At 43.1% G+C, this 72,089-nt stretch overlaps 4 protein-coding genes across 4 annotated transcripts; 3 read left to right on the forward strand and 1 right to left on the reverse strand.

Annotated features, from left to right (window-relative positions):
• Positions 1 to 10,264: 10,264 nt before the first annotated feature.
• Positions 10,265 to 10,675, forward strand: LOC147963322 (uncharacterized). The gene is made up of 2 exons (XM_087526808.1): positions 10,265 to 10,325; positions 10,446 to 10,675. Exons 1-2 carry the CDS (start codon positions 10,265 to 10,267, stop codon positions 10,673 to 10,675), a joined length of 291 nt encoding a protein of 96 aa, XP_087382934.1.
• A 20,019-nt stretch (positions 10,676 to 30,694) lies between these two features.
• Positions 30,695 to 34,933, forward strand: LOC125514275 (uncharacterized). Its single transcript, XM_048679585.2, has 10 exons — positions 30,695 to 31,006; positions 31,830 to 31,908; positions 32,013 to 32,107; positions 32,670 to 32,774; positions 32,866 to 32,945; positions 33,184 to 33,274; positions 33,365 to 33,472; positions 33,912 to 33,998; positions 34,268 to 34,336; positions 34,498 to 34,933. The coding sequence occupies exons 1-10, from the start codon at positions 30,794 to 30,796 to the stop codon at positions 34,657 to 34,659; spliced, it is 1,089 nt and encodes a 362-aa protein (XP_048535542.2). The 5' UTR covers positions 30,695 to 30,793; the 3' UTR covers positions 34,660 to 34,933.
• A 915-nt stretch (positions 34,934 to 35,848) lies between these two features.
• On the reverse strand, positions 35,849 to 37,996 carry LOC125516727 (salt tolerance receptor-like cytoplasmic kinase 1). Its single transcript, XM_048682059.2, has 2 exons — positions 37,393 to 37,996; positions 35,849 to 36,767 (listed from the first exon to the last, which is right to left on the reverse strand). The coding sequence occupies exons 1-2, from the start codon at positions 37,895 to 37,897 to the stop codon at positions 36,064 to 36,066; spliced, it is 1,209 nt and encodes a 402-aa protein (XP_048538016.2). The 5' UTR covers positions 37,898 to 37,996; the 3' UTR covers positions 35,849 to 36,063.
• Positions 37,997 to 63,533: 25,537 nt separating this feature from the next.
• LOC147963323 (uncharacterized) lies at positions 63,534 to 64,793 on the forward strand. Its single transcript, XM_087529545.1, has one exon. The coding sequence runs from the start codon at positions 63,534 to 63,536 to the stop codon at positions 64,791 to 64,793; it is 1,260 nt and encodes a 419-aa protein (XP_087385671.1).
• The last annotated feature ends 7,296 nt before the right edge of the window (positions 64,794 to 72,089 follow it).

Genomic DNA, 72,089 nt, shown 5'->3' on the forward strand with positions numbered 1-72,089 from the left:
AAACGGCTAAGAATATGATCACGCGGATCAACTTGTGTGTCTAGGGGTGCCCCCTGCCCCCGTATATAAAGGAGCAAGGGGAGGAGGCCGGCCGGCCCCTATAGGCGCGCCAGGAGGAGTCCTCCTCCTAGTAGGAGTAGGACTCCTACTAGGAGGGGGAAAGAAGTGGGGAGGGAGAGGGAAAGGGGGGGCGCCACCCCCCTCTCCTAGTCCAATTCAGACCAGGGGGAGGAGGCGCGCAGCCCACCTCTGGCTGCCCGTCTCTCTCTCCACTAAGGCCCATATGGCCCATTACTTCTCCCGGGGGGGTTCCAGTAACCCTCCGGCTCTCCGGTTTTCTCCGAAATCACCCGGAACACTTCCGGTGTCCGAATATAGCCGTCCAATATATCAATCTTTATGTCTCGACCATTTGGAGACTCCTCGTCATGTCCGTGATCACATCCGGGAGTCCGAACTAACTTCTGTACATCAAAACTCATAAACTCATAATATAACTATCATCGAAACCTTAAGCGTGCGGACCCTACGGGTTCGAGAACAATGTAGACATGACCGAGACACGTCTCCGGTCAATAACCAATAGCGGAACCTGGATGCTCATATTGGCTCCTACATATTCTACGAAGATCTTTATTGGTCAGACCGCAAAACAACATACGTTGTTCCCTTTGTCATCGGTATGTTACTTACCCGAGATTCGATCGTCGGTATCTCAATACCTAGTTCAATCTCGTTACCGGCAAGTCTCTTTACTCATTTCGTAATACATCATCTCGCAACTAACTCATTAGTTGCAATGCTTGGAAGGCTTATGTGATGTGCATTACCGAGAGGGCCCAGAGATACCTCTCCGACAATCGGAGTGACAAATCCTAATCTCGAAATACGCCAACCCAACATGTACCTTTGGAGACACCTGTAGAGCACCTTTATAATCACCCATTTACGTTGTGACGTTTGGTAGCACACAAAGTGTTCCTCCGGCAAACGGGAGTTGCATAATCTCATAGTCATAGGAACATGTATAAGTCATGAAGAAAGCAATAGCAACATACTAAACGATCGGGTGCTAAGCTAATGGAATGGGTCATGTCAATCAGATCATTCACCTAATGATGTGATCTCGTTAATCAAATAACAACTCCTTGTTCATGGTTAGGAAACATAACCATCTTTGATTAACGAGCTAGTCAAGTAGAGGCATACTAGTGACACTCTGTTTGTCTATGTATTCACACATGTATTATGTTTCTGGTTAATACAATTCTAGCATGAATAATAAACATTTATCATGATATAAGGAAATAAATAATAACTTTATTATTGCCTCTAGGGCATATTTCCTTCAGTCTCCCACTTGCACTAGAGTCAATAATCTAGATTACACTGTAATGAAACTAACACCCATGGAGCCTTGGTGCTGATCATGTTTTGCTCGTGGAAGAGGCTTAGTCAACGGGTCTGCAACATTCAGATCCGTATGTATCTTGCAAATCTCTATGTCTCCCACCTGGACTAGATCCCGGATGGAATTGAAGCGTCTCTTAATGTGCTTGGTTCTCTTGTGAAATCTGGATTCCTTTGCCAAGGCAATTGCACCAGTATTGTCACAAAAGATTTTCATTGGACCCGATGCACTAGGTATGACACCTAGATCGGATATGAACTCCTTCATCCAGACTCCTTCATTTGCTGCTTCCGAAGCAGCTATGTACTCCGCTTCACATGTAGATCCCGCTACAACGCTTTGTTTAGAATTGCACCAACTGACAGCTCCACCGTTTGATGTAAACACGTATCCGGTTTGCGATTTAGAATCGTCCAGATCAGTGTCAAAGCTTGCATCAACGTAACCTTTTACGATGAGCTCTTTGTCACCTCCATATATGAGAAACATATCCTTAGTCCTTTTCAGGTATTTCAGGATGTTCTTGACCGCTGTCCAGTGATCCACTCCTGGATTACTTTGGTACCTCCCTGCTAGACTTATAGCAAGGCACACATCAGGTCTGGTACACAGCATTGCATACATGATAGAGCCTATGGCTGAAGCATAGGGAACATCTTTCATTTTCTCTCTATCTTCTGCAGTGGTCGGGTATTGAGTCTTACTCAACTTCACACCTTGTAACACCGGCAAGAACCCTTTCTTTGCTTGATCCATTTTGAATTTCTTCAAAATTTTGTCAAGGTATGTGGTTTGTGAAAGTCCAATTAAGCATCTTGATCTATCTCTATAGATCTTAATGCCTAATATGTAAGCAGCTTCACCGAGGTCTTTCATTGAAAAACTCTTATTCAAGTATCCCTTTATGCTATCCAGAAATTCTATATCATTTCCAATTAGTAATATATCATCCACATATAATATCAGAAATGCTACAGAGCTCCCACTCACTTTCTTGTAAATACAGGCTTCTCCAAAAGTCTGTATAAAACCAAATGCTTTGATCACACTATCAAAGCGTTTATTCCAACTCCGAGAGGCTTGCACCAGTCCATAAATGGATCACTGGAGCTTGCACACTTTGTTAGCTCAATTTGGATCGACAAAACCTTATGGTTGCATCATATACAACTCTTCTTCCAGAAATCCAGTCAGGAATGCAGTTTTGACATCCATCTGCCAAATTTCATAATCATAAAATGCGGCAATTGCTAACATGATTCGGACAGACTTAAGCATCGCTACGGGTGAGAAGGTCTCATCGTAGTCAATCCCTTGAACTTGCCGAAAACCTTTTGCGACAAGTCGAGCTTTGTAGACAGTAATATTACCGTCAGCGTCAGTCTTCTTCTTGAAGATCCATTTATTCTCAATTGCTTGCCGATCATCGGGCAAGTCAACCAAAGTCCATACTTTGTTCTCATACATGGATCCCATCTCAGATTTCATGGCTTCAAGTCATTTTGCGGAATCTGGGCTCACCATCGCTTCTTCATAGTTCGTAGGTTCATCATGATCTAGTAGCATGACTTCCAGAACAGGATTACCGTACCACTCTGGCGCGGATCTCACTCTGGTTGATCTACGTGGTTCAGTAGTATCTTGTTCTGAAGTTTCATGATCATCATCATTACCTTCCTCACTAACTGGTGTAGGTGTCACTGAAACAGTTTTCTGTGATGCACTACTTTCCAATAAGGGAGCAGGTACAGTTACCTCGTCAAGTTCTACTTTCCTCCCACTCACTTCTTTCGAGAGAAACTCCTTCTTCAGAAAGTTTCCGAACTTAGCAACAAAAGTCTTGCCTTCGGATCTGTGATAGAAGGTGTATCCAATAGTCTCCTTTGGATATCCTATGAAGACACATTTCTCCGATTTGGGTTCGAGCTTATCAGGTTGAAACTTTTTCACATAAGCATCGCAACCCCAAACTTTCAGAAATGACAACTTTGGTTTCTTGCCAAACCATAGTTCATAAGGCGTCGTCTCAACGGATTTTGATGGTGCCCTATTTAACGTGAATGCGGCCGTCTCTAGAGCGTGTCCCCAAAACGATAGCGGTAAATCAGTAAGAGACATCATAGATCGCACCATATCTAGTAAAGTACGATTACGACGTTCGGACACACCATTACGCTGTGGTGTTCCGGGTGGCGTGAGTTGCGAAACTATTCCACAATTTTTCAAATATACACCAAACTCGTAACTCAAATATTCTCCTCCATGATCAGATCATAGAAACTTTATTTTCTTGTTACGATGATTTTCAACTTCACTCTGAAATTCTTTGAACTTTTCAAATGTTTCAGACTTATGTTTCATTAAGTAGATATACCCATATCTGCTTAAGTCATCTATGAAGGTGAGAAAATAACGATATCCGCCATGAGCCTCAATATTCATTGGACCACATACATTTGTATGTATGATTTGCAATAAATCTGTTGCTCTCTCCATAGTACCGGAGAACGGTGTTTTAGTCATCTTGCCCATGAGGCACGGTTCGCAAGTACCAAGTGATTCATAATCAAGTGGTTCCAAAAGTCCATCAGTATGGAGTTTCTTCATGCGCTTTACACCGATATGACCTAAACGGCAGTGCCACAAATAAGTTGCACTATCATTATCAACTCTGCATCTTTTGGCTTCAACACTATGAATATGTGTGTCACTACTATCGAGATTCAATAAAAATAGACCACTCTTTAAGGGTGCATGACCATAAAAGATATTACTCATATAAATAGAACAACCATTATTCTCAGATTTAAATGAATAACCGTCTCGCATCAAACAAGATCCAGATATAATGTTCATGCTTAACACTGGCACCAAATAACAATTATTTAGGTCTAATATTAATCCCGAAGGTAGACGTAGAGGTAGCGTGCCGACTGCGATCACATCGACTTTGGAACTGTTTCCCACGCGCATCGTCATCTCGTCCTTAGCCAATCTTCGCTTAATCCGTAGTCCCTGTTTCGAGTTGCAAATATTAGCAACAGAACCAGTATCAAATACCCAGGTGCTACTGCGAGCATTAGTAAGGTACACATCAATAACATGTATATCACATATACCTTTGTTCACCTTGCCATCCTTCTTATCTGCCAAATACTTGGGGCAGTTCCGCTTCCAGTGACCAGTCTGCTTGCAGTAGAAGCACTCAGTTTCAGGCTTAGGTCCAGTTTTGGGTTTCTTCTCTTGAGTAGCAACTTGCTTGCCGTTCTTTTTGAAGTTCCCCTTCTTCTTCCCTTTGCCCTTTTTCTTGAAACTAGTGGTCTTGTTGACCATCAACACTTGATGCTCCTTCTTGATTTCTACCTCCGCAGCTTTTAGCATTGCGAAGAGCTCGGGAATAGTCTTATTCATCCCTTGCATATTATAGTTCATCACGAAGCTCTTGTAGCTTGGTGGCAGTGATTGGAGAATTCTGTCAATGACGTAATCATCTGGAAGATTAACTCCCAATTGAATCAAGTGATTATTATACCCAGACATTTTGAGTATATGCTCACTGACAGAACTGTTCTCCTCCATCTTGCAGCTATAGAACTTATTGGAGACTTCATATCTCTCAATCCGGGCATTTGCTTGAAATATTAACTTCAACTCCTGAAACATCTCATATGCTCCATGACGTTCAAAACGTCGTTGAAGTCCCGATTCTAAGCCGTAAAGCATGGCACACTAAACTATCGAGTAGTCATCAGCTTTGCTCTGCCAGACGTTCATAACATCTGGTGTTGCTCCAGCAGCAGGCCTGGCACCCAGCGGTGCTTCCAGGACGTAATTCTTCTGTGCAGCAATGAGGATAATCCTCAAGTTACGGACCCAGTCCGTGTAATTGCTACCATCATCTTTCAACTTTGCTTTCTCAAGGAACGCATTAAAATTCAACGGAACAACAGCACGAGCCATCTATCTACAATCAAGCATAAACAAGCAAGATATTATCAGGTACTAAGTTTCATGATAAATTTAGGTTCAATTAATTTACTTAAATAACTCCCACTTAGATAGACATCCCTCTAATCCTCTAAGTGATTACGTGATCCAAATCAACTAAACCATGTCCGATCATCACGTGAGATGGAGTAGTTTCATTGGTGAACATCATTATGTTGATCATATCTACTATATGATTCACGCTCGACCTTTCGGTCTCCGTGTTCCGAGGCCATATCTGTATATGCTTGGCTCGTCAAGTATAACCTGAGTATTCCGCGTGTGCAACTGTTTTGCACCCGTTGTATTTGAACGTAGAGTCTATCACACCCGATCATCATGTGGTGTCTCAGCACGAAGAACTTTCGCAACGGTGCATACTCAGGGAGAACACTTCTTGATAATTAGTGAGAGATCATCTTATAATGCTACCGTCAATCAAAGCAAGATAAGATGCATAAAAGATAAACATCACATGCAATCAGTATAAGTGATATGATATGGCCATCATCATCTTGTGCTTGTGATCTCCATCTCCGAAGCACCGTCGTGATCACCACCGTCACCGGCGCGACACCTTGATCTCCATCGTAGCATCGTTGTCGTCTCGCCAATCTTATGCTTCCACGACTATCGCTACCGCTTAGTGATAAAGTAAAGCATTACAGCGCGATTGCATTGCATACAATAAAGCGACAACCATATGGCTCCTGCCAGTTGCCGATAACTCGGTTACAAAACATGATCATCTCATACAATAAAATTTAGCATCATGTCTTGACCATATCACATCACAACATGCCCTGCAAAAACAAGTTAGACGTCCTCTACTTTGTTGTTGCAAGTTTTACGTGGCTGCTACGGGCTTAAGCAAGAACCAATCTTACCTACACATCAAAACCACAACGATAGTTTGTCAAGTTGGTGCTGTTTTAACCTTCGCAAGGACCAGGCGTAGCCACACTCGGTTCAACTAAAGTTGGAGAAACTGTCACCCGCAAGCCACCTATGTGCAAAGCACGTCGGGAGAACCGGTCTCGCGTAAGCGTACGCGTAATGTTGGTCCGGGCCGCTTCGTCCAACAATACCGCTGAACCAAAGTATGACATGCTGGTAAGCAGTATGACTTATATCGCCCACAACTCACTTGTGTTCTACTCGTGCATATAACATCAACTTATAAAACCTAGGCTCGGATGCCACCGTTGGGGAACGTAGTAATTTCAAAAAAATTCCTATGCACACGCAAGATTGTGGTGATGCATAGCAACGAGAGGGGAGAGTGTAATCTACGTACCCTTGTAGATCGACAACGGAAGCGTTTGGTTGATGTAGTCGTACGTCTCCACGGCCCGACCGATGAAGCACCGAAACTACGGCACCTCCGAGTTCTAGCACACGTTCAGCTCGATGACGATCCCCGGACTCCCATCCAGCAAAGTGTCGGGGAAGAGTTCCGTCAGCACGACGGCGTGGTGACGATCTTGATGCACTACCGTCGCAGGGCTTCGCCTAAGCACCGCTATAATATTATCGAGGACTATGGTGGAGGGGGGCACCGCAAACGGCTAAGAATATGATCACGCGGATCAACTTGTGTGTCTAGGGGTGCCCCCCTGCCCCCGTATATAAAGGAGCAAGGGGAGGAGGCCGGCCGGCCCCTATAGGCGCGCCAGGAGGAGTCCTCCTCCTAGTAGGAGGGGGAAAGAAGTGGGGGGGGAGAGGGAAAGGGGGGGGGCGCCGCCCCCCTCTCCTAGTCCAATTCGGACCAGGGGGGAGGAGGCGCGCAGCCCACCTCTGGCTGCCCCTCTCTCTCTCCACTAAGGCCCATATGGCCCATTACTTCTCCCGGGGGGGTTCCGGTAACCCTCCGGCTCTCCGGTTTTCTCCGAAATCACCCGGAACACTTCCGGTGTCCGAATATAACCGTCCAATATATCAATCTTTATGTCTCGACCATTTCGAGACTCCTCGTCATGTCCGTGATCACATCCGGGACTCCGAACTAACTTCGGTACATCAAAACTCATAAACTCATAATATAACTGTCATCGAAACCTTAAGCGTGCGGACCCTACGGGTTCGAGAACAATGTAGACATGACCGAGACACGTCTCCGGTCAATAACCAATAGCGGAACCTGGATGCTCATATTGGCTCCTACATATTCTATGAAGATCTTTATCGGTCAGACCGCAAAACAACATACGTTGTTCCCTTTGTCATCGGTATGTTACTTACCCGAGATTCGATCGTCGGTATCTCAATACCTAGTTCAATCTCGTTACCGGCAAGTCTCTTTACTCGTTTCGTAATACATCATCTCGCAACTAACTCATTAGTTGCAATGCTTGCAAGGCTTATGTGATGTGCATTACCGAGAGGGCCCAGAGATACCTCTTCGACAATCGGAGTGACAAATCCTAATCTCGAAATACGCCAACCCAACATGTACCTTTGAAGACACCTGTAGAGCACCTTTATAATCACCCATTTACGTTGTGACGTTTGGTAGCACACAAAGTGTTCCTCCGGCAAACGGGAGTTGCATAATCCCATAGTCATAGGAACATGTATAAGTCATGAAGAAAGCAATAGCAACATACTAAACGATCGGGTGCTAAGCTAATGGAATGGGTCATGTCAATCAGATCATTCACCTAATGATGTGATCTCGTTAATCAAATAACAACTCCTTGTTCATGGTTAGGAAACATAACCATCTTTGATTAACGAGCTAGTCAAGTAGAGGCATACTAGTGACACTCTGTTTGTCTATGTATTCACACATGTATTATGTTTCCGGTTAATACAATTCTAGCATGAATAATAAACATTTATCATGATATAAGGAAATAAATAATAACTTTATTATTGCCTCTAGGGCATATTTCCTTCACCACCTCCCGTGTTAGACGACTTTGCGTGGGTGGCCGAGGGTTTTTAGGCGACTTGGTTCAACCAGTGAGGCGACGCTAGCCACCTAGGTAGGCGATGTGCGGCCCCACCTCCCGTGTTAGGCGAATTTGTGTGGGTGGTCGAGGGATTTTAGGCGACTTGGTTTGACCGGTGAGGTGACGCTAGGCCACCGAGGTAGGCGATGTGCGCCCCACCTCTCGTGTTAGGCGACTTTATGTGGGTGGTCGAGGGTGTTTAGGCGACTTGGTTCGACCGGTGAGGCGACGCAAGTCCTCCTAGGTAGGCGATGTGCGACCCACCTCCCGTGTTAGGTGACTTTGTGTGGGTGGTCGAGGGTTTTTAGGCGACTTGGTTCGACCGGTGAGGCGACGCTAGGCCGCCGAGGTAGGCGATGTGCGCCCCACCTCTCGTGTTAGTCGACTTTCTGTGGTCGGTTGAGGGGGTTTAGGCGGCTTGGTTCGACCGGTGAGGCGACGCTAGTCCTCCTAGGTAGGCAATGTGCACCCCACCTCTCGTGTTAGGCGACTTTGTGTGGGTGGTCGAGGGTGTTTAGGCTGCTTTGTTCGACCGGTGAGGCGACGCTAGTCCTCCTAGGTAGGCGATGTGCGGCCCCACCTCACCACGGTGGTGCCGGCGATGAGATCGGCGCGGGTGATCGACGGCGGTGAGGACGGGGACGTGACAGGATGGACCGCCAAACCTAGACAATCTTGAGGAAAATGAAGTTTGGACAAGGAGCTTCGAGAGGAGAAAGCTTAACTGTGGCTCGGGCATTTCATCGAACACCTCATGTGCATAGGAGATGAGCTAGAGGACCACAAAGCTCTCCCACGGCCGGCCAAAAAACAGAGCGGTGCACTGCTCTGCTCGTAGACTGGGGTATATATAGGCCTCTCTTTAGTCCCGGTTTGTGGCTAGAACCGGGACTAAAGGACCCTATTTGGTCCCGGCTAGAACCGGGACTAAAGGACCCTATCTAGTCCCGGTTCTAGCCATCAAATGGGACTAAAGATGGTGGGCCAGGAGCAAGGCATATTGGTTCCGGTTCGTGTCTGAAATTGGGACCAAAGGGGTCAGACGAACCGGGACCAATGGTCCCCGAGGGCCGGCCGGCGCCCTGGCCTCACGAACCGGGACTGATTCACCCATTAGTCCCGATTCATAGGTGAATCGGAATTAATGCCCTTTTCAGACCTGGACCAAAATTCTGTTTTCTACTAGTGATATCTCTCCCACTCCGTGTTCGTCCACCCCTACGTTCTACCCTCAGTTTTGATTTTGCCCCAACCACATCTGGTTTTTTCACTACTGGTTTTTTGATTTTTCTTCAAAAAACCATCTCAACCACCACACACTTTATTTTTTTTACAAAACCACACGTTTTATTGGCAAATCATATTTTTGTTGGTAACTCAATAGGTGCTGATTTAGTTGGCGACTAAAATCGTTTTCTGGCAACATAAAAGGGAAGGTAATCACGATTATTGCGGACAAAACATTTGCACCCTGTAGTGCCGATTCGGAGCAACTAAGTTTCCATCGATTATCTTGGAATGATAGCGTTGATACAGTGTAAAAGCGCGCCTGATTTCCATCGATCATAACACTTAATTTCCATCCTTATATTGAAGAAGATCATGCCTCCGTGGAGCCAAAACAGTCTGGATTATTGCAGTTGCGACGAACCGCGCTGTCCATGGCAGGTAAATCAGCATTATCGCAGACAAAATATTTGCGGCCCTTATACAACCCCAAAAAATCTGGCAAGCGATCATACATAGCAATCAATTAATACCCGAATGTATGCCGGAGGCTTCATTTCCATCGTTATATACGCGCACAAGATCATGCCCCCGATGCATCAAAAACATCTCACAACAAGCGTCCGCCTAGCTGCTGCCTACTGCTGTGTCGATCACCTCACCGACATCATTCATCGAGCGCACCATGGACAAGCACACGGCCACGCTTCTCCTCATCATATGCCTCCTCGCTGCCGAGGCGCGAGGTAACACGACCTGCTGATTCCTCCCTATATTTGCCATTGCCGTCATTCTTGTTTCGTTTGTTCATCATGGCACTGAATTTCGGCTACTCAATTGCTATCCGTTGCCCATTGCATACGCAGGCCGGATCATCGACGGCGGCGACGAGAAGATTAGTTTGCCCAACGGGCTGTGCGTCCACGAACGAGGCTCCACTGCCTGCAGTGGCGACAGGCCGCACTGCTACTGCTGCCTCCTTGGTTATTATTGCTACGTGTCGATGGACGAGTGCAAGGAAGAGTGCCTTAAGAAACTGTCCCGGTTGCCGCCGCCGGCCTGGAGCGGCCATGGCAACGCCTCCCCTATAGCTTAGCTACCTTTGTTCCAAGAAATGTATAAGCCACGAACGATGCCATATTTTGAAATAAGAAACAAGTACTATAAATCACCGGTTTTTCTTACGGGCAGCGTCATAATTTTTTTTTGCACAATCTTTGATTGCTTCGAGATCAGAACCTACCGCGTGCTTCGTCGCCCGTGTTCTCGTGTTGCTCGGTCACCAAACAAACTTTTTCTTGAAATAGGAGCAAACGATCAGACGAAGGAGCGCAGTAGCGGTCGCATCATCGGCTTCGTCGCCGTCGGGGGAGGTGACTCCACGGTCACGATTGTCATTCATTAGCTGCCTCGAGTCGGAGATGCGGCGCTGGTCCGCCGGCGGAAGTGCCTTCCCTGTCGTAGATCTTCCACTTGACGCCCCACCGGTCGTGGTGGTGCCGCCCTCGATTTCCAGCGCCAACGTATTTTCGGTGAAGGTCTTGATAAAGATCTTCCTCTGATCGCCGTTCAAAGGTAGATCAACGACTGCACGCCAGCCAGCTATCCACCAATACAGCACTAAAGATGGATTGGTGGTAGGTGGCAGCAACGGCCTCATACCCGGCAGGTGTCTTGGTTAAGGAGTGTGCCGGACTGATGGGTACCCCCGTACACGGCAGGCGTCTTGGTTGGGACCTCATGTCTTAGATGTTAGGTTTGGCTGCGAGGTCTGATTGGCATTAGGCCCAGATTTTCAGCGCCTCTTCAATTGGATAGGAGTAACGATAGATGTTGCCTAGACGGTGACTTTAATCTTATTGTTGTATGACTTTTGTAAGGTCTTGTGTGAATAATTGACTGCATGACCGTCCAGATGCAGAGGCCGGAGGTCATCCTCTTTTTCTAAAAAAAGTAGCGTAAAATATTTTAAGGTCATTGGAGAAAGATGCAGAAACAAAGACAATGAAAAGAACATAACTTCCGACTTGGCAAAGTTTGACAAACTTATAGTATGCCAATCAAAGAAACCCTATGTCCCCTCCAGTCAGCACTTACTCCAAAACGATGCCCCTAGGAGGGAGAACGACATCGAAAACTTCGCCATCACCATCGTCCGATCCGGTAGACCCAGATCTAGGGTTTCCTCCGGAACCTTCCGATCAGGTTGACGTGACCTGCAACGATGATGCTTCGAGAAGGGAACGACGTCCAAGATGCCGCCATCGTCCGCCATGACCGTAGTCAGGCGCGATTTTCACCGAAAGCCACGTCGTCCCGATCTCACGGCTGGCTGGAACCGAGCGAAGCCTCGCCACGAAGACGAACGTTGTCGTCGGTAATCCGACGAAGATCCGACATCTCCTCACCGGTCCCTCCACGCATCGCCGGTCGGCAGAAGGCCACCTCGTGGCGGATCCGATCGGGGTTGGATCCGCGGTCGCCGCCGCCACCATCTCCGCGCAGATCAGGACCCCCGTTGGATGGGGCGCTGCCACCGCCGCCGTCCATCTCAGGGACTTCGCTCCGCCGTCTTCTGGCGCGTCGGCCACCGCCGCACGGCAAGGGATCGCCGCCCCAGCCGCCGCCTTCGGATCCCACGAGTAGGGCCACCCTTGCCGCCTCCGATGAGATCTCGTCGCGTCTACCCGCCCAGGTGCCTTCGGCGCCGGGCCCGCCGCCACCGCGGCCCTCGCCGGTGGCAGAGGGAGGCACGAGAAGAGGCCTACGGCGCTAGGGTTCGGGGGGCCCTGGCTTCACCTAGGGGGAGGCAACGCGAGGGGAGGGGCCGTTTACGCTACTTCTTAACTATATTTTTCTGTTTCATTCAGTAGTCAGAACACTAAATTAACCAACTTTGGATTGGCTACAGACGATGTGCTAAATTAGCATTACTAGGAGAATGCAGTTCTTTTATGAGAGAATTTCTTATTTGGCCTTTTTTTAAAATTTGCTTTCCCATTTGGCCCAAAATATAAAAAAAATCTTATTTGACACCTAAAGTAAATTTTGTTCCCTATATGACACTTCTGTCCATTTTAGGCACTAACGGTGTTAAGTGTGAGGTGAAAAGACCATCTTGCCCCTAGTGCATTTTGTAACTATTTTGGATGTAGTAAAAAAGCAATCAGTTCACCCATGTTTTTGGGGTGTCCAATGGATGATGCACATGTATATGTATGCTTCAATATTTTCTTCCTTATGTAATCTGATTTATTTTTTTGCGGGGAAATTTGGGCAGCTTTATTCAACATCAACCGCCCCGGCATCATCCGCCAGGAGGCTAGTTACAAGAAAACTCGGAATAACGTCTAACCAGCAATCTGTAACCTCCAAAGTGCTAACTTGCTTGGCACAAAGGTGGGCAGAAAAGTTTGCTGATCTACACACATGTTGAACAAGGAAAGAAGAAAAACTGCAAGCATGCTCCGCAATCTCGAACAAGATAGGCGCCACCACTGCTCGATGAGCCTGATGCGAGTTCCAGAGATCAACGATCTCTATACAGTCTGTCTCAATGACAACTTTGTCGTAGCCCCGAAGCTTTGCAAAGATAACTCCATCACGAACTGCAAGTGCTTCAGCTACGAGAGGGTCTGTAATACCTGAATACGGTTTACACCAGGCAGCTCTCAGGGCCGTGGAAGATCTAGCCACGCCTCCAACTCCACCTCGCCGCGCTTCCATAGCAATGCTTCCGTCAGTGTTGATTTTTATCCACCCATCATCAGGTGGACGCCAGCCATGCCCTGGAAGCGTTCGGGCATGCTCCCTTGGCAATTCCAACACTGCCAAAGTCTCCCGAATGATTTTCATGGACTGAACTGGGTCAAGAGTACCCTTGTCATGAGTAAGATTATTCCTGGAGGTCCAAATGGACCACATAATAGATACCAACCTTGCCTTATCAGCCTCTGAAAATCTAGGATCACACAGTATATCCTTTCTCCAAATATGTGGGTGTAAATCTGGGCGTTTAACACCCAACAAATCCGGTGCTGCAGTCCAGAAACTCCTGGCATGGTTGCAGTTTAACAGGGCATGCATCAGATCCTCCTCCTCACTAAGACAGATTTTACACTTGCTAGTCGTTGAGATATGACGAAACGTCAATGTACTTTCCACTGGGAGGATTCCTCGCATTACTCGCCACCAAAATACACGTACTCTGGGCAAGACTTTCAGCTTCCAGAGCTGAGACCATAACTGTTTTTCTGTCTCTAAAATTTCCGTGATCGTCCCTTCTTCCAGAGCAGACTGCTCGTTCTAAATCATTAGAGACCGATACGCTGACTTTACAGTATAAATCCCGGTCCTTTCTAGAGCCCAAGCCATATAATCATCACCCCCTCCCCTTCTCAAGGGGATATTAAGAATTGCATCTGCATCGGGGGGTATGAAAGTTTCCCTGACCACTTCAGATTTCCAAGTCCAATTATCAGCATCAATGATGTCTGAAACTGTGTTAATCTGGGCGTTTCCAAGCCTTGAAACAGGAGACATCCTGATGGTATTCGGAATCCACTTGTCCGTCCATATATTAACCATTGTGCCATCTCCAATACGTTTGATCAGGCCGGAGTTCAAAGCTTTCCTTCCATGAATTATCGCTCGCCAAGTGACAGAAGCATGTTTCGGAATAGTAGCTTGCAGATGTTGGGGAACATTGCAGAAAACAAAAATTTCCTACGGTTTCACCAAGATCCATCTATGAGTTCATCTAGCAATGAGTAATCGGATTGCATCTACATACCTTTGTAGATCACGCGCGGAAGCATTCAAAGAACGGGGATGAGGAAGTCGTACTCGACGTGATCCAAATCACCGGAGATCCTAGCGCCGAACGGACGGCACCTCCGCGTTCAACACACGTACGGTCAGCGTGACGTCTCCTCCTTCTTGATCCAGTAAGGGGGAAGGAGAGGTTGATGAAGATCCAGCAGCACGACGGCGTGGTGGTGGATGCAGCAGTCACCGCAGCAGGGCTTCGCCGTTCTCTACGGAGGAGGAGGAGGTCTTGGAGGGGAGAGGGAGGCGCCAGGGGCATTGGTGCGGCTGCCCTCCCTCCCCCCCTCTATATATAGGGTCCCCAAGGGGGGGGCGCCGGCCCTGGAGATCCAATCTCCCAAGGGGGCGGCAGCCAAGGGGGGTGGAGTGCCCCCCAAGGCAAGTGGGGCGCCCCCCACCCTAGGGTTCCCAACCCTAGGCATAGGGGGAAGGCCCAAGGGGGGCGCACCAGCCCACTAGGGGCTGGTTCCCCTCCCACTTCAGCCCATGGGGCCCTCCGGGATAGGTGGCCCCACCCGGTGGACCCCCGGGACCCTTCCGGTGGTCCCGGTACATTACCGGTGACCCCGAAACTTGTCCCGATGGCCGAAATAGCACTTCCTATATATAATTCTTTACCTCCGGACCATTCCGGAACTCCTCGTGACGTCCGGGATCTCATCCGGGACTCCGAATAACTTTCGGGTTACTGCATATACATATCTCTACAACCCTAGCGTCACCGAACCTTAAGTGTGTAGACCCTACGGGTTCGGGAGACATGTAGACATGACCGAGATGGCTCTCCGGTCAATAACCAACAGCGGGATCTGGATACCCATGTTGGCTCCCACATGCTCCTCGATGATCTCATCGGATGAACCACGATGTCGAGGATTCACGCAACCCCGTATACAATTCCCTTTGTTAATCGGTACGTTACTTGCCCGAGATTTGATCGTCGGTATCCCAATACCTCGTTCAATCTCGTTACCGGCAAGTCACTTTACTCGTACCGTAATGCATGATCCCGTGACCAGACACTTGGTCACTTTGAGCTCATTATGATGATGCATTACCGAGTGGGCCCAGAGATACCTCTCCGTCATACGGAGTGACAAATCCCAGTCTCGATCCGTGTAAACCCAACAGACACTTTTGGAGATACCCGTAGTATACCTTTATAGTCACCCAGTTACGTTGTGACGTTTGGTACACCCAAAGCACTCCTACGGTATCCGGGAGTTATACGATCTCATGGTCTAAGGAAAAGATACTTGACATTAGAAAAACTCTAGCAAACGAACTATACGATCTTGTGCTATGTTTAGGATTGGGTCTTGTCCATCACATCATTCTCCTAATGATGTGATCCCGTTATCAATGACATCCCCATGTCCATAGCCAGGAAACCATGACTATCTGTTGATCAACGAGCTAGTCAACTAGAGGCTCACTAGGGACACATTGTGGTCTATGTATTCACACATGTATTACGATTTCCGGATAATACAATTAAAGCATGAATAATAGACAATTATATGAACAAGGAAATATAATAATCATTTTATTATTGCCTCTAGGGCATATTTCCAACAGTCTCCCACTTGCACTAGAGTCAATCATCTAGTTACATTGTGATGAATCGAACACCCATGGAATTCTGGTGTTGATCATGTTTTGCTCTAGGGAGAGGTTTAGTCAACGGATCTGCTACATTCAGGTCCGTATGTACTTTACAAATCTCTATGTCTCCATTTTGAACACTTTCACGAATGGAGTTGAAGAGACGCTTGATATGCCTGGTCTTCCTGTGAAACCTGGGCTCCTTGGCAAGGGCAATAGCTCCAGTGTTGTCACAGAAGAGAATCATCGGGCCCGACGCATTGGGTATGACTTCTAGGTCGGTAATGAACTCCTTCACCCAGACTGCTTCGTGTGCTGCCTCCGAGGCTGCCATGTACTCCGCTTCACATGTAGATCCCGCCACAACGCTTTGCTTGCAACTGCACCAGCTTACTGCCCCACCATTCAAAATATACACGTATCCGGTTTGTGACTTAGAGTCATCCAGATCTGTGTCGAAGCTAGCGTCGATGTAACCCTTTACGACGAGTTCTTCGTCACCTCCATAAACGAGAAACATGTCCTTAGTCCTTTTCAGGTACTTCAGGATATTCTTGACCGCTGTCCAGTGTTCCTTGCCGGGATTACTTTGGTATCTTCCTACCAAACTTACGGCAAGGTTTACATCAGGTCTGGTACATAGCATGGCATACATAATAGAACCTATGGCTGAGGCATAGGGGATGACACTCATCTCTTCTATATCTTCTGCCATGGTTGGACATTGAGCTGATCTCAATTTCACACCTTGCAACACAGGCAAAAACCCCTTCTTAGACTGATCCATATTGAACTTCTTCAATATCTTATCAAGGTATGTGATTTGTGAAAGACCTATGAGGCGTCTTGATCTATCTCTATAGATCTTGATGCCTAATATATAAGCAGCTTCTCCAAGGTCCTTCATTGAAAAACTCTTATTCAAGTAGGCCTTAATGCTGTCCAAAAGCTCTATATCATTTCCCATCAAAAGTATGTCATCTACATATAATATGAGAAATGCTACAGAGCTCCCACTCACTTTCTTATAAACGCAGGCTTCTCCATAAGTCTGCATAAACCCAAACGCTTTGATCATCTCATCAAAGCGAATGTTCCAACTCCGAGATGCTTGCACCAGCCCATAAATCGAGCGTTGGAGCTTGCACACCTTGTCAGCATTCTTAGGATCGACAAAACCTTCCGGCTGCATCATATACAGTTCTTCCTTAAGATAACTGTTAAGGAATGCCGTTTTGATGTCCATTTGCCATATCTCATAATCATAGTATGCGGCAATTGCTAACATGATTCGGACGGACTTCAGCTTTGCTACGGGAGAGAATGTCTCATCGTAGTCAACCCCTTGAACTTGTCGATAACCCTTAGCGACAAGCCTAGCTTTATAGATGGTCACATTACCATTCGCATCTGTCTTCTTCTTAAAGATCCATTTATTTTCTATGGCTCGCCGACCATCGGGCAAGTTAGTCAAAGTCCATACTTCGTTTTCATACATGGATCCTATCTCGGATTTCATGGCTTCCAGCCATTTGTCGGAATCCGGGCCCGCCATCGCTTCTTCATAGTTCGAAGGTTCACCGTTGTCTAACAACATGATTTCCAAGACAGGGTTGCCGTACCACTCTGGTGCGGAACGTGTCCTTGTGGACCTTCGAAGTTCAGTAGGAGCTTGATCAGAAGTATCTTGATCATCATCATTAACTTCCTCTCTAATTGGTGCAGGCACCACAGGAACAATTTCCTGAGTTGCGCCACTTTCCGGTTCAAGAGGTAATACTTCATCAAGTTCTACTTTCCTCCCACTTACTTCTTTCAAGAGAAACTCCTTCTCTAGAAAGGATCCATTCTTGGCAACAAAGATCTTGCCTTCGGATCTGAGGTAGAAGGTATACCCAATAGTTTCTTTAGGGTATCCTATGAAGACGCATTTTTCCGACTTGGGTTCGAGCTTTTCAGGTTGAAGTTTCTTGACATAAGCATCGCATCCCCAAACTTTTAGAAACGACAGCTTAGGTTTCTTCCCAAACAATAATTCATACGGTGTCGTCTCAACGGATTTCGATGGAGCCCTATTTAGAGTGAATGCGGCAGTCTCTAAAGCATAGCCCCAAAATGATAGCGGTAAATCGGTAAGAGACATCATAGATCGCACCATATCTAATAGAGTGCGATTACGACGTTCCGACACACCATTACGCTGAGGTGTTCCAGGCGGCGTGAGTTGTGAAACTATTCCACATTTTCTTAAGTGTGTGCCAAATTCGTGACTCAAGTATTCTCCTCCATGATCTGATCGCAGGAACTTGATTTTCCTATCACGTTGATTCTCAACCTCACTCTGAAATTCCTTGAACCTTTCAAAGGTCTCAGACTTGTATTTCATTAAGTAGACATACCCATATCTACTCAAGTCATCAGTGAGGGTGAGAACATAACGATAGCCACCGCGAGCCTCAACACTCATTGGACCGCACACATCAGTATGTATGATTTCCAATAAGTTGGTTGCTCGCTCCATTGTTCCTGAGAACGGAGTCTTGGTCATTTTACCCATGAGGCATGGTTCGCATGTGTCAAATGATTCGTAATCAAGAGACTCTAAAAGTCCATCTGCATGGAGCTTCTTCATGCGTTTGACACCTATGTGACCAAGGCGGCAATGCCACAAGTATGTGGGACTATCGTTATCAACCTTACATCTTTTGGTATTCACACTATGAATATGTGTAGCATTACGCTCGAGATTCATTAAGAATAAACCATTCACCATCGGAGCATGACCATAAAACATATCTCTCATATAAATAGAACAACCATTATTCTCGGATTTAAATGAGTAGCCATCTCGTATTAAACGAGATCCTGATACAATATTCATGCTCAAACTTGGCACTAAATAACAATTATTGAGGTTCAAAACTAATCCCGTAGGTAAATGTAGAGGTAGCGTACCGACGGCGATCACATTGACCTTGGAACCATTCCCGACGCACATCGTCACCTCGTCCTTCGCCAGTCTCCGTTTATTCCGCAGCTCCTGCTTTGAGTTACAAATGTGAGCAACTGCACCGGTATCAAATACCCAGGAGCTACTACGAGTACTGGTAAGGTACACATCAATTACATGTATATCACATATACCTTTCGTTTTGCCGGCCTTCTTGTCCGCTAAGTATTTGGGGCAGTTCCGCTTCCAGTGACCACTTCCCTTGCAATAAAAACACTCAGTCTCATGCTTGGGTCCATTCTTTGGCTTCTTCCCAGTAGCTTGCTTACCGGGCGCGGCAACTCCCTTGCCGTCCTTCTTGAAGTCCTTCTTACCCTTGCCTTTCTTGAACTTAGTGGTTTTATTCACCGTGAACACTTGATGTTCCTTTTTGACTTCTATCTCTGCTGATTTCAGCATTGCAAATACTTCAGGAATGGTCTTTTCCATCCCCTGCATATTGAAGTTCATCACAAAGCTCTTGTAGCTTGGTGGAAGCGGCTGGAGGATTCTGTCAATGACCGCGTCATCCAGGAGATTAACTCCCAGCTGAGTCAAGCGGTTATGTAACCCAGACATTGTGAGTATGTGCTCACTGACAGAACTATTTTCCTCCATCTTACAGCTGAAGAACTTGTCGGAGACTTCATATCTCTCGATCCGGGCATGAGCTTGGAAAAACCATTTTCAGCTCTTCAAACATCTCATATGCTCCGTGTCGCTCAAAACGCTTTTGGAGCCCCGGTTCTAAGCTATAAAGCATGCCGCACTGAACGAGGGAGTAATCATCAGCACGTGTCTGCCAAGCGTTCATAATGTCTTGGTTCTGTGGGACGGGTGCGTCACCTAGCGGTGCTTGTAGGACATAATCTTTCTTGGCAGCTATGAGGATGATCCTCAGGTTCCGGACCCAGTCCGTATAGTTGCTGCCATCGTCTTTCAGCTTGGTTTTCTTTAGGAACGCGTTGAAGTTGAGGACAACGTTGGCCATTTGATCTACAAAACATATTGTAAAGATTTTAGACTAAGTTCATGATAATTAAGTTCATCTAATCAAATTATATAATGAACTCCCACTTAGATAGACATCCCTCCAGTCATCTAAGTATAACATGATCCGAGTTGACTAGGCCGTGTCCGATCATCACGTGAGACGGACTAGTCAACATCGGTGAACATCTTCATGTTGATCGTATCTTCTATACGACTCATGCTCGACCTTTCGTTATTCTGTGTTCCGAGGCCATGTCTGTACATGCTAGGCTCGTCAAGTCAACCTAAGTGTTTGCATGTGTAAATCTGTCTTACACCCGTTGTATGTGAACGTTGGAATCTATCACACCCGATCATCACGTGGTGCTTCGAAACAACAAACTGTCGCAACGGTGCACAGTTAGGGGGAACACTTTCTTAAAATTATTATGAGGGATCATCTTATTTCCTACCGTCGTTCTAAGTAAACAAGATGCAAAAACATGATAAACATCACATGCAATCAAATAATAATAGTGACATGATATGGCCAATATCACATAGCTCCTTTGATCTCCATCTTGGGGCTCCATGATCATCTTGTCACCGGCATGACACCATGATCTCCATCATCGTGTCTCCATGAAGTTGCTCGCCAACTACTACTTCTACTACTATGGCTAACACGTTTAGCAATAAAGTAAAGTAATTTACATGGCGTTTCTCAATGACACGCAGGTCATACAAAAATAAAGACAACTCCTATGGCTCCTGCCGGTTGTCATACTCATCGACATGCAAGTCGTGATTCCTATTACAAGAACATGATCTCATACATCACATATATATCATTCATCATTCATCACAACTTTGGCCATATCACATCACAAAGCACTTGCTGCAAAAATAAGTTAGACGTCCTCTAATTGTTGTTGCAAGTTTTACGTGGCTGCAATAGGGTTCTAGCAAGAACGTTTTCTTACCTACGTAAAAGCCACGACGTGATTTGTCAACTTCTATTTACCCTTCATAAGGACCCTTTTCATCGAATCCGCTCCAACTAATGTGGAAGAGACAGACACCCGCTAACCACCTTATGCAACTAGTGCATGTCAGTCGGTGGAACCAGTCTCACGTAAGCGTACGTGTAAGGTCGGTCCGGGCCGCTTCATCCCACAATACCGCTGAAGCAAAATAAGACTAGTAGCGGCAAGAAAGTTGACAACATCTACGCCCACAATAAATTGTGTTCTACTCATGCAAAGAGAACTACGCATAAACCTGGCTCTGATACCACTGTTGGGGAACGTTGCAGAAGACAAAAATTTCCTACGGTTTCACCAAGATCCATCTATGAGTTCATCTAGCAACAAGTAATCGGATTGCATCTACATACCTTTGTAGATCACACGCGGAAGCGTTCAAAGAACGGGGATGAGGAAGTCGTACTCAACGTGATCCAAATCACCGGAGATCCTAGCGCCGAACGGACGGCACCTCCGCGTTCAACACACGTACGGTCAGCGTGACGTCTCCTCCTTCTTGATCCAGCAAGGGGGAAGGAGAGGTTGATGAAGATTCAGCAGCACGACGGCGTGGTGGTGGATGCAGCAGTCACCGCAGCAGGGCTTCGCCGTTCTCTACGGAGGAGGAGGAGGTCTTGGAGGGGAGAGGGAGGCGCCAGGGGCATTGGTGCGGCTGCCCTCCCTCCCCCCCTCTATATATAGGGTCCCCAAGGGGGGGGCCGGCCCTGGAGATCCAATCTCCCAAGGGGGCGGCAGCCAAGGGGGGTGGAGTGCCCCCCAAGGCAAGTGGGGCGCCCCCCACCCTAGGGTTCCCAACCCTAGGCACAGGGGGAAGGCCCAAGGGGGGCGCACCAGACCACTAGGGGCTGGTTCCCCTCCCACTTCAGCCCATGGGGCCCTCCGGGATAGGTGGCCCCACCCGATGGACCCCCGGGACCCTTCCGGTGGTCCCGGTACAATACCGGTGACCCCAAAACTTGTCCCGATGGCCGAAATAGCACTTCCTATATATAATTCTTTACCTCCGGACCATTCCGGAACTCCTCGTGACGTCCGGGATCTCATCCGGGACTCCGAATAACTTTCGGGTTACTGCATATACATATCTCTACAACCCTAGCGTCACCGAACCTTAAGTGTGTAGACCCTACGGGTTCGGGAGACATGTAGACATGACCGAGATGGCTCTCCGGTCAATAACCAACAGCGGGATCTGGATACCCATGTTGGCTCCCACATGCTCCTCGATGATCTCATCGGATGAACCACGATGTCGAGGATCCACGCAACCCCGTATACAATTCCCTTTGTCAATCGGTACGTTACTTGCCCGAGATTCGATCGTCGGTATCCCAATACCTCGTTCAATCTCGTTACCGGCAAGTCACTTTACTCGTACCGTAATGCATGATCCCGTGACCAGACACTTGGTCACTTTGAGCTCATTATGATGATGCATTACCGAGTGGGCCCAGAGATACCTCTCCGTCATACGGAGTGACAAATCCCAGTCTCGATCCGTGTCAACCCAACAGACACTTTCGGAGATACCCGTAGTATACCTTTATAGTCACCCAGTTACGTTGTGACGTTTGGTACACCCAAAGCACTCCTACGGTATCCGGGAGTTACACGATCTCATGGTCTAAGGAAAAGATACTTGACATTGGAAAAACTCTAGCAAACGAACTATACGATCTTGTGCTATGTTTAGGATTGGGTCTTGTCCATCACATCATTCTCCTAATGATGTGATCCCGTTATCAATGACATCCCCATGTCCATAGCCAGGAAACCATGACTATCTGTTGATCAACGAGCTAGTCAACTAGAGGCTCACTAGGGACACATTGTGGTCTATGTATTCACGCATGTATTACGATTTCCGGATAATACAATTAAAGCATGAATAATAGACAATTATCATGAACAAGGAAATATAATAATCATTTTATTATTGCCTCTAGGGCATATTTCCAACAGCAGAAACTCGCATGAAGGATAATATTTTCCTTTTAGTACCCGTGCGCAAAGAGTATCGGGATTCGTTATTAATCTCCATCCATGCTTGCCAAGAAGAGCAATATTAAACATCTCCAAATCCCGGAATCCCATCCCTCCCTTTGCCTTCGGCTGTGCTAGCGCCTCCCACGACAACCAGTGCATAGAGCGTCGGTCAAGGGAGCTGCTCCACCAGTACTTGGCCATGTATGAGACCAAACTTTTGCACACTTTCTTGGTCAACTTGAAACATGACATGCTAAAAGTTGGAATCGCCATAGCAATTGTTTTCAACCGCACTTCTCTGCCGGCACAAGATATCATCCTCTCTAATCCACCTTGGAGTTTGCTACGGATTCTTTCCCCAATGTGATCAAAAGTACCGCTTGTAATCCTACCCACTGCCATAGGTAGACCAAGATATCGTTCAGTAAACGCTTCAACATTAATATTCAGAATTTGTTTAAGCTCATGTCGAAGTGGAGCTGCTGTATTTGGACTGAAATAAACAGAGCTCTTTTCCTTGTTCACTGCCTGACCCGAACATTCTTCATATATTCGCAGAATCTCATTCAATCGATGGGCAGATTGAGCTCTAGACTGCATAAAGATTAGACTATCGTCTGCGAATAGCAAGTGATTTATCCAAGGCGAACGAGCGCTCACCCGAATTCCCTTGTCAACATATGCACCACCATACATATTTAAAAGGGATGTAAAACCTTCCGCACATATCAAGAAGAGATATGGCGAAATTGGATCACCTTGTCGCAAGCCACACGACGGGGTGAAGAATGGCAGCAACTCTCCGTTGACGCGCATCGAGAAACGTACTGAAGTCACACACTTCATTACCAAACGGACAAATTCTGCCCCAAAACCAATCCTTAACATAATCGCCTCAAGATAATGCCATTCCACTTTGTCATATGCCTTCATCATGTCAAGTTTGACTGCACATACCGCTTTGCCCCCCTTCTTCCTCTTCTTCATGGCATGCACACATTCATGCGCAATTAAAACATTGTCAGTGATCAAACGTCCAGGGACAAAAGCACTTTGTTCTTCCCCTATGATTTCATCCAGACACTCCCTAGCCCGATTTGCAATGGCTTTAGAGGCAATTTTGTATAGAACTAGACATAGAGATATCGGACGATACTGTGAGATCTTTTGAGGGAACCTCACCTTGGGAATCAAAGTAATGGAAGTGTCATTTAGACCCAATGGCAGTTCACCCCCATTTAGAAAGTCCAATACAGCCGGGACAATATCATCTTCCAAAATTTTCCAGTGTCTTTGATAGAATCCAGCTGTAAAACCATCCACTCCTGGTGCCTTCGATGGGGCCATCTGAAAAAGAGCTCGCCGGACCTCCTCTTCGGTGTATGGCTTCTGTAGCTCAATATTCATCGCACCCGTGACCCAAGGAGGTACTACTTGTAGTAGCTCGTCCATCTGGTGAAAGCCCTTGGACGTGTATAATGCTTGATAGAAGGCCTGAACTTCTACCCGATCCTCATCCCCATTTGCACACACAGAGCCATCAGACCGCTCCAGTCCTTCAATCTTATTCATGCGCTTTCGCTGGGCAGCTTGGGCAAGAAAATAGCCCGTGTTTCTGTCCCCCTCCCGAAGCCATGACACACGAGACCTTTGACGGACCCAGATTTCCTCTTGTTTGAGAGCCAACCTCAGTTGTTTGGTAATTGCGTTCTCCTCTTTTGTTGGTCCCCTCCCTACTGCTGACATCCTCAACCGTGCAAGTTTATCGCGCAACCGACGAACTTTGCGTGAGAGAACCAAACTCCTTTGCCCCCCACACTACCAGATTGCCTTGCAATGCAGTAAGGGCTTGAGTAACACCTTGAAGACCCTGACGACCTGCAACTCGCTGCCAGTTATCAATAATTAATTTGTCATAGTCGACGTGCGTTTGCCAGACATCTTCATACCGAAATTGCTTAGGTCCCCTCGGACCCCCTGAACTAGCGCGCTTCCGGACCTCTGCACACACAAAACAGTGGTCTGATTCCGTAGCAACAATATGACAGACTTTGATATGTTCAAACATGTTCATAAAAGCCTCATTCCCAAATGCCCTGTCAAGCCTTGCTTTAACATTTGATCCTCCTGGCTGTATATTATCCCAGGTATATGTCGTTCCAGAGTAGCCAAGATCAACTAGAGAACACTCATCCATAACTTTACGGAATGCTCGCATTTTCCATTCCGGACGTGAGGACCGTGAAAAGTGTTCCGATCCTACCAAAGTTTCGTTAAAATCACCAATACACATCCAAGCCTCGTGTTGGATTGCAAACAAAGTTCTCATGAATCTCCAACTATGATGTCTATCTTCAGCCCTTGGAGCTCCATAGAAACCAGTCACTCGCCATTTTCTTCCATCATCACCTTTCCTCCGCACCATGACATCAATATGGCCGGCACTGTAACTCTTTAACTCTACGTCAAAGTCATGAGACCAGAACATACCAATCCCACCACTGAGACCCACACTGTTAACAGCAAAACATCCCTCAAAACCCAACGATGTCCGTAAGTTCTCCGCTCTCACCGCTGCGATCTTTGTCTCCATGACAAACAGGAGACCGGGCGCTTCTTGCTTCACAATACTGCGAAGTTGTACATGTAATCTGATTTGTACATGTAAAAGCTGTACAAAGACCGTATAATTTGTACAAGCATATCTATGATCAATACAGTACCATATTTTGATTAAGTGTTTGATGATCTTTTTACGCACTAAACCCAATTATTTATGTAAGCCGTGGTGGACCGGCAAACAAATAAATACGAGTGTATATATGTGAGAAAATATAACTTTGATCTATCAAAGTACTACTGTATGACGTGCAGGTCCCATGTGTTGCTAGAAAATTTATGAGTGAGAGAATATATTCAATATTGGTCTTTATTTGTAGAGTTCATCGTATAGAATAGAGTGCTGTAAAAAGATCAAAGTTTTACACTTTGATCTAAGAGAAATAATTGCCAAAAGACATAAATACATGCATGCAAAACTAGCCAAGTTTGTAATTGGCCTGCATGCATGCACTCATGTATACTCCGTATTTGCACCCAACGGTGACTCAACAAGCCAAGGTCCACGTACGTTAGCTATCAGCGATCGATAAAGCATCATGTCCCGTGCAACCGTGAGGGAAGACACGCACGCAGACCGCCAGGCTCGTAGGAGACGCACGCATACGCGCCGCCACGCTCCCCGCCGGAGCTCTTCAACCCGCACATCATGGCGCCATGTGCGTAGACGCCCAAGGCCGAGGCCGCCTCAGCGCCGTGGGCTAATCGGCCGGCGAGACTAACCAAAATATTGTATATGGCACTGTACTTTTCTGCGAGTGTATATGGTACTGTACTTACTCATAAAAAAATATTGTACTGATATATATGCTAGTAAAAGTTCAACGGATATTTTGTATGCTTTTACACGCAAAGACTTACCTAATGAACAAAATATTAGAGCATACACATATATGCGCAGCATCCATTAAACATCCCTAAAATATGGGTGAACTGATTGCTCTTTTTACTACATTTAGGATAGTTACACAATGGACTAGGGGCGAAATGATCTTTTCACTTCACACTTAAACCCTTTAGTGTCTAAAATGGACGAAATGTCAAATAAGGAACAAAATTAACTTTAGGAGTCAAACAAGGAACTTTTTTATTTTGGGCTAAATAGGAAAGTAAATTTTAAGAAAGGATCAAATAAGGAATTCTCTCTTCTTTTATGTTGGTTATTCTGGGATAACTGACAATGGAAACCAGGTTTCACTACGTGAGCATAAATACAAAGTTTCTGATCGCAGTGCGTAATTGAATCCTTACCCGTAGTAGTAGCAAGACCCGTTGAGCTTTGTATTTTGTTACTAAAGATCTGTTTATCCCATGGAGAATTAGAAATTGCAGTAATTCCGCATTTTAGTCTTGTATTACTTAATTCACTTGACAATGTCAATATGTGTGTGCTTCTTATAGCATTTAGTTAGTTGTGTGTGTGGATTTTTAGAATGCTATTTACTTCTCTCTTTTGTGCAGTTAGTTTTTGAAATAATATACAGAAGCATGTAATATTAGGTTACAAAACTAATTATAATATTTGCTCAAAGTATTTATTATATATTTTCGCAAGTGTTGCACAACCTATGTGAATCATCAGACTGATTGGGAAAAGGAAAAATATTTAATCAATCGATCAGAATTTTGTTGCAACTATATTGCAAATTCATAGAAGAATCCATGCTATCCTTGAACTTGGAACTCTATGATCGTTGTAACTTCTCTGAAAATGCTGAACTCATGTTCTTTTGTGACAATCTGAAGCTATTTTGCATAGTTATTAGTTGGGTTAACTGATAAAAGATCGAACTTCTTCTGAAATGCCTCCAAGCCATGGTAACAAATGTGAGCTCTCAGTCAGATGTTTTTTTATGTCTTATACCTTATTTTACGCATATGGAAATGAATAAATGTTCACATATCAAAACACACACAATTGTTCACTCGGTTATCTCTTATGCTAATGCCCCAATGCTAATACTTCCAGGAACATTTCTTGCCAATGTTTGTGTGTACATAATTATACTGCTTTAATGCACTCATGGTGGACAACTTGTTGCTCGCTCAACTGAAGCCTTCGAATCCGCCTGCTGCTCCTCATTGTGTTTTAGGGCCAATCACAGTGAATATCAATGAAATCCATAGGATCAGGTCCTTTTGTGTTCCGCATAATCGAAATTTTACTGCAAATGGAATCTCCGGTGATTGGACACATGCATGTAATAGCTTACTGTGAAAATCGCTGTAATGCCAAGTGTTACAACTGGATGGATGGTTTTTAAGTATTTTTCTTTTAAATAAAGACCAGATCTGAAATTTAGTTGCACCCTTTTCATAGAGTTCACATATACTACAGTGTCCAAAATTTCCGAATTCCCTGACGGTTGTGTACTCCACTCAATTGGTTGCTGAAATTCAACGCGGCGCAGCAAAGCGCGCTTTCACTTCTAGTATAAATCTATTTCCAAATTACTTGCCCTCATTGAGACACTATTGTGAATAGTCTAACAAAATGATTTGTCGGAAACTTTCTGGAAACTTATGTGGAACAATTGATATAAACACACACACACACACACACAAAAATAGTTTAGATTGGAATAATGTATAGTTAAAACATAAAATTTATTCAGAGTGCATAGTTCAAACTGTAAATTCAATGATTTCTAGTCAATCTTTTAAATAGCCGGGTATAGCTTCGCTATAGCCCGCTATATAGTCTTTTCATCAGGGTGCCGCTAAATGATTCTATGTACAAATAGCCCGCTATAGCCTGCTATAGCCCGCTATAGCTCCGCTATAGCTGATTTTGAGGTCCGCCGCTATTTGGCAATAGCCAGCTATTTAAAACATTGTTTCCAGTATGGATCCACATATGCTCCACGAGATCACTGAGTAGTTGCATATGCGTCTGGGTATCTCAAAGTTGTCGATGTATCTCTAGGAAGTTCACAACATGTGTTGCATCTTGTTTCGTGAGGCGGACATGTACTCCGGTCTTCTCAAAATCATGTGTGCGGACTGCTCCTTCACCCACATCTGCCACAATCATGTTGTGTAATTAAGATTACACAACAAGTTATGATTTGCCACAAATGTCTTTTGATAACACATATTTGTAGCTCCACGAACGATAACCAACGAGCTAGGAGCATTCCAAATGCCCTCTCAAACATCGTTCCTAACATATTCTTGCATTGTTGCAAAGAGACGTTGTTTGCTACCTTAGGATCAGGTATAGTCTTCACAAACACCTCCCACCGATAGATGCCATTAGACAGATCATACCCCATGGTGTAGTTGTGTCTGTTGACACTTGATGGTGTAGTTGCACGCTGGAGCCCCAGCACAAAGGCTCTTGGATAATAAAGATCATTGAAGCACATTAATGTCATTGTGAGAATCGGGCATGCCAAAAAAAGCATGTAAAATCCACAAGTCCTTTGATGCTACTGCTTTAAGTATGATGGCTGCCTCTTTAGTGTGACCTTGGAACTGCCCGCACAAATCTGATGGGTGGTTCTTCCATTGCCAAAGCATGCAATCGGCTGAATTGAGCATACCTGGGAAACCTCCTGCTGCTGCAATTGCCAATAACTTTCTATGTCCTCCGTAGTTAGTTCTCTCAAGTACTCAAGTCAAAGCACCTTCACCATGGTGTAGGAAATTTTTTCCATTCCCTCAATGCATGTGCTCTCCCCGTCCAAACGACCCCGTCAACGACATCTCTAGATGTACCATATGCAAGCATCATTAGAGCAAGCGTGCATTTCTACATAGAAGAGAACAACAATTTTCCACAACAATACTTTCTCAGCGTGAAGCAAGTATCATATGCGTTCACACATACATTATGCACAAGATCACATGACTCCTTATCCGAAAGGATTCCCCAAAAAACTCATGGAATAGTCGCCCGGGTTTGAAGTAGTTGTCGTAGTGATCTCGTTGTCTCTTTATCCTACGACGTTATATTGCCCCGGCATCAAACCCTTGAATTTGGGAACATGCTCCTCTTTCTTCTCTACTTCTCCAAGGATGATCATCAGCAACACTAAATCAGCATCTTTTTTGTCATCATGTCTGAATCCAACGAATTGATGAACTCTTTGAAAATGAATTTATCAAGCTCCTCGTAAGGAAACTCATCATCCAATGAGTCCATCCTTTTCCTACAAATGAGAAAAAGAACCTAAAAAACAGCTCCGAAGTTTTATTAAACACATGGCGGGTGAGATGTATACCCGACGGAGTAGGACGTACAGGGGCGAGGGGGGCGGCGAATGTGTCCGAGAAGCAATGAAGCCCAGGAGGGACAAGGGGCGGTGGTGGAGTTGTGGGTTGGGGACGGTGGCGAAGCTAGGGTGGGGATGGCGGCAAAGCTAGGCAAAGGATGGTTAAACAAGGATAGAAGTGAGAGGAAGAGGGCAGATTGAGAGAGGGTTGGTCACATTTGAAGGGATTTGGGGTGGGTCCGACCTGCCGGATTTGACGTGTTGAACACGTCCAGCCGCGCCCAAGCTACCCCAAGTTCGCTCCACATATGGGTCAGCCGCCCTAAATTCGCTCCACATATGGGTCGGGTCTGAAGGTTTGATTGGATGGCGACATTTTGTCAGATGGTGTCTGGACTGTGACGTAATGGGATGGAGAGGGCGTCCGGTATAAAGCGCAATACTTTTCGGCTAATCGTGCCAACTTTAAGCTTATTTTATCAGCCAAAAATGACGGAAAATAGTAACTGGCGAACGTTCGTCTGGCAGAAACTACTAGCAAACTCCTAGACCGCCCCACGATCTTGATCCTACGCTGCGGATTGGTTGACTTTTCCACACTCAAAACTAAAGAAATGCCATGACAGTTTTGCAAAAAGGCCACCAAGTTTTCTCAAATACGCAGAAACTGCCACACGAACGTTCACAAATGCCATCTCTTGTGGCGAACGTTCGCTCGCCAGATAATGCCAACCCAAAAACGATGGTTACTCCCTTCAAAAAAACACGATGGTTACCCGTACGTACGCCGACCCCGACAGCTGTCGCCTTCCAGGTGGGCCCCGCGCGACCAGATAGGAGGAGGCGGACACGTCACGCGGGCACGGTCACCCACGCGAAAGGGGAAGCTTCTCTCTCTCTCCAACCTCCTCCGCACCGCCACCGCCCATCTCTCCTGCTCCTCGTCGGCGGCAATGGACGGCGGGGGCGACGGGGCCCAGGGCCTGGAGGAGCAGGCGGCGGCGGCGGCCGAGGCGGCGCGGGAGCTGCGGGACGCGGCGGCGGCCCTCGCCGTGCGCCGCGCCGCCGACGAGGACGCGCTGCGCCGCCGCGCCGTCGCGCTGGACGCCGACGTCCGACGCCTCCAGGGCTCCCTCGCCCCCCTCGACCCCGCCACGCTCGACAAGGTCCGCGTCCCCCCCTTCGCCCGCCCCCCTCCTCTGTCTCTCTCCCTCTCTCTGCCTGATTCGAAATTCGATCCCCGTCGCCGCCCTCGCGCCGCGGCCCTCGCTCCGGCCAGCTCTCGAGGCAGCGCCGTGCGTCCTCAGGGCGTCCCTTCTCCGCGTTGCTGCTGCCTCGCGCCCGCGCGCGTGCCTAGAGATGCGGGCTCCGCGTGTGCTGCATCGGAATCTGCTCCGTGATCCCGGCCGAATTCGTTGCTGTACGAAGGTGTGGCGCCTCTTATTGGCCCAGGAGCGCACGGATTTGTGGCGCGCGCATCGAATTGCTGGATGCTGGCCAATGATTTTTGTCTCGACCCGGTGTGTTTGCCGATTCAATCGCTGCTTCATCTCGCCTGAGCACTAGGATTTCCTCTTCACCAGTTGTCGAGCTGACACAGTGTATTATATAGTTGGGCTAACACCAACCTTGCAGCACGAAGCTAGAGATTATTACTCCATATGCTAGAGATTACTCATCTGAAGCCAAGATTGTTAAGCCCAGAATTGTTCATCTGAAGATAGAGATTATTACTCATTATGGCTAGCCACACGCATCTTCCAAAGTGCTCCCATGTGCTTATTGTTTTGCGAGTACTTCCATGTATTGTTTCGGCATGTACAAAATGATTGTATATATACCATTTTTTTATGTTGTCATTTGTATTGTTTCAGTTGCTTAAATAAGAATCACCATCTCCAGTTCTCGTTATGTTACTACTGCTTATCTTAGTAGTATATATACTTTTTGTCTCATGTTCTTGTTTGTATTCTGTTGCCATATGTGCAGGTCGAGGAGGAACTGGAGCGTGCCAGGGCAGCAATCTTAGACGGCGACGTGGCTGCGTTTCTCCCAAGCAAGGGAAACGGTCAGTTGCAATTTGTTTCCTCCCCGACCCCCATTTTGTCTGGGCTGAAATTTAGTTGTTTCTTTATGAGTTGTGGTTGAAGCCCACTATGTCTGGACCTTTAGGAAAGTTCCTCAAGAAGTTTGTTGGCCCTGTGAATGTGCGGGTGGCAAGGAAGGAGGAAAAGCTCAAAGTGAAGGACGAGTACAACAATTATAGGGTAATAATCTTCAGATGTTTTTCCTTTCGATATTGTGTGCGTACTTTTTCTGGTATGGCATCATGAAGTGAATAAATTAAATTTATCTGTTTATATTCTTCACGACCTCTAGTAATGCATTCTGAACTTTTAATGATTTTCATGGCGAAACATAAACTTCTAATGGTTGTTCCTATTTGTGCTGCATAAATTTTGGCTTATGTTAGGCATTTATAGAAACGATATGGCCTATGTCACTGTTCTCCTGACACCGCTGACAAGTATGTAAGCTAAATTTGAACTATCAAGATTATACGTCTGTATGTTCAAGCTCACAGTCATGCAAATTGAAAATCTCCTGCCTGTTTTGCATTTGATAAAGTTGGCTTAGTCAATACAGACAAACATAATGTTGTACTGTATGCTGGTAATTATGTTTCAAGGTTCTGTAAGTTTACTATCTATGTTCAGTTCAAATTGTATTTTGTTAGTGAAATATTGTAAGCTTGCTAACATTTTTTATCTTCCAAAAATTTTAAACCATGCCTGACGATCTAGATGGTTTAACCTTTTCTATTGGCAGGATAGGGCTGCCTATATGTTCCTGTTGTTTCCATCCACTCTCCTCTTACTGAGATGGTGGGTGTGGGATGGGTGCCTTCCAGCATTGGCAGTTCAGGTGTACCAGGTATTTGTTGAGTACTTTCACATACCCTGACTATATTTCCTCTTCTCATAACTTCATTATCTGACATAATTGATCAAAACATTATTTGCAGGCTTGGTTATTATTCCTCTACACAAGTTTTGCTTTGAGGGAGAATGTGTTGCTTGTAAATGGAAGTGATATCCGTCCTTGGTAAGGACCAAAATTTCTTTGCTGGAGAATGTGTTGCTTGAGTAAAATTTGGAACTTGTCCAGTCACGTGTGCTCATTTTTTTACTAAATGTCTTTATTGGGCACTCAAATCTGGCATCGACACATCTGTTTGTTTTGTTGCAGCAAGGCCATGCTTAGTTTGTTCTCTAAATCTTGCAAAATCAATTTCTTCTCCAAATTAGGACCATCTAATCATAATGCGCTACTATATTTTCAGGTGGATATACCACCACTATTTAGCAATGCTAATGGCTCTTGTTAGCCTTACATGGGAGATAAAGGGACAGCCTGATTGCTCGAGTAAGCAGGTATTTGATCTTTTTGTAGAAGTGGGTGTGTTGCTTTGTCATTAGTCCCAAGTTTTAAAGACTATAAACTCATAATCTGGCCTTTTGCAGAGAGGGGTACAGCTTTTCTTGCGTTGGGCAATCATGCAAGGAATTGCAATGCATCTCCAGAATAGGTACCAGCGTCAAAGATTACGCACCCGAATTGCTCTGGGAAAGGTGAGGCCTTTCTTTGATTTAACAAATAGATCGATATGTGCCCTTTGCTCATTTAATATTAGAACTTTGCAACTTGAGTATTAAAAAAGTAACTAATATATTATTAAATAAGATTCTGATCAGTATCAACTGTAGATGATCCTGCATATAATCAAAGTATATTCATGGAGATCTATAGTTGGTGCTTGTGAAAAGCAATTCAGATCGCTTGTTGTTTAGCTAGGAGTTGGAGACAGCATTTGCACAAATAAATAAATATAAGAGTTGTGATCTTCCCTAAAATAAATCTTATGTGCAAACACTTTTTTGTAAACTTGATGGACTGTTAAATAGATGTTCTCATAATTATACGTTACCCACTGTGACTTTTTCGTACCAGTAAGAGTAGTATTTTCTTTGTCTCATTTTGATTTACTCTGTTGTCATTGACTACTTGCAGGCTAAAAGAATGGATGTCGTCGCTGGAGAAACAGCTGGTGTGGAAGGGCAGCTATTGCTACTATATCCTGTTCTCTTTGTATTACAGGTAGGTGTCAGGCGAGCCCATAAAACATGTTAGCTCTTAGTTTTCCCATACTATGGCAACTAAGCAGGGCCTTGGGGAAACTAATTAGTGGTCGGTAGATGACCAATTCTTGGTGGTCATGTTGTTTGGTTCTTGATACTTCAGTTACGTGTGTCTTCACCTTACTGTTCAGTCGAAGTGAGAATAGAAGCAACAAGATGGCTAGTAGGCCATTATATTCTTTCTAGGTCTGCACCATTGGATCTCATCTTGGTCACTCATGTTTACAGGGGTTTGAAGCATATGTTGGAGTGTTGCTTCTTCAGACCGCGTGGCACGGGCTCACCTCTGAATGGCAGGCAAGTATTAAGTCAGTGGTATTCACAGTTGCAATACGGAGTTTCCATGACCATGAGGATTAGGCTACGCACTAGTTATCTGCCAAATGTGTTGTTGTCTGGCCTATTATTCGGTCCCCCTGAAGTGACTCTTGTGATCTTGTCGTCGCCCACCTTTCCAGGTCATAGTGTGTGGGATCTTGCTGGTGGTGATGGCGGTTGGTAACTTCGTCAACACGGTGGAGACTCTGGCCCTGAAACTGAGGTTCAAAGCAAAGATGAAGAGGACGAGGCCCAGGCAGGACCCGGGCCAGGGCGGTGCGAATCGCCTGCATCATAATTGATAGTAATCCAGTATGGTGTCACTCCATGCCTGGAAGCAACAATGCTGACAAAACCATCTCTTCTGTAAATCCTTAAATCGGTACACCATTTTTTGTTCCGTGTGTGCTCGTGGTTTTTCCTTTTCTCCTATATCAGCAATTTCGGCCCCGTAGCAATATGGTCCCATACGCTGTTCCATGCACGATACGGCAACTCGACGGACAATAATCACACTTTCAAGTTGGTGTAATCATTGTGTATTATTGACTGTTGCTTGTCCAGCACTTTTTGACACTAGGCATGCTTGAACCAAGTGTCTCAGAAGCTCCAGCACTTGATGCTCTTTCTAACTGGCATCAAGTAGTGGTGCAGTACCTGGCCTAACCCAGGGACTAATTATTCAGTACATGTGAAGCTATTTGCTCTCTTGTTAACATCTTGACCTTCCATTCTGGCCCTGTGTTTCCATCTTGTGGTCCAGCAAATTCTGCTGCTAGTGGTAGTCTAGAAGCCAGAAACATTTTGCAACCTGCCAATCATGAGGACACCACTTGGGACTCGGCGAAAACCATAGAAATCCCTTCTATCGCCATGATTGCAATTTTTATACATTGGGTATCTTTGTCCATTCTTCAGATCCTTCAACAATTATATACCCAATTCCTTCTATAGAATCCCATGATATATCTATGTCGTCCAATACCTGCTCCTGCAGCCATGATTGCATGATCATTGAGCACTGGTCTTTTTTGGAACCAAAATTTCTCATTAGCCTACATCTTGATTGCAACTTTTATGCATTGGGGATCTTGGTCCATTCTTCAGATCCTTCAACGATTATATATATCCAATTCCTTTTATGGAATCCCATGATATATCTATGCCGTCCAATACGGAAAAGAATTCTATGAGACCAGATCTCACGCGAGACCCATCCTGATGGATGACACGTGGCATTCACAAATCTCAAAGCATCCCCCATCCCCTACTTAAAATCAAGGGGGGGAGAGATTAGATGATTTGTGATCTGTGAATGCCACGTGTCATCCATCAGGACGGGTCTCACCTGCTAACCGTGAGACCTGGTCTCACCTTTGCAGCCATGATTGGATGATCATTGAGCACCTATCATTTTTGGAACAAGAATTTCTCATTAGCTGACATCTTGATAATAGTAGTACCATGTTGGGTAAAAGTTTAAACTATGCATTGTTGCATGGACAGAATTTTTATTGCACCCGTTTATGGAAGTAAGTGAAGTCGAATCATATTTACATCCCACTCAGTTCTAGCACTAGACACTAAACCAATCCATCTTCTACCACTAAATGTCTAAAACACACACACACAAGAAGGAGAAGGAGGAGAAGAAGATGATGAAGCTAATGGAGCTTCTGAAAAATGGGGTCCAGCGCTCCAGTCAGCTAGCTGGCCATGCGGAACAAGTCGAGCAACTTGAGGTCGCTCTCGCCGCCGTCCGTCGCCGCGAGGGACCTCGCCGCCTTCTCCGCGACGGCGGCCCGCACCTGCGCCATGGTCGGCCGGAGCCCCGGCTGCGGCGCCACGCACTCCACGGCGACCCGCGCGACGTCGCCGGCCTCCACAGCATCATAGTCGCCGCCCAGCCTGCCGTCCACGAGCCCCGCCGCCCCGGCTGCCCTCAAGCGCGGCATCACCCTCGCCGCGAGGTACTGGCTGCTGCCGTCCGGGCCCGGCGTGCCGGCGGCCGGCGAGCCGGTGAGGGCCTCGAGGAGCAGCACGCCGAAGCCGTACACGTCGGACTTCTTGGACACGATGCCGGTGCGGAGGAAGAAGGGGTCGGCGTAGCCCGGCGAGCCGACGGCCGCCGCGCCCCGGGCCGGCGCCACGGCCGCCGAGAAGGTGCCCTCGCAGGCCGACCCCAGGTCGCAGAGCCGCGCGCGGCCGCCGCCGTCGAGGAGCACGTTGGAGGCCGACACGTCGCCGTGCACGACGGAGATGGCGTCGTGGAGGTGCTCCAGCGCGGCGGCCACGTCGTGGAGCACGCGCATGCGGTGGCGCCAGGTGAGCGGCGGCGTGGCGGCGTGGTGGAGACGGTCCGCCAGCGTGCCGCCCTGCATGTACTCCAGCACCAGCGCGCCTCCCTCCTCTGCGAGAACGACAACAAATTCAGCCATTTAACCAGTGAATAATATTACTATTTACCATATTTACATAATTTGTTGCGGTGAAAAGAGGAGAACAGAGAGGGGCGTGGTGATTAAGCAAGCGCGCGCAGATGTTGTTTAGGACTGACGAAAACTAACATTGTCGTTAACCTATCACGCTCAAAAAGCAGCAGGATAGAAAATTTCAGTGAGAGGTGGCGCTGTTTTTCTCATTAGGTAGGCAGTGGTACATCACTCGTGAACACAAGTCAATTTACTCCACATTTTCAATCCAGCCTACGTATTTTCTACACACCTGACAATGATAAAATATACCATTACTGTGTTTAAGTATATATAAAAGGTAGAGAAATTTGAGTTCTTTACAGGAAGAGGAATTTGAGTTACTTATATAATAAAGTAGGAGCACTTTCTACCGGCAGTGTAAGAAGGTAAAAAAATATTCATTTGAAGGAGGAGGAAGTTCCCTGTGTTGTTTCCTCGGCCACATGGAGGCGGGAGCGTGGAGTCAAAGCTACAGCGGCAGCAGGAGCAGTGATGGGCATTTGATTTCATTTTCATTTTTCGTCGGTGCAGTGCAGGATCGTCGGAGGAGGGAGTATTTACCGTGGTCGTCGGAGTAGGCGAGGAGGGCGACGAGGCGCGGGTGGCGGCCGACGCGGCGGAGCAGGTCGAGCTCGCGCCGGAACGCGCCGAGCCGGCGCTCGCCGCCGCCGCACCAGCGGTGCACCTTCACGGCGGCCGGCGGCCCGCCGGCCGCGACGGGGATCCTCGACAGGTACACGGCGCCGCCCGAGCCGCCGCGGCCCACCACGGCCGCCTCGTCGAACCCGCCCGTCAGCGCCTCCACCTCCCGCCACGCCAGCCGCCGGGGCTCCGGCGCCTTGGGCCTCGCCCACGCCGCCGGAACCGGAAGGGGCAGCTCCTGCTGCGGCACCGGCGGTGGCGCCGCCCGCGCGGCCGCCTCCGGGTCGACGGCGGCGTAGGGGGCGCGCGCGGGGGCGCGGCGGAGCGCGGCCACGCAGAGGCGGAGGAGGAGGAGCGAGATGGCGGCTGAGGCGAGCAGCAGGAGGCAGAAGAAGACCGTGGCCAGCGCCATGGCCGCGTCCATGCCGCCGCCGCGCGTGTCTCCCGCGGGCGCTGAGCTCGGCCTGCTTGCTTTCTTGGAGTGTGGGGGAGATGCGAGGGAAGGGGAAGGGAAGGGTACGATGTATATGCATGGGAGAGAACCGGAGGAGGACAAAAATGTGAGCTTTAGTCAGTAGTAGTGTGGTGGATATTAAACAAGATTTGATTATGTGCTGGTAGTATACCAAATACATTTAGGAGGAACGTGCTACTCGTATCATTTTTCAAAAGTGAAAAGCATGCAGGAATGTATTGTCCAGCAGGAGTTTAATGGAATACTACACTTTAGATGGAGTGTTTTTTAATGGGGCATGCGATTGTTTTTGGAGGCTTCGATGCTAATCAGTTGGTTCAAATTCAAACTAGGTATCAAACGTTTTTCTTTCAAAGATTTTCTTTTTCAAAAAAGATCCAGATCTACTATAAAAGTTCGTCAGAAGTACGAAACATCTTAAACATAATGAAAATTACATCGAGGTCCCTGAACCACCAAACAGTCATTACTCCTGCCAGAATGATCTGATGTTGATAATAGTTGGCAAGTCTTTGTGCATGTGCCCCTAAGGGCCAACATCTTGAGCCACAGTCGTCGTCGTTGAACTCTTGAATCGATTTGAAAGCACCGCGCAACAAGATCCCTAACAGAAATTGAAGTCAGAGCTCCCCTGACTTTGTCCAGACGGACAAACTCATCACAATCGGGTCTTGAAAGACTAAGCTTGAAAAAGAAGCGCCACAGGCCACTCAAGCACCGCTCTTGCGGGGACTAAAAAACTCTTGGTTGGAGCCAAGGCACACGAATTTCCCTCCCGGCCACTGGAGAAACACGCGGAATGGTGACAAATCCACAAGCTCGCCGGCAAAGCTTAGAGAGGAAGAGTTTGCATTAGCCGCAACATACGAGGAAAAGAAAAGGAAAGAGTTAGAGATGTTTATTTTTCCTAAGATAACAATCATCCTCGTCCAAACACTCCTTGAATCTTCGTAAATTAAGAGGCAAAATACAACCAAACATGGAGGTAACTCTTTCTAAATAATAAGAGGGACACATGTGAAGACTTACTTACTCTCGTCGACAAGGTCAAGCCGGCTCCGGTAGGGGAGCGGCGACAGCGACACGTCAATGGCTCGTTCTGACGGGCAGTAGTGGTCGTTTGATGGTCTTGAAACTTCAGTGTAATTTTAGTATGCTTGAGATGCTTTGTACTTTCGGTGAACTTTTATAATAGATCGGACCATTTTCGCCAAAAAAAGAGGTATACATAAAAAGAAAAGAGAGCAAAAGTTTTAGCCTTTCCATTCATCACCACCACATTTATAATCTCCTTCGATTACATTTTCATATTGCTAATCTCTGTAGAGAAAATCTCACTGAGTTTCGATAAATGCCGAGCGATTTTCTTTTTATGCTGAATAGCGCGAGGTTCAAATTCACGTCGCTTGTTCAAAATTTGAACAAGTACTCCAATCCAACTCAAAAGAAAAACGGACACCTAATAATCGTACCCGTCGTCCCAAGGTTAGGCACGCACGTACGTACGGCCGGATCGTATTTAAGTTATCGGCAGCATCGATGCATGCGTCGACACGTACACGGTGCGAACCGATATGTTGAAGTTCGAGCGTACACGTGCACGGCGACTCGGTGGCAGTGTGGTTCTACCAGCTGGAAGGATCGGAGCGAAGCTTCTCCCAAGAAATATACATGTACTAGTACTGGTAATGATTTGATTTTTTTTTTGAAGGGGGTAATGATTTGATTTTGAACGGAAGGATTCCCTCAAAGTGCAGTCAGGCCCGGTTCGCCAAGGTCGAACAGTGCCTCCCCATTTAATGTTCGCCCTGCGCGTGGACGGCGGAATAGTATTTGCTTGCTGGATCGATCCGGTGCTTAACTTAATTTAGATCGGTTTGCAGATGAGTTGAGCATAGCTACGTATACCGGTCGATCAGATCAGTTTTACGGTCCAGGTAAAGTAAACAAGTTGTAAATGGGTGCTCTTTCAGAAAGCTCACATCCAACGGTGTAATAAAAAATTACAGTTTTGTTAAGGCACATCTGAAATGTGCCCTGAGTGTTGCACATCTAAGTCCTGTGTCATTGATTTCACGTGAAGGTTCGTGCAATCATTTTTATTAGTCTTTTTTTTCTTTTAGGTTTGTTTAGGGCACACCGAGATGTGCTTAGTTATTGCACATCTAAGTGACTCAATCAAACTAGAAAGAAAAAGGAAAAAGACAAAAGAAAATGTTTTCACGAACCTTAACGTAAAATCAATGATATAGCACTTTGTGCTTTAGCAAAACTGCTTTCTTTTTCTTTCTTGTTTGGTTGAGTTATGTAGATGTGCAATAACTAAAGCATATTTAGATGTGCCTTAGATAGGTCCTACAAATTACATTGAGATTCTTGGACCACTACACAATTATTACTGCCAGGACGAGCTGCCGACGTGCCATCGATCAGGGGTGCATTATAAGTATTCCAAGTATGTAAAACACTAAAAGGAAGGAAATTTTAATTTTATTTATTATCTTTTTGTTGTATAGCGAAGATCAGCGTAACACTTCCCTACATAGGATGCATTCCCAATTGGCATAAAAATGTGCATCCCTGCAAAGATTGGTTATTCACATTGTACATACACACGGAAGAAACTACCGGATCATGTTATTTCTTTTTACTTGTCCAGGTTATTTTAGGATAGTTTGGAGCTAGGCAAAAAATATTTGACGTGCTTCAAAATAAAATAGATACATATGACACACAAATAATTAACGAAATTTTGAAGTGACCTTTTCTTTTATTATGATAAATTTATGCATCCTAATTTGTACTTAGTCACAACGTATGTCCAACCTAGGGGAATGTACTAACGAAGCATACTTCTATTGTGCTAGTAGATAGTACTAGCAGGGGTGGCGTTTGGACGAATGGCGACACTCTTTCTTCGAGTCAATCTTCCAGAGTCTGATCCTCCTTAAGTTCGTCTGTTGGGACGGATTAGACGGATCTCCGGTGTAGATTTCTGCAAGCTCCTAGGGGCGGCGAGGTTAGGGTTTCTCGCCGCATGAAGACTTCCCGGCTGTCATCGACAGGGTTAGGTCGGCTCCGGTATGGGAGCGGCGACAGCGGCCCGTCAGTGGCTCGTTCTGGCAGCGACAATGGTCGTTCGGTGGTTCATAGACCTTGATGTAATTTTTATTATGCTTGAGGTGCTTTGTACTTTTGATGAATCTTTATAATAGATCTGATCTTTTTGCAGAAAAAAAAGAGTAATCAGGCATGCAAAAAATCTGGAAATGCAAAGCCAATAATTTCCTAATTAGAACCTTGGGCAGCGGTAACTTGGCAGTGTGGGGGAGGTCGAGGGAGGGAAGGGTGGCGAGGCGCGCGTGGTAGGGCCACCGCTTATGATTGGGTCGACGTTCGACAGACGTCATGGGAGAGGGGTCATGAGGGTGGGAAGAGGAAGAAAGGCTCTTGGTCGCCGTGTTTGAATCAAACAATTTGACTTGAATAAAAAAAGGCACATGTGCAACAGTCATCTCTTTTTTTAGGAAAGACCATCATGGCTAGCTTTATTGAACTAAAATAGTTGTTACATCATCCATAAGTCTAGAAAGCAGAAAACCTAGAGGCTCATATGTCCAACTCAGTGAAACTTTATTATAATAACTATAACTAGCTAACACATGTGCCGCTTGATTAGAAATATAAAAACAATGCTTAAAGTTGACCTTTCCGATCACACACTCAGCCAAAAAAAGTGGCTGTTGTATTCCACCATCTTGATTGACCGGTGCAAGAATCTATCACATGGGTAGAATCGGATTCCGCCTCAACTTGATGAAACCTCAGAAAATTTGCGAAGTTCAAACCATCACGCGTTGACATTGCTTCCGTGGTAACCACATGGGCAGCATGTGGTATATATTTGCATTGGAGCCAGGAGATTCCCTTTGTCGTCCCTAAGAGCCGCCCCTGTGGCACCATCACCGGCATCAACAAAGAACGATGCCTCAACGTTGAGCTTTATAAGCTTTGGGTCCGGTCTGCTCCAACTTTGGTCTCTAATCTCCCTCTCCATGTTGCGAAGGCATTGTGTAGTGCTAATCAATCTCAGGTCCAAGAAACAAAACGTACACAATGCAGTTTTGAGTAGGCGAGCGGTGAACATCAAAGAATATATGCAGCACTACTACTTAATTACTGTCGATCTCTTATTTCTTTTGTGTCAAGGTCATGCATGCATCAAACTTTTGTAGCTGTACATCTGTTTCCTGTAGATAATTAGCAGCTAGCTAGCTAGGCTGATTAGTTAGGCAGCAGATCATCATGGCCACGTAAGTACGTATACCATTACTATCACATAATTAGTTAAGCATATTAAGCGCTGTAGACTGTACGGTGCCATGCACCGTGTGTACAAGCGCGTGGACGCGTGAACAGGGAGCGGCTGCTGTTAAAGTCGATTGAACCTCTTTGTCAGGTACACGCCTCCATTCTCTTTCGACCGCTTACCTAACTAGTGAGCTAGCAATTGGCATGAAATGCTAGCTAGCTTCACATTTACCTGACTGGCATCTTGTTTTATATACTTACGTAACTTTATTTGTGTATTGAATCATCAATGTATGAACAGAAGATTAGCGAGCTACCACATCATAATTAAATAGATCTAACCTAATACGCATAACAGTTAAGTCCTACCCATAATATACTCCTGCGGCAGCTAGCGATGTATAGCTTGTCACGTGTACCCTTAAATTCGGCCGTGTCAGTGAGGCAACCGCATGACAAGTTAACGTCTTGTGACTCACGAGCTCAAACTCAGGTCAATTAAAAACCCTATTGGCAGCTCTCTAGTTAGCTAGCTTCCTGTCCGAATTTTCTGATACTCTACAAGTGATCATGATAGTGTAACAAGGCTACAACCTTACAAAATTTATGAAAACTTTCCTTTTTTGCCAGTGAAATGTTATGAAAAAAAATGTTGCATCTAGAAAGATATGCGGACAAATGTACATATGAAATCTCTTGAGAAACTTTAATTGATTTCCCAATGAGTAAATTTTTAAAGTTACTGTACATCAAACTGCAGCAATGCCGGTGAGTTACGATAAATGGTGTAAGAAGGTCTTTTATGTTACAAATAAACTAGCGGAGTCACCCGCTCGATTGCTCTGCTAGATATGCATTCTGTGTGGAATTATCATACATCTAAAATAGTTGGAGGTACCAAAATATGTGGTGGCAATATTTTCTCTACATAATTAAGCAAGGATAACACATATTAATATTCTGCTCTAAAGTCGAAAGTGGGCCTTTTCCATTATTGCTTCTTGAATATTTTTTATTTTCCTTGAATGAAAATTTAATGTTATACACCTACAAAATGACATTTGTAGGTTGTAGTTGCATTGCACTGACTTGTGCGTACGAACCGCGGTAACCAATGAGTGACTATTGTTTGTATTGAGACATTCATATAAGGCTAAAGTACTTATACATATAACTCTTTTTTGAACAAAGTAGAATTATAAAAAAATACTTGATTGTTTGTTTCTAGGTTGCCTGAGATTTTCTTGAACTAGAACCCCATTTCTTAGCATTTTGGCCAATATTCAATTATCATCAGTTGTTTCCATTCTTATTAGATATAAATTATGAAAATACATAATTTGGGTTTGATAACCATCAAACTTTGCAATGGGTAAACGCCCGATGGATCAATGACACATACCTATAGTTCATCAACTACTTTCCTTGAAGGAGAAGAAATTTAAATGCCTGTTACATTACGGTCAATACAAACCAGTTTTGAGGGTATAATAAATAATAAAAACCATAATGTATTATTTTACCAAAATTTACATGTCATATTTTGCAAAGTCATAGATAATGGTCACCATATACTCTCCTTCATTTTCTATTTATTCCGAGTATTAGCTTTGACTAAAGTCAAACTTTATAAAGTTTGATCAAGTTTATAGAAAATAATATGAACATTCACAATAACAAATCTATATGATGCCAAAATATATTGAATGATACATGCAATGGTATTGATTTGGTATTGTTTATGTTAATATTTTTTCAATTAAATTTGGTCAAATATATAAAGTTTGACTTCAGACAAAGCTAACATGCGAAGTAAATAAAAGCAAAAGGATTAATTAAGTCAATGTTGTAGCATGAATAGGACTGCGGGTGACACCCTTAGCAAGATTTTAGGGCCCAAATGTGCACATTTTCACAGTATTAGGACTAACTTGACAATCCTCAAATAGTTTGAGGACTTGCGGCGTATTTTGCTCATTAATTGATACCAAAATCCGTTTGGTATACCTCCTTTTGTTTGTCCTAGAAAAGCTATAAGATTTTCCATGCATACATGCTCATTGTTGGACGAGGCGAAGGGTTAGGTGCTGGACTTTTGTGTGGACATGTCAGGGCTCTAGCTAGCTAGCCAGCTTAGCTTTTCATGTGTTCATATGTGCACATGCATGCAGACCGATCGATCGAGTCTTGGCCACATGCTCACGCTGAACTTTGCTGTTGGGTGAACCATCGCTTTCTTGGTTTCATACTGCAAAAGTCATCCACAAGCCTGCATGCTGCACCATCGATCAGATCCACATCATTTCATTTGCACACACATCAGCTCATCAATGTATATATAGATCGAGCGCATGTGGTGAATCAACCTGTGGTTGAGTTGGTTAGGTGGATAGTGGTATCCCCAACCCATCAGGGTTCAAATCCTGATGCTCGCATTATTCCTGGATGTATTTCAGGATTTCCGGCGATGTGCTTTCAGTGGGAGGTGCTCATAGGGGTAGGGTGTGCGTGTGTGCGTTCATAGGGGTGAGTGTATGCGCGTGTATATGAGCGCTTGTGTCTGTACTGATGCTCAATAAAAAAAAGATCGAGCACATGTGTCGTTGCTAGCATGGGCCCGGCTATGTATTGCGTGATATACAATTCGCTTGTTATTGAGTCAATCTGTCTGAAATGTACTCAAAGTTCCAGGCAGAGGTCGTGGAGACCATGGCAAGCAACAACAACTATCAAAACAAATTAATTGATGAACCATTTATGATAACCGGGTTAGGTTCTTGGAGTAATATATATCTTGCTACGTACGTACTCTCATTGTCATAACCGGCCGCTGCATGGTACCTTTCCATGGAGATCCATCATCGACTCTACTCCCATATAATATGTACAAAAAGCAGATTCTAGTTAGTTAGTTAGTCCTCTCACACAGTAGCTGCTTACCATTATCTCGGATTTAACTAAAAAGCTAGGATTAAAGGAAATGCGTGACAAAAAAAGAGAAGCACTTTAATAATCAGCAAATTCATGACACTTCAGGTACCCTCTCACCCTTATTAGTTCAACCAAATGAAGTAAACTTCCAAAAGTTACGTGACTTCTGAAGATTTAGTTTATTTAGTTGAACTGAACAGGTCACAAAATACCCTAAAGGCAATAATAATATATGTTCAGTGACGTAAGTGGTAGGTTATATAGTTTGGATTCTTGCGTGGACATGTCAGGCCAGCTTTTCATGTGTTCCTCACATGCTTGCATCCCTTGCAATGCTCGATCGATCCTAGTGTGGTACAGTACATTGCAGCATGCACACGTTGGACTTCTAGTTCCTGTTTGGTTGGTGAACCATCGCTTTCTTGGTTTCATGTTGCAAGGGTCATCGACAAGCTGCATATATACCAACTTATTGAAGCATACATATATACGTCCCATATTATATAGCTTTTGCTTGAAGCCCTATATTGTGTGGGGCCAAACTTGCACAATTATTAATTAGTTTGTGATTTGTCGACCAGTCTGAAATCTGCCTAATAGCTAGACGCCTTGAAGGCCATGGCAACAAAATCCGTCAAAATGAATAAACAATCATTTATGATGATTGGTCGGTCTATCATGGACATGGAGTACTTTAGCCGTGTAATGTGCATGTCATGCATTCCTGCTACAGACATACGCACTATCATTGTCATAACCGGCCGCTGCACTGTACCTTTCTGATGAGATCATGGATCTGCCCCCAAATTATATGTACAAAAAAGAAGATTGTAGTTTACTGAAATAGTGTATACATTCACAGTAGTAGCTACATATAAAAGGTAATGCGTGACAAGAGCAGAGAATTGCAACTCTGGTAGGTACTTCAATCATGTATGCATCGCTAGCTGCGTTATGTTTAAGTAGTGGCCTAAACTACTCCTGGAGATTTGACGCAGACGAGGAAGAGGAAACCAAGCCAAACAAAAACCTGAGATTAATTAAGAAAAGTTGAAAGGAAACTATATACTAATATTTTTGACCATTAGCTTTGTGTAGTTGCGTCGCGTGTGCCATCCCTTCCTCGTTGCTAACTAGACATCATACCAAATGTGCAATAAATTTACCAAATCTAATTTAAGCAGCATAAAAAAGACCCCAAAGGGACAGCCTTCCAAGCCAGCAAGAATCATGCATGCATGCGTCCAAAATGATCACTAACAACCTCAAAATCATGGTACATCTCCAAATCCAGCCCAATATTCCAATTGTATAAATCTCTCGCTCTTGTAGAGATTATCTTTTGTTTTCTTATTAACTACACTCTAATTTTTGAGTAAATATCAAGAAACCACACCAGGTCGCAAAGAAAGAACTCCGGCATTCTGACATTTGGGACGAAGATTAAAAAAAAAAACCACAACTATTTAGATTTCTTTCACTTGACCACAACTTCTGGGCAACCGAACATAGTCCATCCACATTCAGATTACACATTAGAGTTGTCGATAGTGTTTGTAACCTGCGGGGCAAATGAACTCATCTGGAGCTGTCCTGTTAGACGCTGATGTGTAACCACACAAATCCATGTATGTAGATCACACCTTTCTATTCTTCTTTGCTCATTGATTCGGCCATTGTCAATCTGGATGGACCTTGCTTGACTGCCCTATGATTTAACCTTCTCCACAGTTGTTGTGCTTCAGTTGACATTTACTCCTTGTTTTTAACAGAAAACATGTTTTTAATGAATATTAACTAAAATACATTGGATCGAATAAGCTTGAGACAAACTCGAACAATGAAGAGCGCTGACAAAATATATATCTCCTATTTTTATTTTTTATACCTAGTCCATCAGTATTATATTTTTTTTCTTATAGATGAACCATAAAGAGGGAGACGGGATCAAATTTGACATCAATTGCTCGCAAGCAAAAAAGTCATAGAGGTAGAAGTGGATTGTTGGCCCGAGCCACAATGAATTGCAGAAACACAAAGACTTGCATATTGGCCCAATACAGTCCATTTAATAGACAAATGATTTCCCTATTTCTCTCATTGTAGCTACTAGCCTACGGGAGCTATTTCTCAATTAAAGCAAGATGTACGAGCTTTTCCATGCACGCTACAATAATGGGTTGACGCATTTTCTATCGTTTGTTTGCTTGCTTGCTTGCTCGCTCGCATTCTTTGGCTTTGTTCGCTTGTATTCTTTTCTTTTTCGTTATTCTTTTGTTTCTACAGTTTTATTTGGTTCATACTCGGGTTTTAAATTTTTATACCTAGTCCATCAATATTATATTTTTCTTATAGATGAACCATAAAGAGGGAGAAGCGATCAAATTTGACATAAATTGCTCGCAAGCAAAAAGGTCATAGAGGTAGAAGTGGACTGTTGCCTCGGGCCAAAGTAAATTGCAGAAACACAGCGACTTGCATATTGGCCCAATACTGTTAATTTAATAGACAAATGATTTCCCTATTTCTCTCATTGTAGCTACAAGCCCGCGGGAGCTATTTCTCACTTATAGCAAGATGATGAGCTTTTCCATGCAAGCTACATTAATGAGTCGACCCATTTTCTATTGTTTGTTCGCTGGCTTTGTTCGCTTCGGTTTTATGCTTTTTCTTTATTCTTTTGTTTCTTTAGTTTTATTTGATCCATACTCGGCCTTTTGGTTTTATCTAATTTTCCTACCTTTTTACCGGTTTTCTTTGTTTCTTTATCAGTGTTCACTGGTTTCCTTCGTTTCTTTCATTTTTCTTTAAGTTTCTTTGTTTTTTTGCTTCTTTCTTGGTTTTCACTGGTTTTTTTATTTTCTTTCTTATTTTCTTCATTTTTCTTTGGGTTTCTTTGTCGCTTCTGGATTTCATCAGGTTTCTTCGTTTCTTTCTCAGTTTCACTGATTTCCATTCTTTTTGCACTGTTTTTTTCTTTGGTTTCCTTTCTTTCCTTTTGGTTTTCATTCATTTTGTTTGCTTTCTCTTCTTTCTTTTTTGTTCCATCATTTTTTTCTCGTTTCATATGGAGAAGGAATCTATTTTGACACACAATTCACATTTATTCAAATAAATTAAACATTTCCCGCATACATAATTTTTTCGTAGACATTGAACACTTTTTCAGATACATGATTAACATTCTTTTTCAACATAAATTTTTTTATTTCAACTTTGTTCATGCACATTCTACGTTTTCCGTGTACATCTGAAATATTGTTTGTACACATTTAACATTTTAAAATACATAATTAACATATTTGGATAACTATATTTTTTAGTATAATTTTTCCTAAACATTCTACATTTTTATATACATCAGGAACATTTTTTTTACATGTAGTGCTTTCCAAATACATTAATATTTTTTCAATGCATGATTAAACCTTTTTCCATACTAGTAATAATGTACGTTCAATGCACGTTTATATTAGGTAGGATATTAGTTACACGTTATATTAGGTAAGATATATCTGTTGCACATTGGTATTTGGTAAGATATCAATTACTTTTTCACGGGAATGGTAGGATATTAATTACATGACAGATTTTATGGGATAGCGTTGAGTCAAAATGTGTTTATAATCAATGGCAGTGGTGGGTAATTAAAGCGTTAAACGTGTTTGGTGCTCAACATTGGAGCGATTTCAACAGCTAGATAATATGATTTGACGGTCGTGATGGTTTGGATCTGCCCCTTTGGGTCTTTTTATATTGGTATAGATATATGTTTTCATGTCTACTTTTTTTGGCATACACGTTGTACATTTTTTATTCACACAGGGTACATTTTTATTCACTTTTGGCACTTTAATATACATGATTAATTGTTTTTCATGTTTTTTATGTCCACTTTTTTCATACACATTATACATTTTTCATATACATTAGAAACATGTTTCTATACATATTTACCATTTTTAAATCCTTGATCAATATTTTTTATGTATACATAGTGATTTTATTAGATATATTTAAATATATTGGAATTCAAGCAAAAGTGATTTTATAATAGATATATTTAAATATGTTGGAATTTAAAAAAAAAGAAAAGAAGAGTGAAGGCCTGTGGTACCTGCTGGGCTGATCCATTCTGGCAGCTTTGTCGCGAGACTTCACAATATCACACGTTGCGAGGGAGACATAGTCGCTCTCCACGGGAGCTATATCTCGCGTTAAGCGAGATGGAAGAAGCAGTCGCTAAAGGGCATGGCCATATGGGGCGGCCTATTAGCTTAGGTTCGATCGATTCACTCCCTACAACTCGCTATAGGTTTTCTTCGCATTTTTTCTTTATGTCGTTTTTTTCTTTTGTTCTTTGCTTCGTCTTTTATAAGTTTTCTACGGTTTCTTTTATCTTTCTTATAACTTCAGTTTTTCACTAGTTTTCTTTGTTCTTTTTCTGTTCCATAGACTTCTTGTTTCCTTACGTTTTTTTATTTTTTGTTTTATTTTCTATATTTCTTATTTGGTTTTATTTTTTATTTCTCAGTTTTCACAGAGTTTTTTCTTTTCTTTATTTTTCTTCAGTTTTTATTAGCTTTCTCAGTTTTCTTTTCTTTCTTTTGTTTTTCATAGTTTTCTCAGGTTTATTTGGTTTTTTATCATTATGCTTTGGTTTTTTCTTCTTTCATTTTTCTTTTGTTTTTTTGTTTGTTTCATGTTTCTTAATCAGTTTTCACTCTTTTTTTTTTCATTTTTTGCATTTGTTTCTTTGTTTCCTTTCATTCTCCGTATCATGTTTTCTTCTTTTTTTGGTTTTCATTTCTTTTGTTTTCTTTCTTTATTTCGGTTTTCATTCTATGTCTTTTTGTATGTGTCAACACTAATTTTCTAATGCACATTTAACATTTTTCCAATGAAAGTTCAACATTTTTGTAATCCCCGATCAATATTTTTTCATAAACATTTTTCATATCTTTCAAGTGCTTGATTACCATTTTTGAAATTAAAGGTTAACATTTTTTCATGCATGGTCAACATTTTTCTGCACACACTTTAAAAAAATGCTTAATTAACATTTTTCAAATACAAGATTAACATTATCTAATACATGGTCAACTATTTTTTCAAGGCACATATGGCTTTTTTAATGCTTGAATAATATTTATTAAATACAATGTGAACATTTTTTAACACATGACCAACATTTTTTCTAAGCACGTTTAACATTTCAAATGATTTACGATTTTCAAATACTCGTTCAACATTCTTCCAAATGCTTGATTAATATTTTTATATACATGATCAAAATTTTCAAATGCATGGTCAATTTCTTGTCTATATTTTTTAATACATGGTCAATATTTTTCCATATATATTTAACATTTTTCAAATGCATGATAGACATTTTTCAAATACATGATCAATATTTTTCCATACATATTTAACATTTTTCAAATGTATGATTGGCATTTTTCAATTTCTTGTGTAAGATTTTTTCACATGTTTGATTAAATTTTTTATACACATGAATAAATTAGATTTTAACATTTTTATGATACATGGTAATTTGTTTTAATAAATGGTCAACATTATTTCTATACACATTTAACATGTTCTGATAGCTTGATTAACATTTTCCAAACAATATTCAACATTATTCAAATGCTTGATTGATATTTTTAAATACATGATCAAATTGTTTCAGAAACAATTTTTGTATACATGATAAACATTTTCTCTATACATATTTAACATTTTTCAAATGGTTTGTCAATATTTTTCAAATTTTTTATGTAGATTGATTTTTGTAATATATTTATTTAGAATATTTGAAATAATACATAAAAGTAAAAAAGGCAAAAAACAAAAACATAAAACATGGAAAAATAAAAATATAAACGAGGCTATGGCCTCCAGCGCACCTGGGCTGGCCCAGCTCGTGCTACCCTACATTGTTCAAGCGAGACGAAGGAGCGCCTGTCGCGCACTCCCAGCTCGCCAGCAATGTGATTCCTTACATATTGGCACAAATAGTTGGAGATATATTGGATGCAGAAGAACATGAAAGTTCAATAAGGCCCAATTGAATCAATGCCTTCATTAATAAAAAATGCCAACTAATATGAACGATGGTTTCTAAAGTAAGTTGGGAAGAGAACAATTTATTATACCATAAACCACCATTAGTCACCAAAAGAATTGGGTCTAAACAAATAGGTTTTCTGATCGAAATAACTCACACCCACCGTCCACATACCTTTCGAAACCCTCAGTGCACCCCTATGGTAGAAGAAGCAGGCGACCATGGTAGCGGCATACATCCCGATCGCTGTCGCTCGGGCAAGCAAGAGCGCACCATCAACGCAAGAAGCTGTCAGGCCATGGCCGCACCTCCTACCAGAGCTGTTGCGAATGGTGCTCCGACCAGTCTTATACCTAGTCCATCAGTATTATATTTTCCTCATAGATGAACCATAAAAGAGAGAGAAGTGATCAAATTTGACATAAATTGCCTGCAAACAAAAAACTCATAGAGGTAGAAGTGGATTGTTGGCCCGAGCCACTATGAATTACAGAAACACAAAGACTTGCATATTGGCCCAATACAGTCCATTTAATAGACAAATGATTTCCCTATTTCTCTCATTGTAGCTACTAGCCTACGGGAGCTATTTCGCAATTAAAGCAAGATGTACGAGCTTTTCCATGCACGCTACAATAATGGGTCGACGCATTTTCTATCGTTTGTTTGCTTGCTCGCTCGCTCGCATTCTTTGGCTTTGTTCGCTTCGTTTTCTTTTCTTTTCCGTTATTCTTTTGTTTCTACAGTTTTATTAGATTTATTCTCGGATTTTCTTTCTTTGTTTTTTGAACGAATTTCTTCGTTCTTTATCTGTGTTCACTTCACTGGTTTTCTTCTTTCTTCAATTTTCATTAGTCCTTTTGTTTCTTTCTTAGTTTTCATTGGTTTTTTTCTTGAATATCCAATTCGGCTCTCAAGCTCATATACACCCTGTGAACATTCCAAAAAACTACTAGAAAAACTCAAACAATTCCAATTTTTTTGTGCTGAAAGATGCTTGAGTGCGTGATGCCCATGCCAAATTTCAGCTCATTCGGACATCTGAGTAGCTCTCACCCAAAAAACAAAATCAGGTCTGAACAAACGGTAAACTTTTTCATAGACCCCAAATTTGTCAATTTTTGCACAAACATCACAAACTCAAGGATCTTTCACTACCAAAAAAAAAATTAGTTTTTATGAATTTAGTTCATGTCAGCCCAGAAGCCAAAACACCCCGTCCGTTTTTCTTTTCTTTCTTATTTTCTTCATATTTTTGTTCGGGTTTCTTTGTCTCTTTGGTATTCACCGGTTTTCTTTGTTTCTTTCTCGGTTTCACCGTTTTCCATTATTTTTCACTGTTTTTATTTTGTTTTCTTTTTTCTTTGCTTTCCTTTGTTTCCCCTTGGTTGTCGTTCCGTTTGTTCCTTTTCTCTTCTTTCTGTTTTTTTGCTTTCATCATTTTGTTCCCGTTTCATATGGAACATGAACCTTTTTTTGGTAAACAATTCACATTTATTGAAATACATGAAAATTTTCCTCATACATCTAAAACATTTTTTTGTGTACATATTGAAAATTTTGTAAAATGCATAATTAACGTTGTTTTTAAACATATATTTTTGATTTCAACTTTGTTCATACACATTCTATGTTTTCTGCATACATCTAAAATATTTTTATTGTACAAATTTAAATTTTATTGAATACATGATTAACATATTATAAAACATATATTTTTTGATGTCTACTTTTTCCTACACATTATAATCTTTTTTGTATAGGTTAGGAATATTTTTGCACATGCTTAACATTTTCGAAATACGTGATTAATATTTTTTAAAACATTTTTATGTCAATATTTTGGCATACATATTGTACATTTTTTGTATACATAAAAAATATATACAAATTTAACATTTTTTAAGCACAGGATTAGTATATTCTATAAAATATATTGTTATGAATAATTTTTTATACACTTTGTACATTTTAGTATACATCAGGAATATGATTTTATACATCTTTACCATTTTTTCAAGACATTATCTTTTCATATATATGTTTTGATGTCTCCTTTTTGCCATATACATTGTACATCTTTTATAAACACTAGGTACATTTTCATTCACTTTTAACATTTTTAAATATATGATTTTTTTTGCATGTTTTCTATGTCTACTTTTTTAATACACATTATAAAATTTTCATATACGTTAGAAAGATTTTTCTATACAAATTTAACTTTTTCTAATGTGTGATTAATATTTTCCACGTATATAAAATGATTTTAGTATATATATATAATATTTCTGAATTTAAGAAAAAGTACATATATAATAATTAAAAAAGCAAAATAGAAAATAACGATGAAGGCCTGTGGTACTTGGTGGGCTGGCCATTCTAGAGCTGCAACGCAAGACATCGCCACGTAACGCTATGAGCAGGACATAGTCATGCTCTCCCAGGTTGCCACCAATGTAATTTCCTTACATATTGGCACAATAGTTGGAGATATATTGGATGCAGATGAACATGGAAGTTTAATAAGTAAGGCCCAATAGAAGTCACTCTCTTAATTTATTCAAAATCCCAACTATTCTTTTGACAAAAAAATCCCAACTATAATATGAAGGATTATGATAACGTCCAAACGTTCTGTTTATAGGGACAGATCTGAACGATGTCTGTTTTTTTTTCTGGTCCCACCATCGTTACGCCCTCCCGCTCGATCGCTAATCCCACCAGGCCACCAGCGTACGTTTTTTGTTTTTTTTCTCGTCGCCGCTCGATCGCTAATTCCTAGTGATCGCTAAAGCCATGTTTTTTCCACTCGTCTACTTTATGTTTTTTTTCTCGTCTACTTTCTTCTCCTTTCTTCTCCTAGTGATCGCTAAAGGTTACTGAGAGCAGGCCAATCATTGATGGTCACGAACAGCAACGCCTTTAGGTCAAATTCTCCCCCCATGTGCTCATCCCACGCACGTACACCTGTTCCATTTCACAGCTGTAAGAGTTCTTCAACTAATGCCCTTAGGTACACATCAATGTCGTTGCCGGGTTGCTTAGGGCCTTGGATGAGCACTGGCATCATAATGAACTTCCGCTTCATGCACAACCAAGGAGGAAGGTTATACAAACATAGAGTCACAGGCCAGGTGCTATGGTTGCTACTCTGCTCCTCAAAAGGATTAATGACATCTGCGCTTAGATCAAGCCATACGTTCCTTGCGTCATCTGCAAACTCCTCCCGTACTTTCTCTCAATTTTTCTCCACTGCAACCCGTCAGCGGGTACTCTCAACTTTCCGTCTTTCTTACGGTCTTCTCTCTGCCATCACATCGCCTTGGCATGCTCTTTGTTTTGGAACAAACGTTTCAACCGTGGTATTATAGGAGCATACCACATCACCTTGGCAGGAATCTTCTTCCTGGGGCGCTCTCCCTCGACATCACCAGGGTCATCGCGGCTGATCTTATAGCGCAATGCACCGCATACCGGGCAAGTGTTCAAATCCTCGTACTCACCGCGGTAGAGGATGCAATCATTAGGGCATGCATGTATCTTCTACACCTCTAACCCTAGAGGGCAGACAACCTTCTTTGCTTCTTACGTACTCTCGGGCAATTCGTTGTCATTTGGAAGCATTTCTTTATCATTACCAGCAACTTTCCAAATCTCTTCTCGGATACACCATTCTCTGCCTTCCATTGCAGCAATTCCAGTGTGGTGCCGAGCTTTTTCTTGTCACCTACGCAATTCGGGTACAACAATTTTTTGTGATCCTCTAACATGCGCTGCAACTTCTTCTTCTCCAAATCACTTGCGCAGTTTCTCTTTGCATCGGCAATGGCCCGACCTAGATCATCAACGGGCTCATCCGATGCCTCTTCTTCAGCTTCTTCCCGCATTTTTGGCTCAGCTTCTTCCCGCATTACCGGCTCAGCTTCTTCCCTCATTGTTGTATCATCGTATTCAGGGAACCCATGGCCAGGATAGCTGTCGTCGTCCTCTTCTTCTTCATTATCTTCCATCATAACCACTCTTTCTCCGTGCTTGGTCCAAACATTATAGTGGGGCATGAAACCGGACTCAAACAGGTGGACGTGAATGGTTCTTGACGTAGAGTAATTGTGACCATTCTTACAGCCAGCACATGGACAAAGCATAAAAACCATCCGCCCGCTTGTTTGCCTCAGCCGCAATCAGAAAAGTATGCACGCCATTAATGAACTTGGGAGAGCATCGGTCATCGTACATCCATTGCCGGCTCATCTTCAATACACAGCACCGAAAACACCAAATTAATACAATACATAAAGTTCATACAACACTTAAATGCAACAACCAAATAACTCTCTAGCTAAAGAATTTAAATGCAACAACAAATGCGATCAAGATCGCAACTAAGGTAACAATTGATCCAACAAGATAATGATACCAAGCCTCACTATGAATGGCATATTTTCTTATCTTTCAAATCTTCAAGCGCATTTTCTCCATCTTAATCTTGTGATCATCGACGACATCGGCAACATGCAACTCCAATTCCATCTTCTCCCCCTCAATTGTTTTCAATTTTTCTTTCAAATCCTCGTTTTTTCTTTCAACTAAATTTAACCTCTCGATAATAGGGTCGGTTGGAATTTCCGGTTCAACTACCTCCTACATACAAATATCTATGTCAGCTTGATGGGCATAATTCGTCATAAACACGAAATGCAAAAAATAGTTTTAAAAGAGAATATACCGCATCTGAATCATAGCAAGGACGAGGGCCGACGGGGACGGATATCAAAACCATGGCACTATGTATAACAAACAACGTACGGGTAAGATAATTATACGAGTAACTATATATCCGAATCACACAAACATCAATTTTTTATATAAAATTTCATGAACAAGAGGCTCACCACAAGGTGGTGTCGGCGACGGGACGGTGCGGGCGATCGACGGTGGTTACGACGAAGATTTAGAAGGCACTAAGTAAACCACACCTACATATGCAAACTAAGTGTTATTTTGACCTCAATTTGCATATAAATCAAATACTACCACATATAATTCCTCCCAAATTACTAAAACCCACAATTAATCACTATATAAACCAATGCAAGAGCTAATCTAGCAATGAGAGATGAAAGGACAAAGTTGCTAACCTTTGTGATCATTTGAATGGATGGGGGCCTGCAAATCTTGACAAATTTGGGGCAAAATTTGTGATGAACTCGAGAGGAAGAAGGGAAGAACAGAGGAGAGGGAGAGGGGAAAGGGAGAATAACAGAGTGCTGGTGGACGAAGGGTTTATATAGGACGACCTTTAGTACCGGTTCGTGGCACGAACTGGTACTAAAGGTGCTGGAGGGGCCCCACTCTGACAACATCCTGCCACCACTCTCATTAGTACCGGTTCGTGGCACGAACCGGTGCTAAAGGTTCGCCACGAACCGGTACTAAAGATCTCCTCCCGCCTAGCCGTTGGAACTGGCACTAATGGACACATTAGTGTCGGTTCTGTTACAAACCGGGACTAATGTGTCTCACATTTGACCCTTTTTCTACTAGTGTTTCTTTGACATATCAAAAATGATTACAAAATAAAAATCATGGGCAGAATTTGGTAAGCATTTATTTATACAATCATATAGTACGGACATGTAAATTATGGGTTAATGTATATAGAACCAATATATGGTTGGATGGTTAGCGGAAGGAGATGTTTCCGTCGACAACGAAGGCGTGTGTGGCGACTTCATCAATCTCAAGATGATATGCTGGCTCAGTCTCTCGAAGGTGCTTATAAGGGTAGGGCATGCGTGCGAGTGTTCCTAGGTGTGAGTATATGCCCGTGTATGTGAGGGGCTTCGATTTTATCGGTGCTCACTGGTTTTCTTCTTTCTTTCAATTTTCATTAGTCCTTTTGTTTCTTTCTTAGTTTTCATTGGGTTTTTTCTTGAATATCCAATTCGGCTCTCAAGCTCATATACACCCTGTGAACATTCCAAAAAACTACTAGAAAAACTCAAACAATTCCAATTTTTTTGTGCTGAAAGATGCTTGAGTGCGTGATGTCCATGCCAAATTTCAGCTCATTCGGACATCTGAGTAGCTCTCACCCAAAAAACAAAATCAGGTCCGAACAAACGGTAAACTTTTTCATAGACCCCAAATTTGTCAATTTTTGCACAAACATCACAAACTCAAGGATCTTTCACTACCAAAAAAAAATTTAGTTTTTATGAATTTAGTTCATGTCAGCCCGGAAGCCAAAACACCCCGTCCGTTTTTCTTTTCTTTCTTATTTTCTTCATATTTTTGTTCGGGTTTCTTTGTCTCTTTTGGTATTCACCGGTTTTTTTGTTTCTTTCTCGGTTTCACCGTTTTCCATTATTTTTCACTGTTTTATTTCGGTTTCTGTTTTCTTTGCTTTCCTTTGTTTCCCCTTGGTTGTCGTTCCTTTTGTTCCTTTTCTCTTCTTTCTGTTTTTTTGCTTTCATCATTTTGTTCCCGTTTCATATGGAACAAGAACCTTTTTTTGGTAAACAATTCACATTTATTGAAATACATGAAACTTTTCCTCATACATCTGAAACATTTTTTTTGTGTACATATTGAAAATTTTGTAAAATGCATAATTAACGTTGTTTTTAAACATATATTTTTTATTTCAAGTTTGTTCATACACATTCTACGTTTTCTGCATACATCTAAAATATTTTTATTGTACAAATTTAAATTTTATTGAATACATGAGTAACATATTATAAAACATATATTTTTTATGTCTACTTTTTCCTACACATTATAATTTTTTTGTATAGGTTAGGAATTTTTTTGCACATGCTTAACATTTTCGAAATACGTGATTAATATTTTTTAAAACACTTTTATGTCAATATTTTGGCATACATATTGTACATTTTTTTGTATACATAAAAAATATATACAAATTTAACATTTTTTAAGCACAGGATTAGTATTTTCTATAAAATATATTGTTATGAATAATTTTTTATACACATTGTACATTTTTCTATACATCAGGAATATGATTTTATACATCTTTACCATTTTTTCAAGACATTATTTTTTCATATATATGTTTTGATGTCTCCTTTTTGCCATATACATTGTACATTTTTTATAAACACTATGTACATTTTCATTCACTTTTAACATTTTTAAATATATGATTTTTTTGCATGTTTTCTATGTCTACTTTTTTAATACACATTATAAAATTTTCATATACATTAGAAAGATTTTTCTATACACATTTAACTTTTTCTAATGTGTGATTAATATTTTCCACGTATATAAAATGATTTTAGTATATATATATAATATTTCTGAATTTAAGAAAAAGTACATATATAATAATTAAAAGCAAAATAGAAAATAACGATGAAGGCCTGTGGTACTTGGTGGGCTGGCCATTCTAGAGCTGCGACGCAAGACATCGCCACGTCACGCTATGAGCAAGACATAGTCATGCTCTCCCAGGTTGCCACCAATGTAATTTCCTTACATATTTGCACAATAGTTGGAGATATATTGGATGCAGATGAACATGGAAGTTTAATAAGTAAGGCCCAATAGAAGTCACTCTCTTAATTTATTCAAAATCCCAACTATTCTTTTGACAAAAAAATCCCAACTATAATATGAAGGATTATGATAACGTCCAAACGTTCTGTTTATAGGGACAGATCTGAACGATGTCTGTTTCTTTTTTCTGGTCCCACCATCGCTACGCCCTCCCGCTCGATCACTAATCCCACCAGGCCACCAGTGTACGTTTTCTGTTTTTTTTTCTCGTCGCCGCTCAATCGCTAATTCCTAGTGATCGCTAAAGCCATGTTTTTTCCACTCGTCTACTTTCTGTTTTCTTTCTCGTCTACTTTCTTCTCCTTTGAAAAAAAAATGAGTGTAAAGCAGGTTTTGAACCTAAGACCACCCCTTTCAAAGCTACCCTAATAACCAACTGGACTAACGAACCATCTATGCTTACTCACCTATTGACATTTAATTTGTATACATTTAACTGAAGTAAGACTGCCCATGCTAGATGTACCAGGATACTCGTGCTGGATTTATCAGGTAGTCCACACCAAAATTACCAGGCTACTCATGGCTAAATATCAGGTTGTTAAAAATGTCAATGTTCAACATACCATGATTTTTGAAAGTAAGTTATCAGGTTTATCGGTCAAAAACTACCATTTTATTTACACAAAAATTATAGATGTATATTTCAACACCCTTCTCCATCAGGTCAACGTTACCATAGTGTTTGTGTGTAACTTATCAGATCCCCGGTGCATAAAATATCATGCACACATAAGTTATTGGGGGTGTTTTTCAACAACTTTTTTCTCGAGTCAAAAATAGTTATCATGTCTGTTCTAAGTAAGTTATCAACTTTGCTGTGCGTATATTACCATGTTAGTACACATGTTTACCGGGGCTGTTTTTCAACAACTTTTCCCCTCAAGTTAAAAATTAGTTACCGTGTGTGTGCTAAGTAAGTTATCAGCTCCGTTGTGCATATATTACCATGCTAGTACACATGTTTATCGGGAGAGGTGTTTTTCAACAACTTCTTCTCAAGTCAAAAATAGTTACCATGTGCGGGCTAGGTAAGTTATCGGGGGTATGTTTTCAACAACCCCCGGATCAAAAGTTACCGTGGTGTTTGTACATAGGTTATCAGCTCCGTTGTGCTTAAGTTATCATGCTAGTTGCACAAAAAAAATTATTGGTGGTATGTTCTCAAAAAATTATTGGTGAAGTTACCGTTGAAGTCCAGCACTGAGCACTTGGTGAGGCCCGTCTGCTAGTCCCTCATGCCGGCGGTGGAGGGTTGCAGCAGCGGCTGCTGGCCTACTTGGAGGAGACATCACTAGGCTTAGTGAGCGCTGTTGGCGAAGCCTCTGGGTGCTCGTACCTGTAGGAGGCGGCAGCGCGATGCAATAGACGCGACGACGGCACTTCGGGACTTGGGGAGGCCAGGTGGCGGGAAGGCGCGGTGGTGCAGTGCGTTGGGGAAATAGCCGGATCCAGATGTGGATGAGGCAGGGGAGGTCGGAGACGGTGCTGCAGATCAGGCGGCGGCCATGTACCCGAGTCAGAGAAGGGGCGGGCGAGGGAAGAGAAGGGAAGGAGCAATGAGAAGGAAGTGGAGGGGAGGAGCATGGGCAGTGGGGAGGTCGACCGGCGTTGCTCCTGGTGCTGCTCGTCGATGATGGCGAGGCTCGCTGGAGCAGCCAAGGGCGGCGAAACTTAGCACCGTCGTCACCCATGCCGATGTCGATTCATGTACGTATATTTCAATGACTTTGTTCTAGGTAAAAAGTTACCATCCCTAGGCTAAGTCAGCCATCACCTCTGTTAGGCGTATATTACCATGTTATTTGCACAGATGTTATCGGGGATATGTTTTCAATAAGATTTTTTCTAGGTCAAAGTTACCGCGGTGATTTGTACCTAAATTATTAGGTCTGCGATGTATATATTACCATGCTATTTACACAGAAGTAGCCGAGATATGTTTTCAACAAAAAAATCCCTCGGTCAAAGTTATCGTGGTGTTTGTACCTAAATTATCAGGTTCGGAAGCATATATTATCATGCTATTTACATAAAGGACCGTGATATTTGGCACACGTGTGCCACATAGCTAAAACTACCACACACACCTTATCCATTTCCCTCTAAGTACAAAACAACTTCCCCTCTCTTCGATCCCTCCTCCTCCCGAACAACCCCGCAGGCTCGCCCGAGAAACCTGCTTTTCCCGCACATCTCGCGCGCCCACCCCCAGGAAAACTGTCACTTCTTCTCGTCTCCCACGTCATAAAAAAATTGCGCATGTGGGATTCGAACCCACAACCCCCAGGCACCAAAGCGCACCATCACAACCAACTCACCCTTAGGGATTTGTTGCTCAACTAAAGAAAACTATTCCTTTTGACGCTTTTTTTACAATCGTGTTATTACAGAAAATTACCACGATTTTCCCTCGGGTCAAAGTTACCATGGTATTCGTATGCAAGTTATCAGGCCTATGTTGCGTAACTTATCATGTTATTTACATAGAACTTATCAGGTACTATGTTTCAACAACTACACCCTCTTTCAAAGTTACCACTGTGTTTTATACACAAGTTATTCAGCTCCTCGATGCGTAATATACCGTGGTACTAACACATAAATTATCAAGGTATGTTTACATCAACCTCCTCCGGTCAAAGTTACCATGGGGGATTGTACATGAGTTACTGATTCTACGGTTCGTATATTATCATGGTACTTATACCTAAAAACCCGGGTGTGTTTCAGTAGCTTTTTCCATAGGTAAAAAATTACAACGAAATTTTTGCGTAACTTAACTTATCATGCCTATAGCGGGTCAAAGTGGACCGTTTTTTTCCCAACCAACTCACAAGCACGTGTGCCCCTCATGACACTAAATATTATGTGATTTTCCCGTGGCACACCATGTGTTGTGTTTATCCAAGAGGCCCCGCGAGGCGAGTGTATGTTTTTAACAACTTTCTTTTCCTTTGGTAAAAAGTTACCATGATGCTTATATGTAAGTTATCGGTTATGGGTGCTTGTATTATCATGTTATTTACACAAAAATATTTATCGGGAATGTTTTGAACAACTTTTCCTCGGGTCAAAAAGTTATCATGGTGATTCTAGGTAACCTATCAAGCCCGCCATGCTTAAAAAATCATGCTATTTAAACAAAATTTATCAGGGGTATATTTCAGCAAAAATTTCCCCCATGGGTCAAAACTTATCATGGTGTTTAGTTATCGCAGTGCATATGTTTTCATGCTATTACACAGAAAAATATCAGGGGAGGGAGGTATACTACCGTGCTATTTACACATAAGTTACCGGAGTATCTTTTCAATAATTTTCATCCCTATGGTCGAAGTTACCATGGTGTTTCTATCTCAGTTATCAGATGTGAGCTACGTATATTATCATCTATTTACATAGAAATTATCGGGTATATTTTCATGTTTTTCTTCTCCAATGTTTAAAGGTACGATGATGTTTGTATCTAAATTATCAGGTCTATGGCGTGAAAGTTATCATGCTATTTACTGAAATTACCGAAGGGTTGGGGGGGGGGGGGGGGTGTTCAACAAATTTCTTCCCCAATGATCAAAGTTACCACGATGCTTTCACCAAAGTTATCACGCCTCCGGTGCTTATATGACCATGCTCTTACACATAATGTAATGTGTGGTATACAAAAGTTATCATATTGGTGGTGCGTTAGTTATCATGGTGGTGATGGAGAATTTACCACGGGAAAAGTTTATGTGTTGGGTTTGATAGGTGAAACGAAAAGATTTTCTGTGCTAACATATTAAAGGCAAAACATGTCAAAACCGTATTTTTCCTTAGCTTGTTCAACAATAAGTTGTAGGTGAGATGGTCAGCTCCCTGCATTGATTACATGCAGACCAAAGATCAAATCCCATTGCAAGCACTATTTTTGCCCGAAAATCAAAAACTAAAGAAGGAAGGAAATCGGAAGGGCGAGGCGGGCGCGGCGATCGGATCTTCTAAACATCGGGAGGCGCGAAAATTAGGGAGGCACATGCGGGTGCGGATCGGATCTGACGATGCTGGATGCATGTGGTAGTTTTTGCAATCTGCCACATACATATTTCGTTACATAAAATGATAATATATTTACACGAGACAACGACCGAAGTTCAAATTCTATGCATCGATTCTTCGAAAAGAAACTTGGTCATATAGATGTGCCCCTCGCTAAGAGCATCATTGTTTTTTCTTGCGGTGGTGTAAAGTATAAATGTCGACTAACCTGATTTAAAAACACAATAAAAACTGTAGCCTAGGTGGTGGCGCAATACGATCTCAACCAGCAGGTCAGGGGCTCGACTCCCATCAGGCGCGAGCGCTTGGCTGCGCGCAAGAGGCGGATCTTAGCACGGCCGCGTCGTTAACGCTCGAAGTTATCGCGCGACGCGCTAGGTACGTCCGATCCAGAATGGACGAGGTCCAGGTCATTCGGATCTGATGACATAATCAGAACGTTCGGAATTTACAAATACCCTAATATGAATGGCGGTTTGTAAAACAATAAGTTAGGAAGGGAACGATTTATATGCCATAAACCACCATAAGTTGCCAAATGAATTCGGGTTACATAAATACGCTGGCCGATCGAACGACCCATGTCCAGCCGTGCAGGTACCTTCCGAAACCCTTCACACCTTCCCGTGCTAGAAGAAGGCGGCCATGGCAGCGAAGCTAATCCCGATCGCCGTCGTTGGGTCAAGTAAGAGCACGCCACCACCTCAAGAGGCCGGCAGCCCATGGCCGGACCTCCCATGGCCGGACCTCCCGCCAGAGTTGCTGCGGCTGGTGGTCCTGCGCGTGCCATCCCACGCCGACCGCGTCCGCCTCCGCGCGGTGTGCCGGCCGTGGCGCTCCGCGGCGAGCGACCTGCCCCCGCTGCTGCCATGGCTCGCCCTCCGCGACGGCACCTTCCTCAGCCTCCCCGATGGCGTTGTCCACCGCCTGCCCGCCATCCCACCCAATGTAGCCAGCTGTGTCTCCACCGGCGGCATGCTCTTCCTGGTGCACGACGACGGTGGCTGCTCCCTCATGAACCCTCTCACCGGGGAGACGACCCCGCAACACGTCGACCACGACATCCTCTGGTTTCAGATGACAAGATTGAATCCCCTCTACCTCGTCCCGTACAACATCCGCAAGATCGTGGTTTCGGACAACATGTTCGTCGTTTCAAGCGGCAACTACTCCCGATTGCACATCTTTGCCCGCGAGCCGCGGCCGCAAGTAGGCTCCATTAAGCTGCGTCCAGTGATTGTCGATGACATGGCACTCTTCAAAGGCAAGCTCTACATGCTCACCGGTTGGACTTCGCCGGATGCGCACCGCATCATTCGTCATCGGGAGCTCCATGTCCTGGACTTGCGGTCGGGCCTGCAGCACCACCAGCACCAACCATCCGTCCAATGCTGTATACCAGGCACCACAACAGATTGCTTCTCGGACGGGGTCTACAAGCGCTATTACTACCTGGTCGTGTCCGGTGACCGGCTGCTCATGGTTGAACGGGAGATCGAAGTGGACCGCGTCTCTAATAAACGAATCCGGACTCGGTGGCTCAAGGTCTTCGAGGCAATGGACCTGGACTCGGACTGCGGCCATGGACGTTGGAGGAAGGTTGATAGGTTGAAGGGGCATGCTCTTTTTGTCAGCCTAGAATGCTCTTTCGCGCTCCCAGCTTCTGTTGATGGCTGTGCGGTTGGAGTTGGAGCTCAGGAAGACTGCGTCTACTTTGTAAGAGAGATTAAGCTCAGCACTCACCCTGCATGGGAGGTAAAGGCCGAGGACGATCATCTCTGTTGCGGCGTGTACAATATCATAGACCAGACCGTGGCGCCATTACCCACAGAGATGCTGGCCAAGACAGCGGTATCACATGCCGGTCCATGGTCCTTGACATGGTTCCCTTTGCCCCCAAACTGATCAGTAATTCACTAGCAAACATGCACGTGCATTGCAAATTTGTAACGGGAGAAGAAAATGGCATTTTCAAATTTAGCGAGAATTTTATGTATTGGCAAAACACAAAAGATCAAGATGGGTTTTCTATAGATCAATGTAAGTTTCTGAAGGAGGTTATATACATGTTGTTGAGACTTGAGAGGAAGATCTGTGAGGATCTGACGTGTTCCGTGTTGCATCTCAGAAACTTCGATTGGATCCCGAGAACTCCTGTTTAGGGAAGGTTAATTGTTGGCTTCTTCTTTTCTGCCATTTCATCGTGTGTTTGAGCTTTTCTTCAGTACCTGACTGCAGGGAGAAACCAAGACATGTGCTTGAACTATTAATTTAAGTCCTTTCTACCAGCGCGATCATCTATGTGCTTTCCAGTTTCCTTGTGCATTGCTGGTGAACAACTTAATGTTATGTTTCTTTTTCTTTTGAGACTTCATACTTCAGCTGCAGTATCAGGTATCTAAAATAGTTAGTGTATATAGGCCACAAGTACAAGAATCCAGCTGTTTCATTATAACTGTAGCACCTACTCCAAATACTGAATGATGGAATTAGCTTCTCAAATACTGAATGTGTCTAGTTTTAGGTTTTGCAAATAGGTGCTACAGTTATAATTGCAGCCTGTCATTAAGTTGCCACGAAACTATAACCAATGTCACAATCCTTATTGGTTATAGTTTCGTGGCAACTTAATGACAGGCTGCAATTATGAATCCAAAATTTATATTAGTGCTAGAGCACAATCGCTGTGCACACAGTACGGGAAACAATTGGCATATACATGATACAGAAGAAATTAGGAGTATATACTACACGGGCGCAATCAGCATACAGAGGTCATGGACTTTGAAGAAATCTGCAACATATCTATTGTAGTATCAAAGTAAAAGAGACAAAGAAGAGACACAAATAACCCACTAGTTCCATTGCAATGTGGAAGACCCATTTATATACATGGTGAAGGGGTGTGTTGGGGAGACACCTCTTCCCCAACAGACACTTCCTGGGAGGCATCCCTCCCATACAATTGATCACATGTTTTTTATTTCTCAACACTCCCCCTTGATCAATTCGTCATATGTATATTGCAAACTGAAAACTCCTCCAAAACCCTGTGGGAAAAATTGAGAAGAAACCTTATAATCATATGCCATCGAAAACTCCTTTAAAACCCAGTGGGAAAAAATATAAGGAGAAACCAATATGGCATATATCCGCACTTGTATTTATATTGTCTCGTTAAAAACCTTATATGAGAAACCATCATGGAAAACTCATAAAGGGAAAGAGAATACAATATGAGTGATTTGAGGATCACCAACGGGTTATAACTTGGGATTTTACTCCCCCTGAACTTTGCAAACCTCAAGAATATCTCATACCAATTCCACGAACCTAGTTCTGGAATGTAAACATTCATATAGATATTGTGAATATCACAATAATCTGTTTGCATATTATCCTCTTACATTTATGTAATTCACAAGGATAAATATAACCCATAAGCAATACAAGTGACATTATCTTGGTAGATAATGATAATCTCCACATGATTTCACATGTGGCCAATCATTCTATGAAGTCATCCACATTTTCTGATGCTTCAAATGAAATAGAATGATCACTGGAAGGACTCGTTTAGAGTCTATTCTGAAGACTTCCCGCAAAATACTCTTCCAGCAAACCCAGTCTTTGATATGGCATTGTGGGATCAGATAATTAGCCATTATCAATATATCAAACCATGGTCCCATCTTGATTTTCCGGATGGAATTGATCAAGACCCTTTGTGCCCTGGATATATCCCAGGATATTCCTTACACAAACCTTATACCTTTTGGGGAATTTGCACTCTCAATAAATTGCCAAAAACTATAGTGTCAGGCCTGACATATTTTGCAAGATATATGAGTGCTTCGATGGTATTTAGATATGGCAATTCATGCCTCACTATCACTTCACCATCTCCCCTATGTCTCAAGGATCCATGTCCCATATTAGATATAATATGACCATATGTGTCTTTGATATAATATATCCATATTGAACTTCTCCAATAATTTCGGATATATGAAGACTGATATCTTAGGGGGATATGCTCAAGTCATAAACTTAGCATAATTTGGTTTAACCCAAATATCCGTCTTAACATGATTGTGTGTATTTCATGTCTTATATAGACTTTGATGATAAGATCACCGACACCACAAATTAAGGTGATGTAAAATCCAATCCAAGATTTTTTCATGAATACACGTCAACAATCATTAGTATGAGAGTAATCCTTGTCAAGGAATAGCTCACTTAGTCGGTTGCACCACACAATTCTCCGACTACTTCAAGTCATAGAATGACTTCAGAAGTTTCACACATGCATGTTGCGATTTACCTTTGGATTCAGAATATTGAGTCATTCAATGACTTCAATATATACATCCAAATTAATTGACCCATGGGAGTATGTAGACATTACATACATCAACCGTATGGATCTGTACTGCCATTAACATTCAGTATCGAAACATAATTCCACTCATACCAAGAAGGCATGCTACATCGTAACCGATGTCGGGTCTCTGCAAAAACCCTTGTGCTACAAGCCTCGCTTTCTCACCACCTCATTTATTTTCATTCCAAATGAAAATTCACTTCTCTTCCCTCTAGAAGATACTTATGAGGAGCAGGTTTTACAATGGTAAATACCTCTCTCTTGATGAGCGAGTGCCACTCTTCCTTAGTTGCTTCCTTTCATTTGAACCAATATAAGTGCAACAACACTCTCAATGGATTTGGTTCAGGGCCCAAAAGGATTCTAGCAATTCTCGAGAAAAATTTTATGTCGACATATGTAGACTTTCTCATATACGATTCTCATGAATCAATATCATCGTGGAATTCTTATTATGCCTCTTCACTCCTTGTGATTTCCCACGACAACGGAGTCAAGGTGTTTCGATGTCCCAACACCTAAAAATGTGTGCACATATGTGTTGGACTTTGGATGCCGCGCATCCCTCAGGTGTCATTCAACCCAAGGTTGAATCATATTTACTGATCGAGGGGTCAATCTCCTCTGTTTCCAGTGAAACATATGAGAACTTAATCTCATGCAACTAGAATTCTCCCCCTCTTGCTCTCATATAGGAAGACGAGTGGTTTATTAGGTACCTCCACTCTCTCTAGTACTTGACCATAGTGACACCTTTGTCATTAGTAAATATACTTGGCAGATTATTTGCAATATGCTGCAAATTTGTCATAACCTGAACCTCAAGTTCAGATTCTTAAGTACGTGGACAAAATGTCTATGGCATTTATTATCCATTTCCTGGCATTCTTTGTAGTACATATCTCCCCCTAAAGCCAGAAAATGTTCTTATTGCAAAAGCAATCAGCGTATGGGCTGCAAATAACTCCCTTCATAGGGTTAAGGTATTCGACGGATTAACAATCATACCATAGTTATTCCTCACATAGATCCCAACCATATGTGAAGGCCCATGATATACGCTGGGGTGGTGATATCAGTATGCAACCGAATTACCGCAGATGGGAAATACTTCACTTATTTCCACGTACAAACTGCAAGGGGGTGCAGTATCATTTGATCTTATTTAGACCAAATATGCAGAGTGTGAGACCGCATGTTACCATCAATAAAATGTTGGTAAATCACAATTCTACAACATTGGCCAAGCAATATTGAATCTCTTTCATAAGAGATCAAGCCAAACCATTATGGTTATGTACTATATACTGAATATAACCATTGAATGCTCATGAATCAATCTTCAACAACATTTGCATTCCAATGGAATTATCCTACGTTAGGGTAATTTGCTCTAAATTCGTCAATTTGAGCAATTAATTCAGTAAACACATGGTTTGTGTGGATGATACTCATCTAAGACCATCTTCTAGATGCGTCTATGAACACCATGAAGTACCAAGATAACCCAGATAATGGTTGAATAATCCAAACATATTCTTGTATTCAATCAAGAATACTGACTGGCTCATTTCAAATTTTAAGGTGAGAGTGCCTTAAAATTAATTCCTGAATGTCACATGTAGTGCATAAAACAATCTGATGATTGTTGGGAATATTGCAACTTGTCAAGTTGTGGCCAACAGAATTGTCAATAATTTCTCTAATCGTCCAATACCATGATGATAAAGGAGGAAAAATTATTATGTATGCAACAAGATTGAGTATGAACTGACTCATACACTCAATTATCTCAACTATCATGTCCGAGGGACAAGATGTTGCAATTTATACTATATGTAGTAGCACAATTATAGGCTAATGATATTTAGGGATAACTAGGAGACTACATGAGATCTCCAAAATATCTTTGGAATATCATTCCACAAGCATATCATCAATGTAGAGGAGTCCATTCTCCTTCTACCATGCCAGAATATTTTCTGATTGTTTCCTTTTGAAGTAGAACTTCAAACTTATCCCATTAAAATCATTTGCCTCTAGTGAGTCGGTGGTATGATTCAACCCAATACTTGACCAATTGGTAATCATTGGTATGACATTTCGTACAACGACCACTTTGAAAAACTTGAAAGTTGTCATTATGATCATTTAGATTAAATGATCCATTCCCTTTTGAGATATACACTCCATTTTTGCTTGTCATTTTTCCTTCACTTTACGTTCAACTCCTCGCGGTTCTCTAACCACTATTGCTTAGTACTAATAGCACTAGCATGAATTTCAGGCATTGCAACATGAAATAAAGATGATATTCTGTTTTACCATCCTAGGAGAACGTAAAGTGCAATAAGGACTTATAGTCAGACATACATCTGAAGCCGCCTTATCACATAATCTCAACATAGTGTTGATTTAAGACAACATAATTATAAGGCTCAATGGACTTGATGTCCTGACAATGAATGAATAATCATTCATGTGATGCTTATAACAATATATCTCGCCTCAATGGAGGCTCTAAGGGAAAATGGATATTCATCATCCATTACATACTCAGTTTGAGAACCGAGCCATTGCAATGGTACATAAATGCAAATATGCATATTCTTAGCTATTTATAAATAGCCATGACATTTTCTGCAGGTGGAGTTTCTATGGAAACAAGGCTCCAGGTCAACAAAATCTTTAATGTCCATGACCCATCTTAAATAGTTACTCCCACAAAATGTCATCTCATCGCATCTCCTTTCCAAAAAGGTCAGCCATATGTTGCATGAAATTCTCATGCATTAATTTACCTTCAGTAAATTAAGTAGGATGAAAATTCCATGGCTAAGCATAATCATGGTGATGGTGATTCTTAGTGACCCATAGGGCAAGCCTTCCAGAAGAACACCACAGTGTGGTGTGGATCTTCCAAGTAAAGGTAGTCACCTCAAAGGGACAAACCTTTAATTTACTTAAAACACATAGAGGTAGTCGACCACCTAGTGGTGCCTCACTCTTATGAACAATTCCCATTGATCATAGCCTACACAACCTTATGTTATTTATAACACATGAAGGTAATCACCATAAAATGGCGTGAACCTCTCAGTTGTGCATGAAACTTAATTCATAGCTATGATGGAACCTCATAAGTTGCGTATGCATGGAAGGTAATCACCAAATATGCAAGTGTTTTGCATAATTCTCTTCATAGCACAATATGTAGCATAGGCGCCACTAATGCCTTGGATTCCTCTCCTGATGGAGTATGCGACACTATAGTCACAACCAATGCTATGAAATTGACAAGTATTTGGAAGAACATCATGAAGGTAGGCACCAACAGTGTAGGCCTCATAATGGCTATGTCATAAGTTTTGTGCCTTCATTTTTGCTTTCAACAAATGGAGGTAATCACTACTAAGTAGTGTAGACCTCACTCTTATGGAGCATCTCACAACCTTATGTTAATTAAAAACACATTGAAGGTAATCACCACATGGTGCGGTGTAGACCTCGCAGTTGTGGACGAAATTAATTCGTTGCCATAATGCAATCCATAAGCTGTGTGCAGAACTGAAGGTAGTCATTATGTCAAAATGACATAATATAGACCTCACAATAACATTGGATAATCTGCAATTAAGCAGTGGGTACCATTTGTCGATTCCTTGTGACAAATGTAAATTTGACATAGTGAGGCAGTATCATACACTTCACTACCTCATGTTTCCAAACTTACAAGCAAATTCCATATTCTATGCGAATAATGAAATCAACATATTGCTTTGCAACAGTATTACTCATGTAATACAAATAAATGCAGAAGTATAGACATACTTGTGCAACATATATGAGGACTTAGGGCCTCAAACGGTCATTTTACATTGCATAATGAATTATTATGCAATTTAGCAAGACCCGGTGGTCCATCGTATATATTTGCTCTGAAGCCTGTGGCATAAAACGCAAATAACAATAACCTTATGGTTAAAGTGCCGAAAACAGTCAGCCCATGGCTAAACTGCAATGTCCAACGAGCATCATATGGCTCTATTGTAAGTTTGTGTAAGCCTGAGGGCTAACCAGAAATGACAAGGACTTTTCGGGATTATCAAAGTATCCTTTGGCTGATTTGCAAAATCACCAAATGATAGGATTTTCCATCCTTCTCCTGTCGGTTCCATCCCACGAGGGGATTTTGGTAACCGCCGCCAGCGGTCAGGACAGGCTCGCCGTACCACCGGCCTTTAGGAGGCCGCGACGCCTGGGGAGGCCGTCGTTGACCACCGTCGCTGGCCTAGGGCGCCGTGCCACCAAGCCTTGATGATTATGCGTCAGCGCGCGGGATGGCTGCCCGCTTCCGCGCTCCGTCGCCTCGCCGCCTGCCTCTTGGGGACGAAGCCGCGCCGCTGTAGGGAGCCGCCAGGCATGGCTCCGGCCGTAGGCCTTCCCTTGAGCCACCATTCTTGGCCGTGCCACTGCACCGAGGGCCGGGCAGCGTCGCGCAGGACGTTGGCTGCCACCACCACTAGCGGCAGTGGAAGCCGGGCGTCGAGGCCGAGGCTGCAGGCCACGTTGGGAGACACGGAGTCACCACCGCGGGTGTCGGCGCAAAGTGAACGCTGCCCATGGGCCGTGGCCGCTCGGAGTCACTAGCCGCGGAGGACGCCGCAGGCCGCTGCCAGGAGATCGCAGGCTCGAGCGCCCTCGCCGCGTTCGCTTCTCTACCAGAGCGCGTCACCACGCGAGATGGCCGCCGTTAGCCATCGCCGTACGCGACGTTTTGGATGGAAGACCGCTTCGTCAGCCCGGGTGCTGGA

The sequence above is a fragment of the Triticum urartu genome, chromosome 6A (assembly GCF_056163025.1).
Source record: "Triticum urartu cultivar PI428250 chromosome 6A, HENAU_Tu73, whole genome shotgun sequence".
NCBI classification, from domain to species: Eukaryota; Viridiplantae; Streptophyta; class Magnoliopsida; order Poales; family Poaceae; genus Triticum; species Triticum urartu.

Excerpts from the sequence above, each read along its gene's own strand:
- LOC147963323 (XM_087529545.1), top strand. The coding sequence starts at position 63,534 with ATGGCAGCGAAGCTAATCCCGATCGCCGTCGTTGGGTCAAGTAAGAGC.
- LOC125516727 (XM_048682059.2), bottom strand. The coding sequence starts at position 37,897 with ATGGACGCGGCCATGGCGCTGGCCACGGTCTTCTTCTGCCTCCTGCTG. Across the intron at positions 36,768-37,392 it reads CGCCTACTCCGACGACCACG|AGGAGGGAGGCGCGCTGGTG; the intron begins GTAAATACTCCC and ends TCGTTCTCGCAG.
- LOC125514275 (XM_048679585.2), top strand. The coding sequence starts at position 30,794 with ATGGACGGCGGGGGCGACGGGGCCCAGGGCCTGGAGGAGCAGGCGGCG. Across the intron at positions 32,108-32,669 it reads ACGAGTACAACAATTATAGG|GATAGGGCTGCCTATATGTT; the intron begins GTAATAATCTTC and ends TTCTATTGGCAG. Across the intron at positions 33,275-33,364 it reads CTGATTGCTCGAGTAAGCAG|AGAGGGGTACAGCTTTTCTT; the intron begins GTATTTGATCTT and ends GGCCTTTTGCAG.
- LOC147963322 (XM_087526808.1), top strand. The coding sequence starts at position 10,265 with ATGGACAAGCACACGGCCACGCTTCTCCTCATCATATGCCTCCTCGCT. Across the intron at positions 10,326-10,445 it reads CCTCGCTGCCGAGGCGCGAG|GCCGGATCATCGACGGCGGC; the intron begins GTAACACGACCT and ends TTGCATACGCAG.